This window comes from Pseudochaenichthys georgianus, chromosome 1, assembly GCF_902827115.2.
Source record: "Pseudochaenichthys georgianus chromosome 1, fPseGeo1.2, whole genome shotgun sequence".
Lineage (NCBI taxonomy): Eukaryota > Metazoa > Chordata > Actinopteri > Perciformes > Channichthyidae > Pseudochaenichthys > Pseudochaenichthys georgianus.
This window is the reverse complement of record NC_047503.1, coordinates 35,125,549-35,186,496: the sequence shown is the minus strand read 5'-3', so window position 1 is coordinate 35,186,496 and position 60,948 is coordinate 35,125,549. Positions and strand designations below refer to the sequence as shown.

The 60,948-nt window shown below is 41.0% G+C and overlaps 4 protein-coding genes across 4 annotated transcripts; 1 reads left to right on the top strand and 3 right to left on the bottom strand.

Annotated features, from left to right (window-relative positions):
• The first annotated feature begins 10,882 nt into the window (after positions 1–10,882).
• On the top strand, positions 10,883–22,791 carry pdlim3b (PDZ and LIM domain 3b). The gene is made up of 7 exons (XM_034085357.2): positions 10,883–11,045; positions 15,610–15,761; positions 16,652–16,736; positions 16,849–17,036; positions 20,551–20,678; positions 21,449–21,560; positions 22,338–22,791. The coding sequence occupies exons 1-7, from the start codon at positions 10,953–10,955 to the stop codon at positions 22,525–22,527; spliced, it is 948 nt and encodes a 315-aa protein (XP_033941248.1). The 5' UTR covers positions 10,883–10,952; the 3' UTR covers positions 22,528–22,791.
• A 9,300-nt stretch (positions 22,792–32,091) lies between these two features.
• npy2r (neuropeptide Y receptor Y2) lies at positions 32,092–35,021 on the bottom strand. Its single transcript, XM_034094124.2, has 2 exons — positions 34,733–35,021; positions 32,092–33,424 (listed from the first exon to the last, which is right to left on the bottom strand). Exon 2 carries the CDS (start codon positions 33,398–33,400, stop codon positions 32,306–32,308), a length of 1,095 nt encoding a protein of 364 aa, XP_033950015.1. The 5' UTR covers positions 33,401–33,424; positions 34,733–35,021; the 3' UTR covers positions 32,092–32,305.
• Positions 35,022–44,293: 9,272 nt separating this feature from the next.
• Positions 44,294–46,534, bottom strand: LOC117454967 (lecithin retinol acyltransferase-like). The gene is made up of 2 exons (XM_034094281.2): positions 46,049–46,534; positions 44,294–45,176 (listed from the first exon to the last, which is right to left on the bottom strand). The coding sequence occupies exons 1-2, from the start codon at positions 46,532–46,534 to the stop codon at positions 45,021–45,023; spliced, it is 642 nt and encodes a 213-aa protein (XP_033950172.1). The 3' UTR covers positions 44,294–45,020.
• Positions 46,535–47,893: 1,359 nt separating this feature from the next.
• On the bottom strand, positions 47,894–53,503 carry lrata (lecithin retinol acyltransferase a). The gene is given in 5 exon segments (XM_034085267.1): positions 47,894–48,003; positions 48,006–48,045; positions 48,508–48,577; positions 48,579–48,669; positions 53,152–53,503. Coding segments are annotated over 5 exon segments (663 nt in total).
• Between the last annotated feature and the right edge of the window lie 7,445 nt (positions 53,504–60,948).

Here is a 60,948-nt window from a genome sequence, read left to right as displayed (position 1 = left end):
AGAGGCAGTGAATATTTCAGGAAGTTTGGTCAATGGACAACTGGGAAGAACATCGGTTATACGTCACCACTTTGGTCGCAAAGGTTGCCATGAAAGAGAGAAAGTTGGTGAGGGATCCAGGCGCAGTTCATCATTTTCCTACCAACTGAAACTTCAGGATGGAACGAATCTTAAAGTGTGCAAAGCTGTTTTTCTTCTACACTTGGTATCCCTGAAAGAACCATTACACTGGCAGTGTAATGCAAGTGGCAGACCCGCCAACTACATCTCCACCTAAGAGTGGCAACAATGCAAAGCTGTAGGATCTGCCCACTGTTGATTCACACTACTGCAGAAGCACAGCGACTTACAAAGACAAGAAGTTCCTTCACCCGGGCACAACCATCTCCCAAGTACATCAGGAATATCAACAAGCAGCTGCAATTGCTGAAGTTGACGCTCTGCCAATCAAGGAGAGGAAATGTCAGGACCTTCAGTCCATGAAACATGTCATGCCCTTCGAGTGTCATCAGCTTTTTGACAATTTGCCACATAATTAGACACACACACACACAGTAATCAAGACGACTGAGAAAGATTCAGGGGATAAACTGATTTCAAGGTCCCATGTCATGCTTCTCTGGTTATCACCCGTCCCCTTGTGTGTTGTGTAGTTTTTCTGCATGTGAACGCTCTGCAGAGTCACAAACCCTCAAAGTGCACACTGTAGCGAGTAAAACTCTAACACAGAGAAGACCTGTCTGTGCTGCCCCAGAACGCCTCGATGGACATTTCTCTTTTTCCATTGTTTCTTCCTGAGTATAGTGACGTAATCTTACCCAGGTCCAAATGGACCAATCCGTGGAGCTCCACACACACACACACACACACACACACACACACACACACACACACACACACACACACACACACACACACACACACACACACACACACACACACACACACACACACACACACACACACACACACACACACACACACACACACACACACACACACACACACACACACACACGCCGCAGCTGCGTGGATCTCCACTCACAGTTCGCCACACACTCACGTGTGTGTGCTCAGGCTGAGTTCCGTGGTATCTCACAGACCCCAAGCAGCAACCAGGAAACGACACCAGTAATACAGCTCACACTGTCCGCTCTTCGAGCCTCAAAGGGCGGAGCAGCGAGCCCCGTAACGTCCCGCCAACACGGCACCCAGACCGCATGCAGCATTCTCATCTGGTTGTCATTACTGGTGTCATTTTCTGGTTGCTAACTAACGCCATGGTAACACCTAATCACTGATGTTCAGCTGTAACGGTGGTGGACTAATCAGAGCACAGTGGGCTCATAGGGAGGGGGGGGGGCAGGAACTCCAACAAGCCGTGTAGGACAGAGGGTGAATACACAGACTATACAGAGATGCTGTATGAGAAACCAATGTGAGTTTGGAACATTGAACAATGTAAATATATTCTAGTAGACCTCAACAATGGAATTATGATCAGTGGAAATGGCCGTGACATGGGACCTTTAAATGGAAAAGGGTTAGCTGCAATTAAAAACACAGCAAAGAAGAGCTGGAGGGAGTAGTGAGGAGAGGCACATGCCTCCTCAGGGTTTGATTTACTTGCCTTTTGTTTTATTTAGCTAAGATTTAAGTTGTACCTTTTGAGTTTGCTATATTGAATTAAAAGGGCCAACAACGTCCAAACTGCCCTCTCTTTTCTGAGTCTCTGTATGCTCTTCTAGCATTTGAAACTGTTAGTTGCTGACCCAGCCATGGTCTGTCACAGCAATGCGGAAAAGAGAAGTGCACTGTTTTGCCTAAGTCACTTACTCCAGAAGTAATAAGGCCTAAGTCAGGTTTCAGATTGCCTAAGTCACAACAACATGTTCGTAAATTGGCCTAAATCATCTAATCCTCTTATTTTACACAATTGACAGACAGTGTTATTTGTACGTCAATAGTCATATATTGTCATAACCTTTTTGTGTGAAATAATTAATATATATTCTATATTTGGTTCAGTTTTTTCTGTTTTTTGAAAAACTTTCAAATATGACTTAGGCCATTAGTTTAAGAAGGTGACGATATGTAATGCAGCCGAACCGTGTATTACAATACCGTTATGTGATGACTTTCAAAGAGAAAAGCAAGCACACTCGGAATAAGGTATTATTATTATTTTGGTCTGTTTCCGGTATTTGTTAATGACGATGTGCTCTGAGATGTGAGCCTGGAATTGCACATGGGGGAAATAACGTATCTTTAGATGCGGATTTTGTTAAACTAATATGTTTAGGCTGTGGACCAACACTATACATTGACGGGGAAGGGGGTAGCAATAAAGATAACACCATTAAACAGTTACACAACATAACAGAAATAATATCGACAGCAGCGTCCCTAGCAACCACCTTGGTAACAATGAAAACGTCGCGATTTCCTGAAGTAATCTTCGTAATAACTAGCAAACTAAAGATCATGTACATCCACTGCACACATAATCTGAAATAACAACTCATATTTCTCGCATCAAATGACATCAAAACGCATTTTAATGGCCAAACTAACTTTAAAATAGGCATTTTACACCCAGAATAAAACGAAGTTCGGCCATGTTTTCTTTTTCTGCAGGGAGAAATTTGAAGATCACGTGACATAGACTCCAGCCATCGGAATGAATGGTGAAAAAAACGGGGTTTGTCAAACAGAGCACATGGTGTAGGCCAAATGATAGCTGGGGATTCTGGGTAGTGTAGTGTCTTCTGCCATCCTTTACTCAGAAAACATATTTGTTTCTCCGAATCGAAGGGGAAAACTACAAAAGCATTGCACACAATTTAAACCAATCAATGTTGTGTAATTAACAAGGATAATCTGGTGTTTTTTAGTCGATGAGTAGTGCAGATATCACTGTAAAATCAATCGACAGTAAGAGGAGTACTTACTTCCGGGTGTAAAATTCTCCGTTAACCAATGGGAATGGATGCTCACATTGCCTTTAAGGGCAGCCGGCATAAACGAATGCCGTGCTTCCATGAGCGTCAAATCCCGACGCAGATGGGAATACATTGCAATCAGTTGAAAGCTATTTGCGTCCCTTTATGACGCTGAAGGAGCCTAGGAGCGTCACAATTGGACGCCACGGACACTGACCAACCGTCGCTATTGGACGCTTAGGGAGTGAGAGTGTGTTGTTGTGCTTGTGTGATATGCCAACTCCATTTGGCAAAGACTGCAAATGACAATATCTTTGCGTTTTGGACTAACTTTAAAATATTCCCATGCTTTTGAAGACCTAGGGCGAGATGTTTTCGTTTGAGGGCTTCGTGCGCAATCCTGTGAGGAGGAGGTGGTAGCCGTTTCAGTCTCCATTGTGTTTGAAGTGCGATTGCGACCTGCTTGTTGCTTTGTTTACACACCCACGTGTGTGTAGCGACGCGTCGACGCGGAAATATGTCGTCGACGATATTTTGACGTCGTTGACGCGTCGCTACAGCACTAATGTTAACGGTGTGCAGAGTCAAAACCCTCAAAGTGCACCCTGTAGCGAGTAAACTCTAACACAGAAAATACCTCCCCCAAAAGCCTCGTTGGAGATTTCTCAGTTTCCATTGTTTACTTCCTGCCCCGTGTGACGTGGCTGCACCGTGCAATGTCACTTCTTCTGCTGATTGGTCCAAATTGACCAATCCACGGACTTCCTCACACACTCAGTGCTGCAGGCAGCTCAGCTGATTTCTCCTCCTTGCTGCAGGCTGATGTGTGTGTGAGGAAGTCCGTGTGGATTGGTCAATCGGAGCACACTGGGCTCACAGGGAGGGGGGGGCAAGAGCTGCAACAAGCCGTTTAGTGGAGAGAGTGAATACACGTAGTTTACAGAGATGCTGTATGCCAAACAATGTGAGTTTGGAAAATTGCACAGTATAAATCTATTCTAGTAGACCTCAACAATGGAATTATGATCAGTGGAAATGGCCATGACATGTGACCTTTAAGATTCGCATCGGTGCACCGGCATAAATGATCCGAGTGCACCTGTTGAAAGTGCACATCGGCTACAGTTTGGGTTGAACTCGCGATGCATCGATTGTGGCGTCATTTGCATCGGTAAAAACTGATTAATTGATATCATATTATTCACTCATCCACTTGTCAGCACTCTGCAGAGACGATCTTTGATCTTTGCTTCGCACTACGGAGCCCGCGAGACGCGTCACAGTTATCAACAAACATGGAAGTCGAGGAGAAAGAAATACACAGTGCTCACGGCCGGCACCGCCCTGAATGTGTTGTTAAAACGGCATCATTGAAGTTGCGCTGACAGGCAACAGAGGTCCACCTTGTCCCCGCAGCGAGGCTACCCCCCCTCCCCGTTGACAATTCACCGCACCCCCTAATTCCAATGACTTCCCGCGGCTATGTAGTGACAGCTAAGCGCAGGTTGCTTCATCCTGATCATGTTGATCAACTAATATTCCTGAAGAAAAACCTGCAAGCTAGACATATGAGTTAAATCACTCAGTGACGGCCCGTCTACACTACAGCGTCGACAGCGTCGAAAGCTCCAATCTGCCCATTCACTTTCAATGGGGTGACGTCACGTAGCCGCGCTTTTTCGCCGAACTGAATTGTGGGTAGCAGAGCGGTCCGTCTCAGGCGACAGAAGTTGAACAATGTTCAACTTCTGTCGCCTGAGACGCCGGAGTAGCCAGCGCCAGCCAATCAAATCCCGTTTCCCAAAATCTGACAGCTGAAGCCGTAGCCAATCAAACCGCATCTAAGCTGGGAGAGATATCCCGCCGTTCATTTCTATATTTCAAAAAAAGTCGGAGGAGAAACTAACTATCGCCGTAGCAAATCACCCGGTTTTGTATGACCAGACCCTCTTCACCTACCGGGATACAAACCGGAGGAACCAGGCATGGAGGGAGGTGGCAGAGACAGTGGGGGAAACTGGTAGGTTTTCGCCTGTTTGGGGAGTTTATATATATATATTGCTCGCATAAAATCCCCGGGGGTTTTTGCTTTGTATGTCGGGGGCGGGAGATTCATGTGATTGGTTGTTGGCCGTGTTGCTTGAATAAAATCCCCAAGCTCCAGACACGCCCAGCTCCAAGCTATTTTTGAAGCTGTAGTGTGGACGCTCCGTGAGGTGTTATGTTAGTGAGAGTGGTTTTTATTTTACAGCAGCCTGTGACTGCCAATAATAGTTTAATTGTCTTGCTTACAATTGTAAGCAGTTATTAAGACGTATTTGTGAAAGGTTATTTGTATTATTTACAATATGTTCATAATCGAAACCGCTGCTTTCTGCTTACTGGTGAGTTAGCCTACTGACTGAGTGTTATGTACGTCAGTCTGGCAGTTGTATGGTCATTGCTATATGGTAATTGTTTTTGCACATTGTTAATGCTGGTCAATAAGGAATAAAACAAAATCCTCTGTTGTACCATATTGAATTATATCATTATTTTGCATCGTGTTGAATCGCATCGTATCGCCACGAATCGCATATTATTGAATCAAATCGTATCGAACTGTATGGCAATAGGGTGAATCGTATTGCATCACCCGGTGCTTCAAATGTATCGTATCGCTGGGCAACTTATCGAGATGCGCATCGCATCGGCCTCAGTGATGGAGATGCACATCCCTATCCCACACAGTTTATTGACCCACCTGCAATAATTTGAATGATGTTGTGAAGTAAAATTCATGAATTCCCACATTTATTTTGAGACCCGACCCGACTTCCCACATGTTACAAATTTGAAAATAAACTATCTATTGCATTTATACAACAGTAAACAAATGCAAAAGAAAGAGCGTAATTTCAGAAAATCAGGACTGTTGGAATGCACCATGGTCAATCATAGTATTTAGTATTTTGCGGTTGACACTATTTTATGTCTGAATTTGTTATTTACACCTGGATACTTTTTTTATACCCACTTTTTAGAGATGCCAAGATTGGTGGCTACCATGAAGACAGCACTGGACAACATTTCAGGGTCGTCCTCTTGTTCCAGTAGTGGCCACGGTGACTCCCAGCAAACTGGCCGCAATACTGGCAGTAATGACTTGGTATGACCTACATAGTAATGATACTCTATTGCTATTGTTCTATACAAAATTAATCACTGCGGATCAATGGAATTGTATTTTCACACCCTTGAAGCCAAGACGAGAGCTGCCCCACATAATATACAGAAGTGTACTCGAGTACTGTTTGAGTACACCTTGACTTGATTACGGGGGAAGGCTGTGGTAGAGCAGGTCAGCTACCAATCGGAAGGTCGGTGGTTCGATCCCCACCCCACCACCAGCAGCCATGCGCTGTTGTGTCCCTGAGCAAGACACCTAACCCCAAATTGCTCAGAATGCTGTGCATTGGTGTGTGGATGTGAGTGAATGTGTTACCTCTGATGGTTAGCTTCCGCCATCAGTGTATGAATGTAATATGTGGTGTAAAAGCGCTTTGAGTAGTCTGCTGAGCAGATAAAGCGCTCCACAAGTACAGTCAATTTACCATTACAAATATGTTTTGTTGCCATTAGAAATACACTTGCATGACTATTATATTATATCTCTAGTGTGTTTAAAATATTGCAAAGCATTCAAGTTCATTTGATGGTACAGGTACAATATTTGTAATTTAACTTGTTTTAATCCGCCTCTTTGTTTTTACAGATGTTCCTAGGCAACTCCTCCGTCCACGTCTCCACACGCCTCTTCCACAGATTAGGCAACAGAAGGATGTCTCTCTTTGCCCAGGAACTAGCAACGCTAATCTTTGGGAAAGAGACCCTGGCGAAGTCTACCCTTACTGGGAAGGGGAAAACCGCAAAGACCCTTGACCCGGAGAAAGTCAATGCCATTATAGGTACAGATATTCTGTATTAATGTTATCATTATGAATGGATTTCAATCTAATATATTGTCTATATTATCAAGTATTAAATCCCATGCTTCCTTCCTGTTTTGTAAGACACCGTGAGAGAAAAATGTCCGGGCACCGAGGTAAGTGCGATCCGGGCCCTGCTGCGGAAGAAATGAAACAACGAGAGATATACAAGCAACGTTACTCCTCACTGATGGTCACCATTTAGTTTATATAGACTTTGCAAGTTAGTAAGTCAGTTTAGCCATCATGTTTTGTTAATTGTTACATTTAGTATAAACACGTTTTTTGGTTTGTTGTTGTTTTTATGTCATTAAAATTGTGTTTCTCATAATTGAAGTGCAATTTGTCATGAAACAGAATAGCACACTTGGTGTGTACTTAAGTGGTATCCGGAAGTAGCTTAAAGTGTATGAAGTATTAGTGATGTATTGTAAGTATGCTTCTGTAACACATAACCCAGTACTTGCAGTGGTAACATTATTGTAAAATACACTTCTACTCTACATTATAGTATAATAACATTATACTTAAAATACATGGATTTATGGTGCTTAAATTGTGATGGAACCTTACTATAAATACATTTTTATTAACATAATAGCACAATTTAAAAGTATTAAATAGTCAGAAAGTGCATTTGAAGTTAATTGGAAATATAACAGGTGTGCTTGAATAAGTATGATAATAGTATGTTGAAAACACACTTATGAATTACTATGAATTGAGCTGAATGCCCTTTTAAGTATATTTCCAACACACTGGTGATATAATACAATTGTGCTTAAAGTGTGTTTCAAATGCACATAAATCATGATTTTAACTGGTGTACTTTAGTACACTTAAAGTTTACAAAAAGTTGTGCCAATTTAGCACACTATTTACACTTCAAGTATACTCAACTAATGATTAAGTAGTACTCCAGTACACTTTAGTATACTTGAATGTGACCAAAATAGCACATTTATCTAAAAGTATACTTGGTATATTCTTCTAAAAGTATAATTTATCATACTATTTTAAATACACAGCCTTCCTCAGGCACTGCACTGCCTGAGGAAGGCTGTATATTTGTTTGTCATTAACCTTTTTCGGACCACTTATTTGTTTATTTTGGTGACGATCCGACCTCCATGCTGCTCCTCTGGTTCAAACTGCATCCACCAAACAATATGATTTATCTCTACCTCCCCAAAATAACCAAAATCTGACACGGTATGAGATGTCTTTTTTAGCTGTTCTGTCGTCATTTCCTGCCATCTTCTTCATAAAGTCAGTCAAAATGAATGGGCGTTTCTTTGACTATGTATAGGCAAATATGGGCGTTAGGTGTAGCCCGCAAAAGCTGCACCGCATTTCGAGTCGATTGTGATTTATAAAGGGAAACCGGCGTAGGAAGTGCTGTACGCACTTTCCTCGCCGGTACGCAATAGCCGCGTTCACACTGCGGTACTTTTCCCACAAAGGTTCATGCGAACTTAGTTCATGCGAACTCTTTAGTTCGCATGAACTAAGTACAGATCGCGTTCACACCAGAAAAAGTCCCTGGGGGTGGATTAGGCAAATGAAGCCGCTGACGTCACTTCTTCTTCTTCTGCTTTGGGTTTACTGGCAGGCCGCAACCCACTTCACGGCGTATACTGCCGCCCAAAGTCCCCGGAGTTGGGGACTGGCTTCAGTAGAAGCTGCTGGGAGTCCCAGCAGCTTCTACTGAAGCCTTCCGAGTAAATCGCCAGAACGCCGACACCTCCTCATCTCCACCACTCCCATGTTTTATTTTGTGTTGCCATAAGTTAGTCTCTCTGCGTTTCTGCGCTGGGCTAATGCTAATAATGCTAATGCGAGGATAATAAAATGGCGGCTTCACAAAACTTTTTGGGAGTTTTACGGGGCGTGGTTTGCAATTCGCCCAGCCAATCAGGAATATAGCTCTTTTCTCAAAAAAGAGCCGCTCGAAAGTCCCTGCTTTCTAGCAGGGACTTTCGAGGGGGTAAAAAGGTTTGCATGAACTACTTTTAGTACCGGCTCTTTTTGGTGTGAACGCGATCATGAACTAAGTTCGCATGAACCTTTGTGGGAAAAGTACCGCAGTGTGAACGCGGCTATTGTTTGGTGAATCGAACATTTCTGTACCTATTTTTTGGATTTCTACTATGTAAGCAACCTTCCCACGTGAATCCTACGCACAGCGTTATAAATGAGGCCCCTGAACAGTGAAAACCGGGATTCATCCGTGAAGAGAACACCTCTCCAACGTGCCAGATGCCATCGAATGTGAGCATTTGCCCACTCAAGTCGGTTACGACGACGACGAACCGGAGTCAGGTCGAGACCCCGGTGAGGACGACGAGCATGCAGATGAGCTTCCCTGAGACGGTTTCTGACAGTTTGTGCAGAAATTCTTTGGTTATGCAAACCGATTGTTGCAGCAGCTGTCCGAGTGGCTGGTCTCAGACGATCTTGGAGGTGAACATGCTGGATGTGGAGGTCCTGGGCTGGTGTGGTTACACGTGGTCTGCGGTTGTGAGTCCGGTTAGATGTACTGCCAAATTCTCTGAAACGCCTTTGGAGACGGTTTATGGTAGAGAAATGAACATTCAATTCACGGGCAACAGCTCTGGTGGACATTCCTGCTGTCAGCATGCCAATTGCACGCTCCCTCAAAACTTGCGACATCTGTGGCATTGTGCTGTGTGATAAAACTGAACATTTTTAGAGTGGCCTTTTATTGTGGCCAGCCTAAGGCACACCTGTGCAATAATCATGCTGTCTAATCAGCATCTTGATATGCCACACCTGTGAGGTGGGATGGATTATCTCGGTAAAGGAGAAGTGCTCACTATCACAGATTTTTTCAGATTTGTGAACAATATTTCAGAGAAATGGTTATTTTGTGTATAGAAAATGTTTTAGATCTTTGAGTTCATCTCATGAAAAATGGGAGCAAAAACAAAAGTGTTGCATTTATATTTTTGTTCAGTGTATGCTTACATGTGTTTGCTGCAGTCATGAATTACAGTACTGGAAGAGAGATTATATGAACAATCTACTACACCAAGATTAATGTTGTGCTGTGAATCTTCATCTGCCAAACTGTTACTGGCAAACATTTCCATGATGGAAAAAAATCTGAGCAAACGTATATCAGTGCTGACGGTTTAATAAGTTTCACTCAATTTGTTCTCTCTTAGCCAAAAACAGTCTTGGGTGTTTTTATAATTTTGAAAGTAATGCAGATATTACAGGCATGCGGAGGAAAATGAAAAAATATCCTCAACTTGCTGGAATAAAACACTGTGATAATAAACAAAGAGCACAGTTAATAAAGAGTTTGAAGGCTAGAGGAAAGCTTTTGAGAGATGAAAAATAATTAACCGACAAAACAGACTCAGTTTCTGGTAAAAACACAGAAAAGTAGAGACGATGTGTTGAAACTGGATTGTTGACAAGCTCAGGGGTGAGAGTCCTGGGTCTCATCCAGATCAATAGTGGCTGGAATGTGCCTGCGGGACCTCCATGGCCTCAGAGAGGAGCTGCGCCTCCAGACCAAATAAGGACAGGAGCAGAAAGACCCATCAACCAGAGCGAGAGGAGGCAAGCCAGGCTGAAAGCTGCCCAGGGATGAGAAGCCATGAGGGGGGGGGGGGGCTGGTTAACATCCTCGCTCTGATTACAAGTGTCCATGTAGGTACTTGCACACTGTCAGACAAAACTGGATTTGTTCAGGACAATTGAAGCTTTGGTAATAAAAAGTCAAAAGATTGTTTTCTGTTTTTAAGAAAGAGAAGTAGTCTGAGAGAAACTAAGAAAAAGTGCTTAACAGATATTGGAAAACTGGCGAGCAAGTGCTGCTAGAACAGTCTGGGAGCCAGTTTCCAAAATCCGACCAATGACTTCACTCCTGGGGTGGGGTCTGTCCATTCTCCTCCCCTTGCACCCACCCACATGGGTCAAAATCTCCATCACTTTGATATTCCTTCCCTCTTTAACTTTGTATCCTGCAGTGTGCTGTTGTTATCTAACAGCAGGGAGACATTAAAGGGTCATGCCACTCAATGTCGTGCTGGACGGTCCAGCCCCCTGGGGGTTTCGCCTGTCCGGAGGAAAGGACTTCAACCAGCCCCTGACCATCTCCAGGGTGAGTGACGCATAGGATGTCTTTATTATAACAACAGAAGAAGAAAAAATAAGGTTTTAAAAAGTTTGGTTGATCATTTCAAAAGTCTACTGTTAGGTTTTTAATGTAGTCAACTAAATGCATAAATTATCATATCATTCAATGTGCTTTAATCCATTGGTCCAGTCTAGAGGGGTCAGTGTTGTGTTTGATTCAATGTTTTCAGGAGGGTTTGTTCGACAAAGTGTCTGGAATAGTTTGGGGCTTGCACCTGTGCCACAGTAAATGCAACAGGCTTAGATTCAAATAGCAGCTTACATTATACTCTGACATATGCACACGCACACACACACGCACACTTTCAAGCTGGAGAATTTGGGAGAGTGTGTGCTAATACATTCTGACCAAACAAATATAACATAAATGAATAATCCTCCAGATATAGAATCCACTTCATATGTTTTTGAAAGAAAACTTGATTTCCTCCGCAGGAAGGAAATCAAGTTTTCACAGAATAACGCACTTATCAGTGTTTGAAAAAGGAGAGCTCAGTCTCACTGTAAAGGCATCAATACTATATGTCTAGTATAACACTGCAGCTGTTCAAATGCTAGTAAACAACGTCACCACGCAGCATCACACAGCTTGTCATTATTGTAGACTGACAGCGCAGGCAGGGTTTGGAGATGACGTGTTAAACTAAACATAACCATTATTCACTGGAACCAAAAATGACAAACCCAATGATTTATGAGACATAATGCTTGAATGAACACAAACTGTTTTGCCGTTCTTGGCTGCTATTTCAGAATGGGGAATTATAGAATTCATCTTCATCTTTTAATGAAAATGATGATTTCCTGAAGCTAGTATGGTATTTCCTGTTTATAAAAAGTTCTAACAAACAACTGAATCACATGAACAAATGGACGTCTACTGAGTTAACGACATTAATTCTCCATTTGTTTGCGTGAGTTGGATGACAAGATCATTATCACTCTCATGTACGTACTGTGAACACGTAGCTGGGGCTAGCAGATGGTTAGCCTAGCTTAGCAAACAGACTGAAAGCAAGACGAGAAGACTAGCCTGGTTGTGCTAATGTAACAAAATCCCTTCTCTAGCACCTCTAGAGCTCACTTAATTACACTAACTAACTAAAGTGAAGACGATAGAGGGAGTTAATAAAGAATAAGGAAAAAGAGTCAGCACAAAGATATAACATACTGAGTATAACAGTGTTGTCTTAATCAGTGGATTGTGTGCTTTATGTCCCACAGGATCAGATGTGAGGAGACCCTGTAATCCCCTCTCTCCGGGTTATGTGCGTCTATATTTAGGGGAAGACCTCAGAACCACTGACTATAAGCAAAGTTAGGTCACTCAACCACTGGCTCTGTCCAATAACCCCACACACCTGTTGTGTTAGCGGACATTGTGGTGAGAGAAGGGATGGATGGGAAACGAGAGAGGGAGGATTCTGGGAAGTTTAACACAAAGGTCAATGTGTTAAGATGTACTCGTTAGGGGGAAGTTTAGAAAAGAAAGTGAATATATACCCCTTGAAAACATCTTACTATGTATGTTTACCATCTATAAGAACATTTTGTCAATTGTGTTTTTTTTAATTGTGCTACAGTAAACTCTCAGCCTTTATTTAACACAAGCGTCTCACTTCACTGCCATTTTTGGTCAGGAACAGCTTCCTCTTTATGACCCGTCTGTGTTCCCAGCTGGTCAGGGAAAGTAAACACGAGTGATGATAATCATGTTTTTTCTTCAGCAGACAGCAGCCTTAAAGGGGCATGATGCCAAATGTATACATCAAGATCAGTTTACTTGATCTTAATGTCCTGGGAAGTACTTCTGAGCCTGTGGAAACTTGTCTTCTGTGGCTCTTGAGGAACATTTTCATGTCGTCAGGGTTTTTAGCTTGAGCTTAGAAACAGTAATACTGCTTTAAAAACATTTCCCAGTTAGGTAAACAGTATTTTCAAATTGAGTTGCGTTATGGGAGCCACGATGAACATTGTTGGAGCTTGACATGGACTCAGTGTTATCAGTCTGTTGCAAGTTTCCTAACTTTAATCTCTTTACTAACTATTTTAGTTTGCCACTTAGGAGGAGCGCAACAAGCTGTTCTTAGCAAATTGTTGTCTATCAACACACCCATTAAATATGGAGAACCATTAGCATTCATTGATGTCCCTCGTGGCAGTCAACAAATGTGAGTCCAATCTTCTTTTAGCTGTTTGAGTTTCCAGCAACTCCTGAGGGAAATATTTGTCTCTGGCAGCTGAATGCTAAAAAATATTCACCAGCTAGTTGCTAAACTTGTCTGGCTGAGAGTCGGGTGACAATTCTTTGTTGGTTTGTCACTAAGAGGGTCCTCTTTAAAATGTACACTTAGTCATTTGATCTGTTGTTGGTAAGTGTAGCTTCAGGTATAATAGGATTAACTAACATTGGATTCAGCCGGATTGGATTCCCCAGTGCTGTACTTGTTGGAAAGCTTTATCTTTCCTTTTGATTCCTTGCTTACATATATTTTTTTACATTGTGTATAGTATGTACATAAATATATTACACAAAACTATTAATAAGATTAAGTATTCAACGAATGAAGTTCCAGGGAGAAACATAGCAATTGAGTGTTTGGCTTTATCTTGTTCCCTTGTTCAGTTTTGGGGATGTTCATACAAGAGGGAAGAATACACAGTAGATAAAAGGATGTCATGAAAAAAGAGCCAGAATGGAAAAAGAAAATGGTGGCTGTAACTTAGACAAAGACAAATGTTTGATATGAAAACTGAGCTGCACGGACATGAAAGAATCCAATAAAAAGCATAGTTGTGCACAGGTTCATGTATCAGACCTCAAAGCAGTAAAACATACAGTCGGACAGCAGCACTGCAACAAATGCTGCACTCTAAATTACGGCTCCCTCTTTGGCAGCATGAGACATCCCCTCAGCGCTTTCATCCACAGTTATTTATAGGCGGATGACCTAATTCAAGTTTCAATATAACGTCCCAGCGAGTTTCCTATGCCCAGTAATGCAATATGGATGAACATAGGTCATGGCCCGTGTAGTGTACAAGTGGGAATGCTCGGCTGGGTTTGAATATCCTTAGATATTTTTTCCGTGACCCTGATGCCTCTCCGGGAGATCTTATTCATCTTGATCACTTCCTGGCCAGCAGAATACATATTCCATCTGGGTGCTGTCACTTGTTGGGAAGCAGCGCAGCGTTTACTTTATCTCCTTGACAAGGGACGGGCAGTTTACATGCATGCATACCAACCAGGGCAATCTGCAGCTCAGAGATTAGTTAGTGCATGTGGTGAAGAATATAGAGATTTAGGTCATGGATGGTATGAATCGTCTCTGTTATGAGTTGAATAGTTTGGCTAGTATTTAGGATAGGTGAAACTCTGAAAGAAGGAAAATAAAATAATTTAAAGCTGTGATCCCAGCTGGGGAACAAGAAGAAGGGGCCTTGCAGTTGCGTTGTGTATTGAGAGATGAAGTGCTAGTGATGGAGAACAGACCTACACTTTTCACCAGGCTGCCTCACCTGGACTGCTGGAATAGGATTTAGAGTGAAATACCTTTTGGTTTTCTGGCTGACCGAGTAAAAACACATTGCTGTGGGATTTATTATCATTTTGACAAGTTATAAGAACTCTTTATTTTATTCATTTGTATACCTGCAGTACAGAACCATTTATACATTGACAAAGAAAAAACGGAAAGGGAGAGTAATTACATTTGTTTAAACCACTCTGTCATGCAATTTAAGTGCATAGTCTACATTGTTCTATGTCAAATTAAATAGTGACCAAAGGACAGCTAAACACATGTTCAGGTATGTTCTGGTAACTAACAGAAGTTTCACAAAACCTGAATATATGCTGCAAAGTTACAGCAATGTTTGTGTTTGGAGTAACCCAGCAACATCTCAGCCTCAATGGGAATACCAAGACACCTTATTGCTATTTGTAATTATTAAAATCGTAAGATATAAACCTTATGAGATTTTTTGTTAATTAAAAAAATGCATGCCAGTTTCAAACAAACAGGCAATCACTTATAATGTCTTTCGATAAGGTGGAGGCATGGGTCGTACATATAGCCTAAACAAAGATGAATTAAAACATATATATATATATATACACAAATATATAGTATAAAGCATACAGTTTGAAAAACTAAACTATTTATTTATTTTCCTTTACTAATATAATTAATCAGGGTTTTGCTCTATTTCTGACCCTTTATTTCTCACAACCCCATCAATTACAGATGTCAGGTGTATTTTAGCAAGGCTTTTATGTTTGTGGTTGAAACTCTAATTTCACTATTTCTAAAATGTTTGTGCATTAATGTTTGGGTTTAAGAGTGGATTTACTTTTGAAGTTATTACACTGATCAAGAGAACGGGATCCTCTGTTCTCTTCATTCTTCTTTAATTGAAATCATCGGTTCCCCTGCTTTCTCAATGTCCAACTTATTTAGTTAGCAAAAGAATCAAAACAAAGTGTCTTTATTCCTGTTTTTATTCCTTCTTCTCCACACTTCCAGATCACTCCCGGCAGTAAGGCGGCCATAGCCAACTTGTGCGCCGGTGATGTCATCTCGGCCATCGAGGGAGTCCCGGCCGCAGACATGCTGCACTGTGAGGCGCAGAACAAGATCAAAGAGTCCTCCCATCAGCTCAGTCTCACTGTTGAAAGGTTATACGCAGAGACGAAATGCATGCTCATAAACAGATGGCGGACACATTACAGGCAACACCTGCCCTGTATAATGAAATGTAATACATTAGCCGTGCCATAATTTCTGCATTTGTGAAGCTGATATTATTACATTTAGCATCAGACAGCTGTTGATTGAACCCTAAATTAAGTTTTAAGGCTGCTGTGGTAGTTTTGTATTGGATTACATATAATACTGCTGTCGTTTTTACTGTGGCCAGTTTGTACATATTCATAATATACCACTGATACTGGATAGCACTGGTTCCCAACCCTTTTGACATGTATCCCGTTAAAACGAAGTAGTTTCTATTTGCACTAGTCTACGGTTCATTTTTTTACCATGTTTTACCTATTTTGATGTATATACGTAGTTTTCTGTTTTGATCGTGCGTGTGCGTGCCTGATATTCATATTACGGTGTACAGTTAGTGAAGAAATGTGCATTCTCCACTGATGAACAGGAAATGAACAAGATGTGTGCCGATGTCGGTCATACTGCTGTTATAGAAAACTTGTGTTTTGGTTTCTTGAGCTTTTCCTACACCATCTGAATTTAGTCTCCAGGTGTGATCGCATTACTTTTATTTTATAGGTAACTTTATAGGGGCTATAGTTGCCAACAGAACATTTTAAAAAACAGGTGAATTTGGTATGGCACTCAAACACCACTTCAAAATGTAAAAATAAGTCCACCTGTCTGACACGAGAAGGCCGACCTGTAAGCAGATGTTTAAACCACAGTTCTGATGTTTTATTATTGGTAGGGATTATAGACGACTCACACACTCAAAAAAGACTCTTTCAACAGTCAGTTCATCGATCATGTTAGGGTCACTTTCTGACCAGGGTTTGTTTTAAACTTCCAGGAATGAATCAAGACTGTGGTCACCACGTGTTGTGGAGGACGGTCAAGCTCATCCATATAAAATGAACTTGGAAGCGGAGAAACAGGTTTGAAAGATAGTTTAAAAAGGATTTAACAAGATGATATTGGCCATTTCACTTCACATCATTACCTCCTTATTGACTTGATTGTAACCTTGCACTTTATTCCTCCATACAGGAATTTAAACCTATTGGCGTGGCTCACAACCGGAAAGCTCAGCCGTTTGTGGCGGCAGCGAACATCGATGACACGCATCAGGTGGTCAGCTCAGCCTACAACACCCCCATCGGCCTCTACTCCTCAGGCAACATCGCGGATGCCATGGAGGGTCAGATCCGTGGCCTGGCTATACCAAAGCCTACAAGGTGATCATTTTAGACTTGCCCTAACTCTAAGACTTACTAACAAACCATCATTTGTCATCATCCTAGCTTCTTGCATTGCTCACATGTAAAATATTTGTAGTTTAGCATGATACAGTAGTTGACATTTGGGCTTCAAGCAAATATTAATTTGTTATAATTGATTTGTTCCCATTCATCGATTTGGCATTTTTTATTAATAAAGGAATAACTAATAACTTCACCTTATTAAAAATAATTTGGGACAAAATGGTGCTCCTCCTCCTTCTGCACCTAATGGCATAGGCCTATGCAAGATTCAATTGCGCTCCAATCAATATGTCAAAGTAGACGGCAATGATCAAATATTAATTAAGATCACTGTAACAACAGCATTAACTAAAGGTTAGCTTTGATGACAAAATGTGAGCCAAGTTAAAAATATTTTATCAACTAACTGATTGTTTTTCTAATCGTCAACAAAAAGGACTCGTTGGAATTTGAGATCTTGTATTTTGATTGGACCTTCGTAAAAAAGGATAACAGTAATAAACAAATAACTTATACTCTGGCACATTTTTTTATCCCAACCAACGTTGATGATCTAAACACAGCAGGGTCAATTTCCATCCATCTTGTTGTCTGGTATGTAATGATCATTACAGCCTCCCGGGGATACTGATACTTTTCGGACTATAAAGCGCACCTGCATATAAGCCGCAGCAGCTAAATTGTCCGTCTGTCTTGCTCTCGTTCTGTCTCGGTTCCACTTTTACTTTGGCGCACTACCTTGCGGCTTTCACACCAGCGCTTTTCAGTTTCTAGCTCCGAGCGGGAGCTTTTCTGCTTCAGCTCCGGTTTCCCTTTTCAGCTCCCGCTCTGTGCACACCGCCCACTGGCGCCCCAGAGCTGCCCTTGCTGCGTCATGACGTCACCGTTTACATCGCTGATTTGCCATCCAACGGCAGCTCACAACAACAACAACAACTGCGTCGGGTCGATGATCGTGTTGCTTTTAATCACACGAAGCCAGAATAAATTGAATAACGACTTCTCCAACCTTATACTTTTCTCCAGAGTGCCGTGGTTCATTGTTTATTAATGTGTTTCTGCAGCATTTACCGACCGCTGCAGTGCTGCTCTTCCACATGAGTTTATTCTCCCGTTAGCTCCCGGTTAGCTCACACTGCAGCGGCCGCTCTAAAGTATTCACTGTCCGACTCACACAAGCAGCTGATGCATATCCCCAGTTCCCCTTAGCCTAAGTGAATGTGTGTCAGTCTGAATTGACGCTGTTTGGTATCACAACGCTGTTATGAAAGTTTCTCTGGTATAAAACGGGTGATGTTAGCATAGCAACCGAAGCTAAACTGACTACTTGCATCCGATAGCTACAATAATACAAAACAACACGTCTGCCTCTCTCCACAATGATCGATAACAGCGAACGGATGGTCAAAGTAAGGCACAAATAAACAGAATCACACGAAGCCTGGTTTGTGTTGCCTGACTTTATAAAGTGTGTTTATAGGCACTACTGCTTGTAGTCAGGCATAACAGTCGACCCATGGGAGGTGGGTTTAGTTTCCTGCACGCCTCGACGTAAGAGAGACGTAAGCGACGTCACCTCTTAGCTCCAAAGCTCTTGCCTCTGGACCGACAATTTTTTGGAGCTGGAAATGAAGCGGATTCCGGAGCTAAGAGCCGGCGCAGCTCCAGTGTGAACTGGAAAACCCGGCGCTTTTCAGGCTCTAGCTCCGAGCCGGAGCTGAAAAGGCGCTGGTGTGAAAGGGGCACCAGTCTCACTCTTTTCCGGCCTCCAGCTTTTTCTGCTGGAGCTTAAGGTGGCGGGCGCGGACTGGCCATAGAGCCCATAGCGTTAAAGGTGGTTAATTTTACCTGTAAAATCCATAGATTTAGGAGGTTCCCTAGTGGCCGTTCGCTGTACAAAAAAAATGGGGGGAAAAGTCGCGGTTTATAGTCCGAAAAGTACGGTGTTTTGCTGTTGTAACATTTACTAAAGTCTGCTTTCCCTTTACAATACTCTCCTGAATCACCCAGTCACTCCGTTTGTTTGACGATATCAGTGGAGAGGTTTAATTCAGCCACAGATGTGCTACAGTAGCCTACGTTAGCCTTCCCCTCATGTGGATTTCATTAGGCTACCTGATGTATGGTGTGTCACACTGAGGATAAATGACTGCAGCCTACAGGAATGAATCCGTCCATGGAGTAACCACAAACTCTGAATAAGTCATTAATCACATCAAACCTAAGTCATGTCAGCGTATGGAACATAGACCGGCCCTTCATCACTTCTGGGCTACTTTACATGGAAAAGTAGAGATGTATTTCCTTGTAATGTATCTTAACAACTACTATCAGCCGACTAGAGAGAATGATTATGGAGAGATTATATAACAGTATGAAAAAGAGCATGTTGTCCATTCAGCATGCTGAAGCTAAAATCTTCATTTTTACTCAATGTGTTCCAGATCATGAGTTCTCTTTCTCGTCTCACATTTAGCACCTTACTCATTGTTCTCCTTTTAAGGTTGACTCATGTTGCAGCTCTGTAATCAACAGCTGGTTCCTCTCACCAGGTCTCCCTCTACACAAGTGTATAAAACCTCAGAGCAATGCGTTATTTCTACCATGTATAAATCACATCAGCTTAGGGTGGTCCGGAGAAATAAATGTTGTACTTTACAAAAGTAATTTGGCCTCCTAGAGTCCTATAGAAAAAAGCAGCGCTGTGTAATACAGTATCAGTGTTGGCATGGAATTAAATACATTTACTAAAGTACATGAGTATTTCAAATGTGTGCAACGTAATACTACTCTCAGAGGAGTAAAGCTTTCTGAGTAGAGTAAAAAGTTGTACATTTACTCTAATTACTAGTTATTTTATTATATTTAAGGTCAGTTTTTTTCAGGAATAATTACATTTATAGAGACAGTTCTTATAAGACAGCGATGCAAACATATGATTATCTTATACAAGAGGATGCATTGCTGTAACTTAAATTAACCTACAGTATATACAAGATTTAGATACACATCAATGCTGCACTATTATTGAGCCGGAAACAATACTTGGAAAGAAATACTTACTTTTACTCAACCAAGGTTTTAAGTGCAGGGCTTTTATGCATTGTGGAGTATTTAGTGTGATATTAGTATATTTTCTTAATTAAAGGATCTGAATAGTTTTTCCTGTGCATTGGTGTCAATATCCTGGTGTGTGTGTGTGTGTGTGTGTGTGTGTGTGTGTGTGTGTGTGTGTGTGTGTGTGTGTGTGTGTGTGTGTGTGTGTGTGTGTGTGTGTGTGTGTGTGTGTGTGTGTGTGTGTGTGTGTGTGTGTGTGTGTGTGTGTGTGTGTGTGGTGTGTGTGTGTGTGTGTGTGTGTGTGTGTGTGTGTGTGTGTGTGTGTGTGTGTGTGTGTGTGTGTGTGTGTGTGTGTGTGTGTGTGTGTGTGTGTGTGTGTGTGTGTGTGTGTGTGTGTGTGTGTGTGTGTGTGTGTGTGTGTGTTGCTCAGCCCCAGGACTTTAACCAGTATCGAGGATTCTGATGTGTACCAGATGTTGCAGAAAGACCAGGAGGAGCCCCAGGAGCCTCGGCAGTCCGGCTCCTTCAAAGCCCTGCAGGACTTTGTAGACAGTGATGGTGAGCTCTGCTTCTCTACAACACGATTACCTCCATAACACACAGGAATTAAAAGATTACTGGTACAGAGACATATTTCTTTGTTCAATAAATGCCGAACAGATGCAATGCCAAACTGTAAAACACATATGTATTACATTATTATTTTAAAATCAGCTTTGAAATATGAGTAATGGTGTTTTTTTTTCTGTGATCTTCTCTAACTGATTTTAAGTTAGTAATGTTTGATTAATTTATTTGTTGTTATTGTAATACTAACTTTGGTCACAAGAGGCTGAAGTGCTCCACTACCTTGGGTTCTGAATAGGACTAAGAGCATTCAAGTTATGTAACGTTACTTTCATCTAACACGACACATCTCTACACACACCAGATTTTTCAAATGTACCTTTCAGGGCTTACGTACTGTTGAATAATTGGTACTAATGCAATCATGTATTCATTTGATATTTTTTGTTTGTTTTAGAAATACAATTGTTTCCATATTGAACAAACAACCCTTCAACCAACTCCTACGTTAAAGCTGAACAATTACTCCAGTCAATTCTAATCATTGGTCTACAATAAACACATGTAGATACATTAGTTTATTTTCTAACATATAGCCCCTTTATGAATCACTGGTCTCATAACATACACAACATGTATAATGCCACCTATGTGTTCCCCTTACATCATTAACCCTCTCTCTAGTGTTTTGTTTGTATTATGTGCTACGGTATTGTATGTAAGTGTAGGGTTGTTTCTCTCTCTCTCTCTCTTGTGGACAGGCACTCGTCCCATTGTGACCAGGACAGTGAAAGCCCCCTCAACCAAACCCACTACACCCACAGGAAACCTGCAGAAACTGCCCGTCTGCGACAAGTGTGGGAATGGGATTGTGTGAGTAAAAATAGAAAAAACTCATCTGTGATTCACATTCAGACGCTCCATGAATCATTACAAAGGGTGGAGAAAAGTACAGAAAACAATGCAGTCCGCAACAACAACACCATTAACTGTAGCTTCTATAGAAAAGTATTTCGCATTTGTCTGAACATAATAAGATAAGCATTACTGTGTGAGCACTATGAATGCACAGAAAACAAACCTGTATATCTGAGACAGAAAAACCTACATCACATGTCATTATACAATATACTGTATTTATGTTTTACTGTGTTATTAAGTTTGTATTTAAACAGTTTGAAGGGGTTAGTATGTTTGACTAATACATGGTCAGTTACCCTATGTTTATTTTCTTGAGACTATTAGGGTGTTTTACATCAGTTTATTTTAATGCTAAATAAAACGGTTGAAATTAAGAGCTTCAGAAAACTGTATTTTAATAGACGGTTTAGTCTCTCTTCATCGGTGTGTTCTTCTTTACCCCTTTAACACCACTATGTGTTGAATTGAAGGCATTGTTTAAATTGTTGTGTTATTTAGGTTTATTATTAGATTTAGGTTTATTTCAGTTAAAAAACAATGAGACTATTGCTTTTTAAATTGGTTTATTTGTTGCTTTCATGTCACTCATGTCATTGACCCCCAGTTGGGATCCATTAGGGAGGGTTTCTTTTTATAGCATGCAATATATTTACTTCACGTTTACTACTACAGAGAACACAAACACTATTCCTTGCTTTTGACATATCCATTTCTGTCTTTTATGCGAAGCGGGACAGTGGTGAAGGCACGGGACAAATATCGTCACCCTTGCTGCTTTGTGTGCTCCGACTGTGACGTCAACCTCAAACAGAAGGGCTATTTCTTCGTGGAGGGGGAGCTGTACTGTGAGACTCACGCTCGCTCCAGGATGAGACCACCAGAGGGACACGACCTCATCACAACCTTCCCCTCTGCATAGAAGAAACCCCTGTAAAGACAGGCACTCCTGTGTCCTGCATCTGTCCTTTGTGTTTATCTGCACTTGCTATCTGATTTTGTCTGTGTGCAATAATATTTCATACAGTATACATTACGTTCACTTTACTTTCTGACGTAATAGTATTATGTTTTTTTCTGTGTCGGAATGTTTCACTGGTGATGGTTGAACAGCCTGGTTGTTTAATGCTCAGTAGCAGTGACTACAGACACACGTTGATTTCTTTCTAATAAAGATTTCCACTCATACTGACTCAGATCTGTAGTCTTTGGATGAAAAGCACCACCTGTAGGAACTATAGCATTTCTGAAAAGTTAAGCCAAAGCCATTGTTTCTAATGGCCAACAGGGGTGCAAAAAGAAGTCAGATCCATTAGATCATATTGAAGTCTATGAATAAAATGCAACAACTAATCTTAACAATATAAAGCATAGTTACTGTTAGTTTAGCTTGTTAACATGCTTGCTTATTAGCACTAAAATCAATCTAAAGGTCATGGGATGACTATGAGTACACTGTGTCCTCTCACAGTGTAGACTTTACACTGAATAAGAAGTGGATGTAGTCCCGGTGACGTCACCAATTGGTTTGTAGACTATGGGTCTGAAGGTTATCGGTTTTCGAGTGTTGCAATGTTGTTGTTTTAAAGAGAACAGAAAACAAACTGTGTTAGAGTTACAGGGACACTTGAGTAGGCTACACGGAGCCAATGTTGATGTCAGCTGTTAACATTTTTCTTTTAGAATCACTTGAAATTAAAAATTAACTTAAGGCGAACACAGCTGCTGTCTATGTAACTATTGATGTTTTTTAAAACATTTGAGGTCTGCGGGGGAAGAGTTGAATCATATTTTGGATAAAAGATTATGTTTTTGATAGTGCTTTCAAACACAAAAGACACAGTCTAATCAACACAAAAAGCTAAGTCAGTTACCTTCAGCAGATATGATTTAAAACCACACATGGGGAATGCCTTTATGTGGTTGGTTTAGAGTTGAACTGTTTTTGAGGACGCTGAGGGAGTGTACCATTTTTGATTGACATCCCTGACCCTAAATATGTTTAGGTGGTGACCTCATGTTTATTCAAGCAGAGCTGTGTGCATTCTCAGGTATAATTTGCCATAACAACTGAAAACACCTTTGTGGGTGTGCAGTACTTTAATGCCTCAACTCCAACCGGTTAGTGCTAGATCGTATACCTCCTGGGTTTTAGGCGGCGGAAGTGACGTAATCGTGGATGAGAAGCGAAAAGTCAGAAACTTTTGCAGCAACTGACAGCACATCTGATAGTAAAAGTAGACACATTTAATTTAATTTTGTATGGGCTTTTCGTGCAGGAATCCGGAGGACAGTGAACCGGAGTGAGAGGGAGCACACTCATAAAAAATCTCCACCCTTTTTTTAAATAAACCTCCGTGTGTGTGTCACTGTAATCCGAAATCACACGTGTTAAATCCCATCTGTGCTTTTCTTCTTGTGAGATGTCATTTTTTTTTGTATTATTAACCCTTGTGTTATGTTCACATTTTGCACCCTTTGGTAATGTTCGGGTCAAATTGACCCGGGACATATTTCAGGGTTTAAAAAAAATACAGAACTAAATTCAACATGCACAATTCCTTATATATATTGTCTTTAACTCATTCCCCAACAATATAAATGAAATATGATTAGTTTTTGAAAGTACTCTTTGCTAGATCAAATTTAACTATGGAAGTGTCCATCGTTTTTTGTGATAAAAATGTAATTTATGTTAAAAAAAAAATACACTAATAAAAACTAGGTTTACATTTTGCTCATGCTTTTCTAGGACACATGTAAATGAAACATGTTTTCATTAATGTTTATTATTTTTAATCTATCATATAACAATCAAAGCCCTGAAGGAAATAAAGCAATTTAGCAGCAATTGGAACACAATAACCACACATCCAAAAGTATTTGGCTGTGAAATATAGAGAGAATGAAACATCCATATAAATTACATAGAACAGATATAAACACAAAGCAAATAAAAACAATTAACAGTCACTATTCATAAAATACAGTATATCCGAAAAATATATTGATGAAGTGACGCTGCAGAACATCATGTGAGTCAATGGGCAAGTCCGTTTAGGAAACACATGTACAGAACTTCTTCGTGTGTATAGCACAGATGTACTTGTTGCAGTTGCTGCATGTAGTCTGTGTCTTGGAGTCCTTTGAGGGTCCACAGACCTCACAGCTGGCTGTGGGGGTCTTCCAGAAGCTGACTGTGGGGGTCTTCTTGCGGCTGGCTGTGGGGGTCTTCCAGAAGCTGACTGTGAGGGTCTTCCAGCAGCTGGCTATGAGTCAAGTTCATCTTCCAATTTGCTGTCAAATTCTGAGTTTACCTCCACATTATCCTCATCTTCAGAAATGTCTTCCTGTTCCACTTCACCGTGTTCTTCTAATGCATTCCACTCACTCTCATCCATTATTAGCTCCAAGGCTCTGAGCAGAATATCTTTTGGCCATTTTGCTGGTATAATTGTAGTTCTGCACTATACTGTTACTACACTGAGGTTATGTCTCTGTTTAGTCCCTCCTCCGGCATGCAGGTGCGAGGGGGGACAGTGCGAGAAAATGTAAAATGTTTATACATTTCTGGAAGATCTAAAATGTTTATAATGTTCTAGGATAGTTTTGTGTACACACTACAAAGGGTAAAGATCAAGGGAAAACAGGATCAAACAGCTTCTCTATGCATACATGTGTGTGTGTGTGTGTGTGTGTGTGTGTGTGTGTGTGTGTGTGTGTGTGTGTGTGTGTGTGTGTGTGTGTGGTGTGTGTGTGTGTGTGTGTGTGTGTGTGTGTGTGTGTGTGTGTGTGTGTGTGTGTGTGTGTGTGTTGAGTTTGTGTGTTTCTGTGTGTTTTTCTCTGTCTGTCTGTCCTGGTATTGTATCCGGGTCAGATTGACCCGAACCTCTGATGAAGGACATAAATGCGGGTGGGCATTTTTTCATAAGTGGAAAAAAATAAAAACAATTCCACATGTCCTTCACAATAAATAAGCCCCGGCCATTGAGTTTCAGGTTGAACGAAAATATCCTTATATTTTTTTTTATTCATTGGAAATGGAAATCGGGTCAATTTGACCCGAACACCACACAAGGGTTAAATATTAGTAATAGCCTGCTGTCCTCCAAAGTTATGAATTCTCAAAATATTATATTTATGATATTTTTGTGGAAAAATTATGTATTCATGTTTTTTAACGATAAAATTGTTACTCTTAGAAACACAATTAATGACCTCTTGCCTTTGACCAGTATAGTGTTATCAACAGCTCCCGGAAACGTAAGTTCTAATATTACACTAGATAGTAAACTAGAATGCTTTTCAGCCATAAACCTTGAACAATTACATTCAATGATTCTCTCTTCTAAACCATCAACGTGCATGTTAGACCCAATTCCAACTAAGCTGTTGAAGGACGTTTTTCCATTAATTAGCACTTCTTTATTAAATATTATGAATATGTCTTTATTATCAGGCTATGTTCCACAATCATTCAAAGTAGCAGTGATAAAACCGCTTCTTAAAAAGCACAACCTCGATCCAGAGATTTTAGCCAACTATAGACCTATTTCTAATCTTCCGTTCCTCTCAAAGATTCTTGAGAAAGCGGTCGCAAAACAGTTGTGTGATTACTTAAAAAACAATGATTTATTTGAAGATTTTCAGTCTGGCTTTAGAACACATCATAGCACAGAGACAGCTCTGGTTAAAGTCACAAATGACATTCTAATAGCCTCAGACAAGGTACTTGTCTCTATTCTTGTTTTGCTCGATCTCAGTGCTGCATTTGATACTATCGACCATGACATCTTATTGCAAAGACTAGAGCACTTAGTTGGCATACAGGGAACTGCTTTAGGCTGGTTTAGGTCCTATCTATCTGAACGCTCTCAGTTTGTACGTGTCAACGATGAATCTTCCACGCAAACCAAAGTTAGCCATGGAGTGCCACAGGGCTCAGTGCTCGGACCTATTTTGTTCACATTATATATGCTTCCATTAGGCAATATTATAAGGAATCATTCTGTAAACTTTCATTGTTATGCGGATGATACTCAACTATATTTATCAATCAAGCCTGATGAAATTAATCATCTAAATAAAATTCAAGACTGCCTTAAGGACTTAAAAACGTGGATGACCTTAAACTTTTTGATGTTAAACACGACCAAAACTGAAGTTATTGTACTTGGCCCGAAGAATCTACGAAACAAATTATCTAAAGATATACTAACTATGGATGGCATTAATTTGGCCTCCAGTGAGACTGTAAGGAATCTTGGTGTTATATTTGATCAGGATTTATCCTTTAACGCCCACATAAAATCAATTTTAAGGACCGCCTACTTCCATCTACGTAACATTGCAAAAATCAGGCATATCTTGCCTCAAAACGATGCAGAGAAACTAGTCCATGCATTTGTTACTTCTAGACTGGATTATTGTAACTCTTTATTATCAGGGAGTACCAAGAAGTCAGTCAAGTCGCTTCAGCTGATTCAAAATGCTGCAGCTCGTGTACTAACCAGAGTTAGGAAAAGGGACCACATTACTCCTGTTCTGGCTGCCTTACACTGGCTCCCTATAGAACACAGGATAGAATTTAAAATGATTCTTCTCGCCTACAAAGCCCTTAATGGGAAGGCGCCATCTTACCTTAAAGAACTCATTATACCCTACTGTCCTACTAGGGCATTGCGTTCCAAGAATGCAGGGTTGTTGGTTGTTCCTAGAATCTCTAAAAGTACAATGGGAGCCAGAGCCTTTTCTTATCAAGCTCCACATTTGTGGAATCAGCTTCCAGTTTGTGTTCGGGCGGCAGACACCCTATCCGTTTTTAAGAGTGCGCTTAAGACCTTCCTTTTTGATAAAGCTTATAGTTAGGGCTGATTAGATTCAGCCCCTAGTTTTGCTGATATAGGCTTAGTTTGTCGGGGGACATCTTACTTCTTCCTTCTCTCTGTCTGTACCTGTGTACTCTCATGTTCCGATTAACCCAGCTTCCCCACATTTCTTTCTTTTTGGTATCTATATACGCCGGGATCCGGAGTCATGGATGATCCTGCGGTCCTGTGTCCTGGATCGCGAGCGCTGGATCTTGAGTCGTGGCTGTGGTCCTGGATCATCGGTCCTGGATGGATATCCTCATGGATTCATCTTCCTATTATACACACATGCATTTCCAAACATTTGGACTACCTATGTTGCAAATGTATTATCTTTTCAATTTACACACGGCATCTATTGCACGTCTGTCCGTCCTGGGAGAGGGATCCCTCCTCTGTTGCTCTCCCTGAGGTTTCTCCCATTTTTCCCTTTAAACTGGGTTTTCTTCGGAAGTTTTTCCTTTTACGATGTGAGGGTCTAAGGACAGAGGGTGTCGTATTGTCATACTGATATTCTGTACACACTGTGAAGACCACTGAGACAAATGTAACATTTGTGATATTGGGTTATATAAATAAACATTGATTGATTGATTCATGCTCGTCTCTTGTCCTGGGTGGCAGGTTACGTCACTTCCGCCTAAAACCCAGGAGGTATACGATCTAGCACTAACCAACTCCAACCTGGCATGTCAACGTATTATTGAGTTGATCTCCACCAGGTGTGTCTTTCTTGCTCCCAGACTCCCCTACAGTCAAAATGGAGGTGAAGATAATGAAAACTGGGATTTATTGTGCGAAACTAAAGTAGATCATGACATTTCTGGAATGGAATTGTTTTGCAGATGCTCCATTTCAAAATGAGACCAACGTTTTTACGCCACGACAAAGACAGAAGGTGGCCTTCAACAGACTACAAAACGTAAGGCTTGCTTCTACTCGGGTCGATTGAATGGAAATGTCCACTGAAGCAGTTGTTGATACATTTTGGCCCCTATCAATGATGGTATAAAATAGTCACGGAAATGTTCCTTAATTGTGAATCATTACAAAATAGTGTATGCTAGAGTATGCAAGACACACACACACAGGAATCATTCCCTGTGACAGGCTTTCTCCAGGATGTCTTTCAGGATGGGAACTGCTGCATTTGTTACTGTACAGTTTGTAAAAAAAAAATTGCATTCAGTGGCACAACAAATCAGACATAGAGTAATTTAACCTGGCTTATTGGTATCAGTCCAGAAGAAAACCTATTCAAAATACATTTGTAGTTTCCTTTAACAAAATCCAGCCCTTTATTACTACTACTACTTCGGAAATGCAACGATATAAACAGAGAGGAAGCACATCTGGAAACATCTGGTGTTTGTAATTAATCTGTGAACCCTGTTCTTCATCATCATAATCTTTTCCGGTTTTTTTTATAAGGAAATATTAGTTCCGGCCAGCAGCCACCCTGGCCAGCAGCCATCCTGATAGATTTGAGCATTGCTGTGAGGCAAAATGGCAGATGATGATGTCCCAAAGGTCCTTAAGAAATGTCAGGGAACTTTTTAGAAACAAGAAACAGACAAAAAAGGAATATAAGGTGATGTTATACAGCTCCACATTAGCAACAACAGTGGAGATATAGATTCCTACATTCCTTCTATGTTTGCCTTGCTTCAACAGCGTAAACTCAAACGTGAATTTCGCAGTGAAATGTTTTGTTCATTCTTGAATTACATTTTGGCTTGATTACCTTTTAAGAGAAGATATTTCATTGAAGTGAGGAAGGAAGTTGAGATTCATTTGTCATTTGTGAGAATATTGCTGCATCTGCTACAGACAGTTACACTAGGTAGTGTTTATGCTGAAGCACACCAAGCCGATGATTTCTCCAATTACAGTGCTGGACTGTAGGATATACAAATACAAGTTTATTGTTTAATAATATTGTTAAGGCTAAACAGCATATTCATTTGGCTTATTCAGTTTCCTGCTCATACTGTGTGTTGAGAGATGTGGCTCCTGCTGGGGTAAGACCATGTTGAGACAGCGGGGGGAGCTCAAGTATCATTATTATTTAGCTCTTAACGCAGTCAACAAGTACCAAGGATATAGTATGTCTAACTGTTTCTGCTCCTGAGCACACTATAGGGCTGCACATAATGATTGTTTTAGTTATAGATTAAGTCATTTCAGTGAGTTTTATTTTATAAAATATATCACAAATTACCTTTGAAATAGTATTTTTTGAAAGGTCTCTCTTGTGCGCCTAACACAAAGAGGATTATCCTCTTTTCTTTTTCTCTATCTTTGGTTTCCTGGTTCATGCAATGTATCTTTGATTCTCAACAGCTAAATGATATAACACAGATGGCTTTTTCCATTAAGTAAGTGGTGACAAACCCACTGCTGTGTACTACCTGCTTCACCAGTCTGATGTAGTGGTAAAGAGTTTAAGTTAAAGATACTGTAGAGGTATTTGGTTTGTTGCTGGAGCCAAACCACAGCTGCAACACAACCAAAAAATTGTCCTAACATTATTCAGGTTTTAAAAAATCTACTTGAAATGAATTGTAATGTGTAGATAGGTAACTGTTGCTACATGTTATCTTTTATCATTCTTATTTTCAAAAATACATCTTTATAGTGACTTATTTGATCTGTCCATCAATCCAAAAACATACATGTTACACAGTCACACAGTTACAATGATTTAATACATAAACTGTAAACATGTGCATCTTCTAACTACCTACATTTTCCAGATGTATGTACCCTTATAGATATTATGCATTACCAACAGTCCTAACAATAACAGTAGCAACCATTAACCAATGTGCTTTAAGTGAGCCTTCTCTGATGAATATGCTGTCTCACTAGCTCTCTTCTTCACCAGCTCCACTTCATTATTTAACAATAGAAATCCACTTCATGTACAACATCAATACTCTGGCCACTGACCGAAGGCCATTAATCAAATAAAAATACATATGGATGGGAGCCAAGGCATGACAGACATGAATAGTGGCTTAAGTGCTTTCTCTTTTGAAAGCCACAAGACAAGATCATCAGCTAACGAGGATGAATTGAATTTGTTTTAAAGCTATTGTTCATTTAACTTGATTAATTGTCTTCCTCCTGAGCGTCCATGTTGTGACGGCAGCAGCTGCTCAATAACAGCAGATGGTCAAATAAACAATTATTGATTACGTGCTGAATACACCATGAACAGCTGACTAAAAATGGACATGCAGAGCTAATACCTCGGTCCCTGGGCTCCTCACGTACGCACAAAGTAAATCAGTAAAGACCTGGTCAACAGGAAGGGCTCTTCAAAAGCTGAGCACCGGTGTAATTACTACCTAAGCAAATAGTGGTAATTACGATGCTTGCTGCAAACAATGACAAGTTGGGGATGGAGAAGGAACTCCCCTCTTCTCTCTAATGAGAACACCTATTTCAGTTTCCTGCACAACCCATAATGCAAACCTCTGGATTCCTTTGCGACTGTAGCTCAGACCCCATAACAAAGACCCCGATAAACAGCGAGGCTGAAACAAAGTCAAACGTAGATTATTAGCGAAACAAAATGAGCTTCACATGATCCTTTCTCCATTTCACATGTGCCCACAAATTCACATGTATTAGATATGTATTTGTCCATTTATTTGTCAGTAAATCAATTGCAGTATACTGTAATTTATCACCAAACACTTCTGAACATTGCTTGACTGCTTACAATATATTATCATAATTCTGTCAAACTAGGCTGACACAATGGGACATAATGGCATTTCCATATAGCTCTATGTATGACTGAATACAATATGTTGATCTTCTTACTCCTGGGCTTAATCATTGAAATTAGGGATTTGATGTATCTTTTTTAGATAAATGCAGTTTTTTCAGATTGTGAACAGTTGAACATTTTACTTACATGGCATCCCATTAGGCAATCAGGTTTATTCAGCATTGTATACAAGTAAATATTTCAATGTATCTACAAAAGCTCCATTCATACTCAGTTTTCCAGCAAGTTGTTTTTTAAAGCAGCAACAAAGTGAGTATGAAAACATAGAACTGCATTCTTGTTGTTATGTATACATCCCAAAAACTAAAATCTAGATATGTTTTCTAATAAAATGTATACTACCTGTTGTCAGTAAGTTAAATGATACCACTGGTGGCAACAATATCATGATGACATATTCAAGTACTTTAGGGCAGCTGAACTACTTATCACATTTTCTACTGAGCATGACCTTATGTAGAGATGTACGCTGATGACGACACACGAAGGAAATATACTGAGGTTTTATAATTTTTGTGAAAGTTAATATTGTAGGTTGCAGTTGATAGGTCCTGGTTCAAGCTTCAAGGGTCCCAATATAAATGGACTCTCTTAATCATTTAACAAAACTGGATATATTTTTTATAATTAAACCTATATTCTTAAGTTTCATTTAATATATTTAACCTTTCAATACAAATTCTCAAGCTTCATTCAAAATTCTCAAGTTTTATTTTCACATTTCCAGCAATGATTGTCAATGAAATAATAATAATATAATAATAATAATCCTTATATTTATTATAGCACTTTATCAAAGACTCTCAAAGCGCTTTACAAATACAGATAATGGTCATCTACTGTGGACAATTCCCACAGGAGCAAATTCGGGTATAGTGTCTTGCCCAAGGACACAAACGCCTGACGCAGTGGGGCGGGAGCTGGTTTCGATCTGGAGTTCCCCAACACCCCCTTGATCTGATGATCAAACGCACAGACCACTGCGCCACCCGTCCCAGAAGATCCTTAGGCGGTTTATACTGTGTTACTTAGAGATTTGTGGATTTGTAATCTGTATAGACCCTGTCTTCATTTTTGTTTGTCTCTTTGACTTTTGAGCGTCTCGACCTTGAATTGAAGGGATGGAAACACTTGCACACCGAGAAAAAGGCCGCCCTGTAGTTGTTGTTCATCCAACCGTACAGGATAGGATTGACACACGTTGAGCACATTGCCATGATATGGAAAACAGTGAAAAGCAGCTTAAAGTCCTTCATATACAACACAGTGCTGTCGATGTCGACCGCCAACTGGAAGGCATGGAAAGGCAACCAGCTGACGGCGAAGACCACCACCATGGTCAGCAGCATCTTCGTGGTCTTCTTCGTGCGCTGATGACGAATATTTCTACCAACATAAGTCAGCTTATTCCAGATGCGGATGTAGGCAACACAGTTGATGGCCAGAGGTAAACCGTATTGAATCAGAAGTTCTGCTATGGTGTAGATGCTCCCGTTCATGCTGCTTCCTGGCCACTTCTCTGTGCACACCTGAATAGACTCGTCCGGCGAAAGGTCGAACGTCCCGTACTCCCTGAAGATGGCGAGCGGGCTGGCCAACAGGGCGCTGATGGCCCACGAGATGGCAATGACCAGAGCGCACATGTCTTTGGACATCTTGGTCTCCGTGTGGTGGACGATGCTCCTGTGGCGGTCCAGGGCAATGACGTTCATAGTGATGGTGGACACGTGCACGGCCAGGCCTTGAGCGCACGGCAGCATGAAGCACAACACCTGACCAAACTTCCACTCGCCATACAGAGTATTGATGAGGGTGAAGGGCAAACACAGCGTGTTCACCAGCAAGTCTGCCACAGCTAAGTTCACAATAAAGAAATTGGTAACAGTCTGTAGATTTTTAAACATATAGACAACAAATATCACTAAAGAGTTTCCAATGACTCCAAACACTATGATTATGCTGTAAGCCAGGATGAGAACAACTTGAACCCCAACCAGCTGTGTGCTGTCGTCCAGCTGCAAAATGTTCTCATCATTTATTGCGCTGGTATTTGAGCAGCAGTTGTAATATGTAAGTTGTGATTCTTCCACTTGAGTTGTGTTGAACTGATCCGCTGTATCCATGGCAACCAGTCCCCATAAGTCACTCTGTGAAAATAGAGATCACTTTAAGCGATGGGCGTACATGTTGTGACAAAGAAAATGTGTTTACAGGCAACAATCTCGCAAAATATCTTCAAGATTTCTTCAAAAACAATAAGAACATGAAGAAAAAAAGAGATGGTTATTTTCTTTTGGCATACATTTATAAATAATAAATGCAATAATTATGTAAATAATTATGTATTCTGCCAACAAACCACAACGGCACTGTGACTGTATTATTTGCATTCTTTCTAGATTTTAAAATGTGTTCTAATTAAGAGGGCACAGATGCCTAGTAAATATCCAACCTGCATTACAGAGGAAGATCAACTATGATTTATGATGGTAAAATCCCATGTGAATGCATCTTGTAAGACGAACAGAAGAACAGATTAATAGGAACGAATAAATGAAAATAAAGTGTTATTGTCGTTGTACAGCTAAAACTAGGAGGTCTACTCCTGAGCAGTGCAAAAGAAAATAGAAACAATTCAAGGAAATCTTGATGACTGTAAATGTAATTTGCTTGATAAGTCTTGATGAACAAAAATACAAAAAGCCCCAAATTGGAAACCACAAGCCACTGTGCATTCCACCATGCTATCAGAGATGAGATGACATGGGTGTAATAAAATATTATTTATGTTTTTAGCACTATATTTAACACATTCCACATCCCTAATGCAGGACAGCACATTTTGTATTTGTTAATTTAGCAAGTCTCATTAAGTGCATACTGATCCTGGAGCTGTTTTACAGACATGAATTGCTGTAATAAGGGCACATTGATCCATATACAAATAACAATTTAACATTCATGAGCTTATTCTGTCAGTCACTCCAAACACTGTGATATCTGATGATTTCATATATGTGTGTTCGCAGGCTTTGCATGTATTGACTTCTAATATCATAGGGCTGACCCATTGTTGTAATAAGAGATTTCCAATAAAAAGATGAACCATATATAGTATACATACATTATTCTCCTTGAATAAAAAATTATGCTGTGAATATTTTTTAAATATATCTATTTTATGTATCGTATACAAGTGAAGATAGGTGAAAACCTGCTACTGGACTGGAAATCTAAAATGAGTATCTATTAACCAAATTAACCTACTCGAGCTATGGACTGTAGCCTTGTTATTCCACTGGTGTGTTATGTATCCATTATGCAAATAAAGTTGCTTGTTAGGTCAAAATTCCCTTGGCACTGAGTTTCGTGACAGTTTGTGATTATTTATAAAGAAATTACAAAATTGTCCAGATCGAAAGATCAAATGCAATATCATCAAGAGTTTAACTCACCTTTATGATTAAGATCTTCAGATTACTCTAATTGTTTCTGCATCCAGTTAAATTGAGTGAAAGCTTTTGGCAAGCTTCTTCTCGGTCTTGTGGAATCCGGAAAAAAAAAATACAAAATGAAGCACTCAAACAACGAAGGATTGTTATTCTTCTTCAAGGAGGAACAACGCGCTGAACAGCAAAGTGCGCAAAATGTGCCAGTGCACGCTGCAGCCCTCGGGCATTGTGTGCGCATTACATGCAATGCAAGTCTGAGAGACAGACAGATGAGGCGGGTCAAGTCACAGAGAGGAAACTCGTCCTGCCCTGACCAACATCCTCAACCCGAGAGATGATATCTCTTTGCCGCACAACATGTCGTTTAATAGCGTGTTTCCGCCTGTCAGTGCCAAATGAAGACGGATAAAGCTATTTTACATATTTCATCTGTGTTCATCTCTCAGTTATTAACCTGGGTGTGCCTCTAGAGAGCAATTCTTCACGCAAAAGTAACAATACTTTTACCATCATTTCCATTAAGAAAAATCACACGATGAAAACTGTTGAAAATATATCTTAGCTTGGCAGCAACCAATGGAAACGAAAAGTCTGGCCTGACTTAATATGACTGCAGACCAAGGTCATACCAAGTGACCAATAACAAGTCAAAAGATCAAAAGATGACACAACAGAACTTCAGAAGTAAAATCCTCTATATTAGTAAATTGAGACTGGAAGCAGCACACTAAAGAATCCACTTGTAGCAGCAACGAGCTAATCGATGCAACATCAGGATCAGTAAATCAAGATTATTCTCAGTCAAAGGATACAATGCTGTACTTTTGCTTTTAGAAACAAATTGCTCATTATCTACGACCTGGGGCCTCATGTATAACGCCGTGCGTAGGATTCACGTGGGAAGGTTGTAGTAGAAATCCGAAAAATAGGTCCATACATTCTCCGACATTTTCCGATTCACCGAACATTTATTGATATCAGACAATGATACTACAGATTATTCAATTATTAATTAAATATTTCGTTTTTTATTGCATTCATTTGTATAGTACTGTATCATGTCTGTATCACCTTTTGTTTCATTTGTATTTTCGTTGGTTTTACACGCTCGAAAAAAATAAATAAAATAAACCAAACTAATTAATTAATGTGTATAATATAATAATATAATATCATTACCAAATTGGTATCAAATAAACAGTACACATTGGTAACACAACTTCCAAAGTTACAGTAAAATAAAAAGGACCCTGACTCGGACAATACACAATCCATGTTCAACAGAAGAGAATAAGTTATATTGTTTGTACACATGGTACTTTACATATCTGTTTGTTTAAGGTGTCCAGGTGATGCAGACAGGCTGGACCAGAGTGAGAGACAGAACTGGACTCCTCACAGCAGTGAACTTCAGCACAGGTACAAAGACTATTTTGTTCATACTGTACAAAGAAGCAAGAAAGATATTGGTTTAAATGAATGAAGTATTGACTTTAATACACTGATCTACATTCCATTCAACAATACTAAATACTAGATCACCTACACATCAGTGAAGTTGAGGGTTTTTTCCATGCAAAAAGTTACATTTAGATGTTAACAAGCACTATGATTTTGTCAGCTTTCTAATTTAATGTATTGAAGGCAAATATATTTAACACATAGTGAGAACTGCTACTATTTATCTCTCAATATTGTCTTTTATATTCTTTCAGTGAGACAACAGAGCAAGCTTCTACAGTTGCACTACGTCTTGTAACAGTTCAATATTATTTTGATAATAACATATATTTCAATGTTGATGAACTTCATAGTGTTCATTCATAATCTGATTGTCTTTGTAGCTCTGTTGAAAAAAAACAAAAAACATTACAATTACAAAATAATTATATCTACGCCCCTAAACACACAAACACACCGCTTTCATAAATAACACACTTGTTCTGCAATAATATGATTTATGTTTCCTGTAATTTTTGTTAGGAAAGGACATGCCTGAAAGACACAACATTTTCTCCTTCTCTGAGGGTCAAGAAGAACATCCAAGAGGAACATTAAAAGCTGATGTTATGAGATTGTAAGACCAGTACAGGACATTCACTAAGAAACTACTTTTATTGTGAAAACACTGTCAGCTGATCGAATGCAGCTATTTCCACATCTACACTCCATCAGCTGATTATTTCTATTTGCCTCACTTTACGAGCTTCACATCAGTTGTGCCTTGTACCGCAGAGTTTGCAACGTCACAAATAAATGGGGCAGATGTTCAATCTTCAGTCAGATGTGAATTATGTAATCTAACATTTTCAGTAAGAATAATGGACGAAAGGAATGCAAATACAAATACAATTTATTGAAATGTGAACCAAAACTTAATCAAATGTTTTAAATAAAAAGCACATATGGACAGAAGGTGTAAACCTATTAAATGTATAAGTAAACACATTTAGTCAAATAAAGTGACAGACTAGGCCTGTGCAGTTGGTATCAGCTCCTCCATCAGGCCTGGTCCTCCTCGCTGAGGAAAGACCCTCAGTCCTCTCCAAACCAACAGACGGGACGTCCATCATACGGAGGTTTCTCGCTGAAGTCTCTGCAGCTCTCTGGACACCATGCTGTCTCAATCCGTCCACACTGAATATGAGAGGGGAAATGAAAATAATAAATGCTTTAGACAATAAGAAATATAAAGTTGACTGTTGAGTTGCTCAGTTTTTTTAGATTGTCAATACTATTACTGTATAACTAATATATCAGGTTAAGAGGCACCTTCAAATAAAGATTGGTCTTTAAATACATGTTGTCTTTTGAATTGTTTGTCTAAAGTCAAGGATCTAGAACTGGTACTTAGTTTTAATGATACAGTCTGGTTATTATGCTGTTTGGAGGAGGCCTCACAGGTAAGAGCACTAACTAGCTACCATCACATGTACCTTAGCTTGACTTAAATGTATTAAACGTATAGTTAAGTTATATCAAAATATAAATAACTAATGTCATGCAAACATATTTGCTTGATTCCAGTGTTGAATTTAGCACAATTGCATACAAACATTAAGGGATTTTAAGATTCTGAAGTATTATGCTAAAAACTCAATAACTTAGATTATTATTTATAGTTTTGCTGAATAGTTTCATGTCCGCTTACCTTAGAAACGTAAAATGCCACGGCAGTGTGCAGATGGGGAGCATGTTAGCTTAGTTTGGTAGCTTCAGCTAGCTCTGGAACGTTCAGCTAGGTGGTAGGATGTCCCGCCTCTTTGCCCTTATTTGGAGCAGGCGGGAGTTGAACTCTGACGTCACAGTCGAGCCGTTAGTGGCCGACTCCGCCTACTAAGGGCTTCTCGGCAACTCTGCAGAATCCTATGGGTGACGTCACGGACCCTACGTCCATTTATACAGTCTATAGCCGCGTTCACGCCGCAGGACTTTCCCTGGTACTTTAGTTCTTTAGTTCCGTTAGTACCAATAATGTCGCGTTCACACCGCCGGGACTACTCAGTGCCGGGAACTCTTTTGGAACTCTTTTGGTACTTTTTAGTCCCTGCTAGAGAGGTGGTACGAACCTGGTGACAAAAGAGTGCCAATTTCTATTCTATTTCTATTGGCTGGGCGAATTGCAAACCACGCCCCGTTAGACTCTGAATTTGTTTTGTTAGGCAGCCATTTTTTTCCTCGCTACAAAACCACATCCACACCTGAGCGAGTAGTTTTTTTGTACTTTAAAGCAGTTATGACCACACGTACTACAACACCGGAGCGGTGGAATGATGAGGAAGTGTCGGCGCTTCTGGCAATTTACTCCAAGGACGGGATGCAGCAGCTTCTACAGAAAGCAGTTCCCAACTCCAAATGTTTTGAGCGATGTTCGCTACTTGAGCTGAGAATCGTGCACAGTGCACACGGATGCCGGGTAAAAATAAAGAAACTCAGGCAGGACTATAAAAAAATTAAAGACCACAATAATAAGAGTGGTAACGATTTTCTATTGTTATTATATATATATATATATTGCCACTGTTTTTTAATACTGACACCTAACTTGCACTAAGGCGTGTCTGCTGCTATATATATTGCCACTGTTACATTGTTTTGAAACTACTTACACTTTATTTTACATTGCACACTGTTATTTAACTTCAATTTACATGCATACGACACACCTGGAACAGCATGATGCCGTTATTGTTATGTCTTGACTGTGCAATAAAACAAACAAACTGGCGAAGCTTTATTTATTGTGTCCCACCCCAAATGTGCAGAATAGAAGAATGTGAGAGCAGACAGGTGTCGGTGGTTGAATTTATCAGAAACACAAGTCTTACACAGATAAACACAAGTAATTGATCATGTCATTTGTTTTAGATAAATAAGGGAAAAACACCAAACAAGGGTTGATGTCCTTTTCCAAAATCAGCCTGAGGGGGCAATATATAATAAATACATAAAGATAAAGTCCATTGTTATAATGGGGTATTTTATTTGTAAATTACCCTTATGAACTCCATCATGTCTGAGGTCGGAAAGTAAACAAACGCCTCATACAGCGGATGGGCTTTATACCCCCTCCCCCGTGTAGTTCTTCTTCTCTCGTTTTTTTGTTGTACTCGCCGTGAAGTGGTTTTGCGGCCTGCCAGTAAACCCAGAGAAGAAGAAGACGAAGTGACGTCAGCGTAATCACCTGAACTTGCTCCTGTGGGTATTGTCCACAGTATCTGACCATTGCATGTATGATATATGTGTAATGTGTGTATATGTAAAAAGCGCTTTGAGTCATTGAAAAAGCGCTATAATGAATGTAAGGAATTATTATTACATCTGTTTCCGGTATTGTTCCTGTAATGAGATTTCACATTTATGCTACATTGAAGGGTGGAATTGACTACACATCTTCAGAAACATAATATGCTTCAGATATAACTCATAGCAAATAAAGTATACAAATATAAGTAATAAAAAGATAAAACACTGGCATGTAATTTACGTTAGAATAAATAGAATGGTTTCGAATAATAGATGAGAGTAAAATCGACGTCACTTTTTTTGTATGAATTTATGTTTCATCCAATCACAGAGCTTGTTGACTTATCACGAGGTTTGTCAAAGCGGACAGGTCAGAGCCCTAGAGAGATAGCCTCTGGGACAGGCGTCTTCACAACAATAGCTGGACTGTGGGTAGTGTAGTATCTTTGGCGCTCCACATTTCAGAGAAAACAAGTTGTTTCTCAGAATTGAAGGGGAAAAATATAAAAGCATTGTAAATGAATGAATGATAAATGAACTGTACTTATATAGCGCTTTATCCAGTCTTTACACCCCCTCAAAGCGCTTTACATACTACATGTCATTCACCCATTCACACCCATTCATACAGAGCAGTACCACTTGCTCTAGGACCTAACATTGACTCACATTCACACACCATTGGCCATGCCATCGGGAGCAACTCAGGGTTAAGTATCTTGCCCAAGGATACATCGACATGTTGACTGCATGGGCTGGGATCGAACCCACAACCTTCTGGTTGAAAGACGACCGCACTCCCTCGCAGCCACAGTCGCCCTCAATTTAAACCTATCAATGTTGTGTAATTAACAAAGGTAATCTGATGTTTTTGAGTTGATGAGTAGTGGAGATATCATTTTCAAATCAATCGACAGTAAGGAGAATACTTACATCCGGGTGTACAATTCTCCGATATCCAATGGGAATGGACGCTCACATTGCCTTTAAGCCAACATAAATGCCGACATAAATGGATGCGCTTCCCTAAGCGTCAAATACCGCCGCCGATGGGAATACATTGCAATCAGTTGAAAGCTCTTTGCGTCCGTTTATGAAGCTGAAAGAGCCTCGGCGCGTCCCAACTGGACGCCATGGGACCCTGCCCAAGCGTCGCTCCTGGACGCTTAGGGAGTGAGAGTGTGTTGCGATATTACGTAATTTCGGATGGTGGACCCACAGAGTTGCTATCAGAAACAATGCCTGACGTGTTTTGGACGTAATATGGTATTTTTTTCCATTAGCAAGCATCGCTAACACTCAGAGCTAACCTGTAGGCCTACTGGGGAGCACATGTTTTTAAAAAGCAGGAAATAAAAAAGGAACTCACCTTGAGATAAACCCGCAAGAGAAAAAGCATTTGAGCTCCATACATGTTTCAGAAATAATCCTTGATGTGGTTTAGAACATGATGGCGTTTTATCACAGCAGAATGTAACTTTATCTCCGGTAGAATTCTGATCAGGCATTAGCTCATTCTCCTCTTTTTTTTCTTTTTCAAGCTAAGAACCCAAAATCCGCATTTCTCTAACAGGGCTGGAAGAGGGATATAATATAAGGGATGTCTAAAATGCATGATCTGTTTGTATTTTGAGAAAAACACATCATAGACATGTTTTTTTGTATATCTGAGACCTATAATATATGCCTAAAAATAGCATGATAGGTGCACTTTAATAGTATTGTATACACTGAACAAACAGAAACGTTGGCTTTAATTAAATGTATTATGTCAACAAATTTCACGTAACTGTATTAGGTTAGTTGAAAGCAATAATGTTAAGTTGAACCTAATATTTTGTATTTAAACTTAATATTATTGCTTTTAACTAACCTAATACAGTTATGTGAAATCCATCCATCTTCTCCCGCTTATCCGTGGTCGGGTCGCGGAGGTAGCAGTTCCAGCAGAGAGCCCCAAACTTTCCTTTCCCTGGCGACATCAACCAGCTCTGACTGGGGGGTCCCAAGGCGCTCCCAGGCCAGCGAAGAGATATAATCGCTCCACCTGGTCCTAGGTCTACCCCTTGGTCTCTTCCCAGCTGGACGTGCCTGGAACACCTCCCTATGGGAGGCGCCCAGGTCGCATCCTAACTAGGTGCCCGAACCACCTCAACTGGCTCCTTTCGACGCGAAGGAGGAGCGGTTCAACTCTGAGTCCCTCCCGGATGACCGAACTTCTCACCTTATCCCTAAGGGAGACACCAGCCACCCTGCGGAGAAAACCCATCTCGACCGCTTGTATCCGCGTTATGTGAAATCTGTTGACATAATACATTTAATTAAAGTCAACGTTTGAGTTTTTTCAGTGTAGCTTTCAGTGGTGTGGAAACCATTTCACAGTTTAAATGTTTGGTCTGTAATATCCCGCAAGGCTGTGTCACGGGTGAAAAAACTGTTGAAAATAATGAATTTGAAATTTACTTCATCTTAACTAACAAACCCAAAGCAATATATTTTAATAACAACAATAATTATCAGCGTTAAGAGGCCATTACTGGCATCAGTGCCCTGTAATGGCCCCTTGCTGTATGAATGGATGGACTGTAACCAGCATGTTTATGCTTCGAGCAAGTCTTACTTCCTAGACAGACTGTGTATGTGTGCTCTTGCTATAGATGCATCATACTCTATTTTTACAGAAACTTGATTTCTAAAGCAGTCATGTGATCCATGTTTGATGTATTGGAAGCTAAATTAAGGAGGCCCTTGACATCATGTGGGAATAAAGATATGAAAATCAGATTTCCCTCAGTGAATCCAGGCTAAAAGCTAAAAGACGTCATTGTTATAGGAGACAAAACTCGGTTACTCTTCAATCTCAGCAGGGACTCTGCACCTGCACACCGCTTAATAGAACTCGGGGGCTTGCGCCCATTACATCGGCCTCTCTTGAATCAATGCATAGTGCTTCTCAGCAGGATCTGTGCCTAAGTGTAATGGAAAATCAATTATCCATCATTGGCACTGGTCTTTACCTGTGCTGTTTGACCTCAGTGACTTTATACAACTTACTATCCTGATGGTCAAGCAGGTGTGTGTGTATATACAAAGTTTGACAGAAAAAGTGCTGGTGTTCATTTGATTCATCTGAGCTTAGGTTGAGAACTTGTTAAAAACCAAATGCATGTGAATAGGTAATAATAGGAGCACACAATAATAATCTCACATGCATTTTAGGTTGACATGGATACGGCTTAGTTACTGAAGTAATTACAGGTGAACGTGTATGGGGGGAAATGATGTACTTCCTGTGATCAAGGATGATTTTTGCCGTTGGGTGCATTTCCTTTATCTTGAAACATTAGCAAAGTATCGCACTATCTATCGCAGCTAGGATGATATAAAAATAGTCTACAGTTTACACCCTACTGTGCCTTTAGAGATGCATCTGGTCGATCAGCATGACTTCCCGCAGAGCCCCGTTAGTCAGCAGAGAGACGAGTGATTTTTAAATCCTTAATTACAAACCAGTTTGCAGTCTCTCCTCCATGGATCTGACACCCCACATCTCTGTTCTCCATATGCCTGCTCACAAAACGTTGGTGTGCGTTCTCTCAGAGTTGTTAAAGTTTTGCCTTGTGATCTTGGAGACTGGGCTGTATCGTATGCCGTCTAGATGCCTTCATAGCTTTTATTTAGGTTTTCAAATTAAGCTCTGAATTTCTGTCATTATATTCCTATGGTTCATGGACTGTTCTTATATAGCGCTTTATCCAGTCTTTACTGTCGTTATTTTTTATTATTTCATAGTGTTGTTAAATTGCTGATTGACCAGCCAATTAGTTTTTGTTTTGTTTGTGCGGCAAGCTAGAGAACAAAATGTTTTTTGACCTCACTTTCGAATGTTGTTTTGTAAGTGTAAACACCAACAAATATGCATGAGTATTGAGTATAAATCTGAGTATCTTGTTGGATTACAACATGTTGTAACTTTGGGAAACAATCATATCAATCTTTTTCCATTAAGTTCATTTGGAGATAATTGCATAGATGTTTGTATATTGAGCAAGATAAAAAGGTGTAAGGTGGACTGTTGCACCAAGTGTTTCTGTACGTTTTAAATATTTGATCACCCAAATGTGAAATATATAAATAAAGCTTTTATATAAATGACATTGGACTTGGTTTCACATACCAATTTCTGTTTTTTTAAATAATTAAACTATCATAAAGGATCTCCCCAAACGTACATTTTTGAACCATTCAGTTTGATGTCTGTTTTATCGACGTACATTAACTTAATAGCTTTGAAGGCACACACCCCAAACCGTTAAACTCTCATAAAGATTCATTTATTTTTTATAAATATAAACTCCTTGATTGTCACTTAGTGTGTCCTGTTGGCAGTCATTTGAAATGTAATCCCTTTTAACAGCAGCAAGATTATTGATTTACAACACTAATCCTCTTATTCTTGAAATAATTTATCTTCTAGAAATTATAAAACATTTGTGCTGACCGTTAAGTATCTCCTGTCATCTGTAAACATGGCTATTTGGCTTGCTGGCTTTGAAATCTCAGTGGAAATACTAAAAGAATGTTGCCATGACGAAATAAAGTTATTCTCCGCAGTAATGAACTAAATATGTATGTCTAATTTAACTGTTTATGGCATTTTTTTTCCCAGCCCTGTATTAATTTGTATAGTCTGTTCTCTTGTGCTTTCCTTTTTTTTAAACTGCTGTGTGTAAATGGGCACAATCCAAGAACTTTAGTAGCAATAATAGTAAAGATAAACTTTATTTATCCAGTACTTCTTTTTAAAGCATGCGGTTACGAAGTGCTTAACATCTTAGAGCTGTGACTAATACATTTCAACACTGCAGTAAGACACATAAAACCAGAGAAATACAAAAATATAATGGAATAAAATGTACACTGATGGCAGCAGAGAAGATAATATAAAAACATTTGTAGTTTTTTACATTCATGAAAAGCAGATAAAGTAGAAATACATGCTGAATGACCAACAAATATGACATTAACCTTGCAATATATTGAAAATACATTACGAAGGAACCTTTTAGCAAGAGCATGAAATATGTTTAGTATCACAATTTAAAAACATTCATTACAGCATTCCTAGCAACTCTTCCATCTGCAGACACCATCATGTTCCCATAGGTCACTTTCTCCTTTCCAGATTACTGTTGATTTTTATCTCAGTCTTCCGGAGTTATGAGTCAACGTCAAACTATAATCTACGAGCTGCTACTGTTAATTAAGATAAATGCTGAACACCGGAGCCTGGTGAACATTAGTGATGAATAATGTACACATTTAGACATCTAACACAAAAGGTTCGGTCACGACAGCAAACTATCAAGGAAAAGACAAATACAACTTCAGTTAAAATAAGGTAAAAAGTAGAATTCTGACATTTCTATTACAGTTGACACTTCTTTTTCCCAATGTCTTTTCGGCTCAACAGCAGGACTTCATTTCAACTCCCACCAGTGCACTGCATTAGTCTTTCTCATGAGGGCCGTCTCACCAGATAACGTCAGGCTGCCATCCAGATGGTGAAGGAGACGAGCAGCGTGGGTAAAACCGTGAGCAGCGTCACACAGCCCAGATACAGCGGGACTGCTACACCACACAGTGCAGTCAGATAGGAGCTCTTCCTGCTGCAAACAATCTTCCGTACTGCTGTGCAGAACTACAACAAACAGTGTGAGAATTAGTGATCTGAAGCTAAGTAAATCTCAAATTAGCTTGGCAGTACATGTCATTTAGGCACAAAGTAACACTAGATGGAGCTACTCTCCTCGTGAATAAGTAAAGTATATTTTTACTTCAGTGGACAGAGGGAAACAACTCTGCTGTTGAAATATCCTCATGTTAGTAAGTGTGTTTCAGCTTACATTGTTTTTCACAGGAAAACAACTGACATGCACATGCAGTTGACTTTAAACCTTTAGCTTTTGCATGTGACCTTTCTCATACAACAATCTCAGGGTGCAAACACAGTAATACCTGTAAAGAAGTCAGATTACTGGATGGTAGGTTAAGAAGCTAAATCATTTCTCAAAAGAATAATGGACATAAGTTGTTCAACAATGTCAAATAGTCAGAATGTTTTCTCATCTATTTAGTAGAAGTCAGTTTGTAAACCATACTTCATAGAATATTCCAATAATATCAGATGGAAGGAGATTCCTCACTAATGCTGATCAAATTTAAATGAGGGGAAACACACTTTACAGTCCTGGTCCTATTCAAAAATCGATTTTGAATACAATACATTCAGCAGTCTGACTTTGGGGGAAAACAATGGCTGTCTTCCAAAGTTACTAACTATTAATGTCCTTCCACTGTAGCTCAGGGAAGAAGGTTTGTCAAAGGAAAACAACTGGAAAATACCTACTTATGAGAAACATTTTTCCTGTCAAAGCCTCTTATTGGCTTTGGTTCAAATCAAGCATTTTTCCTAGCCTGTGGAATGTGGGTTTCGTTAGAAAGGCATATCGTTTTTACAGCTAATATGGAAATATTACTTTCTACTGACAGGTGCTCAGAGTCAGACTGTACCTGGTATGTCTGGTAGCTGATGGACATGCCGTATCTGCAGTACATGACGTAGTGTTCACAGTTGTACCACAGTAGGCTGTAGTTGACCTTGCCCAGGAGTTTCTCTGCCCTTCTCACTACCTCGTCCCTGTCCAAAGGAGGCTGACTGCACACCTTGTCCATGTGGTTGACCAAGATCTCCGAACCGTACGCAAAATCAGCCAAGGAGTCCACTCTGACGCTGGCAACCTTAGCGATGACTCCCAACACCAAGCGGTTATTTGATACCATCGTTGAAATTGCAGATGTATTCTTGGTAAACACAGGAAGGATGTCCGGGATGAGATGAGCCACACGATTGTCACCCAAGTAGATACCAAAATGTGTAAATAATGTCCTGGGGACTTCCAGTAAATCACCACGCTTGTAACGGGACGAATCATTTTTAGATTCCTCCTCCTTTTGGGAAGCTACGTAGAAAATGTTTAGTAGTTGGTAAAGAAACATGATTGCAGTGTGTGGTAAAGAGCTCGAAACCTGTTTTTATTTGAGAGGGAATTGGGAGGGGCTAGAGCGGTTAATAGGATTTAGATATTGGTCAATGGCTCAGTAAGATTTTGACAGAAATAAAGGAGCTTTCTCTAATCACTTTGCTGTGTGGTTGGATTTTGAAACTCAGGCTTTGTTGTATTAAGGTCAGGGGTCCTCATTAAGGAGGCTGAATTGGCAACAAGTTAAATCTTTAATTTGAAGGTTACTGAGATTGAGAAACCCAACCAAAAAATAACAACCATTGTTTCGTTGACTAGACATCCCTTATTTGTTTCATCGTTATTCAGCACTTTTTAGACATTTAGAAAACATATATAATCACATAGTTATAGAAATAGTAGTGATGTGTAGGATTTAAATAAAAAAAGAAACTTAATATAAAATAAAATATATAGTAAAATACAAAGTATAGGTGCTGTATATAGCATTAGGTGCATTACTTTTGATGTGTTTATTGTAACTTTTTGCAGCACATCTACACTATACATTTACACATAAACTGTGTTATTGTTTCAGCAATCTTTGAACCCATTGACTATAATTGCAACTTGAGGTGTGAGACTGGAGATGGAGTTAAAGATGACTAGTACGACTGGATTGTTTTCCAAACAGAATTGTTAGCAATATTTAACCAAAGACTTCTCAACTGTGATTGATCAATACTATTGTTACGTCAGACATTCAGCAAATAAATGCAGAATCTATGTATATGGACTTCCCTTTTTAACTTTTACAGTATATGATTGAATATCACAAACACTATATCATATGATGGCTTTGCTCTCACCGGCATGTGTTCTGAGGTGTAGGCTGCGTCCACTCACTCAAGTAGAACAAATAAATAGTTTATTAAACATTTTTCATATTTACAACATTTAATTATATTACGTTCATTGCAAGAGAATTCCAACCACATACAATACATTTAGATATTGTTGTAGTCAATGTACCACTGTATATTCTTTGTGTGCACTCTAATACAGTTATGTGTAAGCTGTTGACAAAATACACTTAATTAAAGTCAATGTGTGTGTTGACTGTAATGTTAGCAAAAGTGAATCTGTATTCTTTTATAAGTATATTTTTCCCAACACTTTCATGAGAGGACCAATGTAAGTCACATAGGAGACTATTATTTGCATGTAGGTACAAAAACAAAACATTAAACATTGTCTACTCAAAGGTCATGACATGTATAGTTTTAACTCCATAAGACAGAAGGGCACGGTCCTGAGGAGGTTTCAGGTCACTCCTTGCCAAGTAGAAGCTCAGTTTGTGTGTTTGATTGTTTGTAGGTTCCTTCTATGCACTTCTTCAACCAGCCATCCACAGAGTTAAGGGAATGAGGATTGTGGGTAATGTTGTTGATGGTGCCATGCCGTAGCAGATAATGGACACAATTCCCAGGAGGCCTGTGACAGCACGCTGCGCTGGTCTCTGATGATTGATTTCAAGCATTCGCAGAACTATAAAAAAAGAAATATAGTTAATTATTTAATGTTGTTTATACACTATTTTGAATTGCATTGTATGCCCTACAGAACCTTTCTGATTGCCTGATACCTGGAAAAAAAAACATAGTTACTGTGAACAGATGTGAAGGTTAATTCAGAAGGATGCCAACTTCTCAAATCTGGGCAGCCACGTGGCATTGAAGTGCAAGAGGCTCTATCATGCCAAGTATACTCAGTGTTGGTTGGTTTGAATAATCTGATTTGGCTATTTGGGAATGTAAGTAGTAGTAGTACTGTAAGTAGCCTACAAGATGAACTGCGAATGGAGACAGCTTCTCCTAACACCAGAAAAAAATACGTTTTTAAAGTATAATATACATGGCATAATTTGAATGACCAATAACCAAAACAACAATTAACATAGACATTTAATTCTGCACCCATTGTCAGAAAAGCGTTTAGGACTATACCAACCTTATCTGTTTGCAGGCTGGCTGCACATTATCTGCAATCGGTCACAAAGTGTTCACAGTTATAGTGAGGCTCCGATGTGTTTTTCAGCTCTCTTAGCAACATCTTCATTGGCCAATGCTTGTTCCTTCGTGAATTTATCCATTGGGCCGTATTCATTGGGGGGGGGGACATCCCCCCCAATATTCAGATACACTCAAAATGTCCCCCCCAATAAATATCAATATCATATTTTTTATTTTTTAATTAAAATAAAATTGCTATTTTATGACTTCTTTATTTTGGTTATTTGTATACTTGAAAATCTATATTTTCTGTTATTGTGAACTTCACCAAAATGATATTTCTTTTCATATGTAAATTGGTTCCTTATTTTGTACCCGGGGGTGTTCGCTGTTGTACGTCTGAGTACACCTTCAGTTAGCTTGATGCTCCAAGCAGGTCAGTCATGTTTTAATTTGCCCTCCATCAGTTCTGGTATCTTTTCTAGTTAGCCCTAAAGTAATCTATATTATTTTATTTCGTAATGGTAATGTTAATGAACCCTCCGGTTTAGCTTCTTTGTGTAAGTAACTTGTAGTTCTGATGTTAAAAAACCGAACTTTTCAGGAATAGTAGCTAACTAGCTGTGGGCTAGCTGGTTTCAGTTGTTAGCCAGGGTTTGGCGGGCTAGTGTCAGCTATGTGGAAAATGACGGTGTCGTTTTGGATGTAATCCAATAGATATTTATTCATGTGGATTATTTCTATTTTATTTTGTAATTTGTAGGGTGTGGAAAGCTTTAAAACTGTGATGTGTGACAACTATGGAATACCAAAGGTGCCAGAATTAATTAAATAATAAATACTCTACAATTATTATTAAATAGTATTTCATAATCGTCAAAAGCATTTAAAAGATACTCACACGCAGGAGGTTTGCAGTGTGCATCATAGCTTGTGCTGAGTTTAGAACGCTCAGAATTGCTAATAAACATGTTAAATTATCTTATATCCAGCGCTGCTGACCCGTATTCATCACATCAGCAACTGCAGATCGCCGAGGTCAAGCTGTAAGCATGAGCAAGAGGAAGGGTGACATTAGACAGTTTTTTGGGCAGGCTCAGAAAAGAAAAAAAGTAAGTTAAGAGCAGTGAGAAAGTGAGTATTGTTACCAGTCAGATAGCTTGTTTACTGATAATATTTCTTCCATGTTCACTCTGGTGTGTTCAGAGTAAAGAGAGAGAGGGAGAGAGAGAATGTGAGCATGGCGACCAGACAGGGAGAGTGTGCGCTGGTGACATGGAGGTAAGTCAGAAAGGAGCTATATTGATGGTTAAGACAGAATAATGACAACATAGCAGTCTAATGTTAATGTTAATTTAAGATGAGATCATCCTCATATGTATTTCAGATAATACCATCAAGCAGGGAGAGTGAGTTTGACAATGATAGAGAGAGCAGCCAGGCAGGCGAAAATGAAGGTACTGGAAAGGAAGGGGAGGAGCTTGGACTTTGCCCAAATCATCCAAACGTGAAAGTCATACCCAGTCAAACCCTATCAAATAGAATACTCTACTTTCAGGAGAAGTGGTTTGAAGATCATCCATGGCTCCATTACAGCCCCTCTGTAAAAGGGGTCCTCTGTTTCTATTGTGCTAAATACTTTGCAGCACAAAAGTCTAAGCTTGCGTCAAAAGCAGATTTAGCGTTTGTCAAGACTGGTTATAACCATTGGAAGAAGGCACTGGAGAAATGTAGTGTGCATAAACACAACCAGTGTCACAAATTAGCTGTGATGACTAGGATTCAGGAGCCAGAGCCTGTTAATGTGCAACTTTCACGTGAGCTTGAAAGACGGCAGCAACAAGCAAGAAGAAATCTGATGAAGATTATTGAGGGTGTGAGGTACTTGGCGCGGCAAGGTCTGGCTTTTCGAGGCTATCAGAAGGAGAGTGGGAATTTAAGCCAGCTTCTAAAGTACAAGGCAACGGGCGATGCAGAGCTGACCTCCTGGCTAAAAGGTCCCCTCGATTTCACCAGTCCGGAATTGCAGAACGAACTGTTGAAGGTGATGGCCAATACAATCGTCAAAGAAATTGTGTCGGAAATAACATCAATGCCAGTGGTCCAGTTCGCAATTAGCATTGATGGCACCCAAGATATATCAGGAGTTGAGCAGGAGTCAATATGTGTGCGCTCTGTAGATGCAGATCTACAACCAAAAGGAAGAATTCCTGGGAATCTACCAAGTGTCATCAACAACAGGGCAAAATATAGCCAAGATGGCATGTGATGTGATGACGCGCCTACAGCTTCCTCTGTCTCAACTCCGAGGACAAACTTATGATGGTGCCGCAAACATGGCTGGACGATTGCAGGGAGTACAAGCCATTTTAAGGAAAGAACAACCGCTGGCTGTGTATTGTCACCCTGGTCCCCACTGCGTGAACTTAATTACGCAGGCTGCCTGTGGAGCCTCTCCACTAGTAAGAGATGCAATGGGTCTGGTCCATGAATTGGGGGGCTTCTTTAATCAATCTGGCAAGTTCAAGTTGATTTTCCAGAATATCGCAAAATCAGAGCATGGTTCAACTTTCACCTCACTGAAGCCTCTCTGTCCCACCAGGTGGACTGTACGTACCCCTGCCATCCGCTCAGTTCTCAAGCAGTATGAGTCAGTGCTGATGGCCCTTGAAGAAATGGCATCATGCAGCTCACCTGAAACTTCAGCCAAGGCCAATGGTCTTCATGGAACATTTCTTAAAGGGAACACTGCGCTCGGCCTTTTAATGGCTGAAGACCTGATGGGGGATTTGGAGTGCCTGAACACCTCCCTGCAGCTTAGGAAACAGACCGTTTCAGGCATGTTGGAGGCTGTAGACCATGTCAAAACAAGCATGCAGGTCAAACGAATGGAGGAGCATTTTGATGTATTGTTCTGTGGCAACAAAGTTGGACCTACAACCAATTTAGATCCCTCATCTCCACAAACCTACAAAGCGTTACACCGGTCAGGCTTCAGCCCATATCCATCCCGATGCCCAGTCCTTGTACAGAGTCCAATTCTACAATGCCTTGGACACAGTGAATACTCAATTCATAGAGAGGTTTGAACAAGCTGGATTCCACAAGCTGCAGCAGCTTGAAAATGTGCTGCTACACGGAGACAAGGTGGTAGAAGAGTATCCTGAATTGAATTCAAGACTACTGCAGGTGCAGCTGGCCATGTTTGGGGCTAATTACACCTATGAAACAAGCTCAGATGTTGCTAGCATTATTCGGGAAATGGTGCCAGAGGTGAGAGGTCTCTTCGGTCAGGTGGAAGCTTTAGTAAGGCTTCTGTTGGTCGTCCCTGCCTCTTCTGCAGAGGCTGAGAGGAGTTTTAGTGTCCTGAGGAGGCTTAAGACATGGCTTAGATCATCGATGAGTCAAACGAGGCTGAATAATGTGGCCATATGTCATGTGCACAAGAAGAAACTGGACAGACTGGACCTTGAAGGAATATGCCAGTCTTTTATCAGTGCCAACGATAAGCGCAAAAAGGCTTTTGGGTCCTTTACTTGAGGGTTGGGCTTTTTGGGCGGATGTCTGGGAGGAAGTTGGGGGTCTTTTTGATTTTGAATGAGCGGCAAGCAGCTAGTGCGAGTCATGGCTGTAAAACAAAAGGGCAATAAAGTGTTCCTGTTTCTACTGAAATTGCGTGGCACAGACCTTTCTATGGATTGAAATGCTTTAATGTGATTATGGTTATAGTTGTACTTTATTCATCCCTAATCTCTGCCATTACAAACAACAAAACAAGAAAAGCTAAACTAGATAAAATAGGGCGATGTAATACAATGCACAATTAGACATTATGGTAAAACATTTTAACCAGTTAAGCCCCAAGCCTGTTTTTCAGGTCTCAGGTTTGAAAATGACATTCCCAGAACAAATTACTATATCTTCACTTCTAAAAATGGTTAAATGAATAATCTTTTTTCTCAAAGCAATGATAAACCTGTGAGTTGGATGTAGAAAAAGTCAGAATCAATATAGATGTTTTAAAGTAAATTCAGATTGAACATAGTAAAAATATGTAAATGATAGTGTCCGTGCAATAATAAACCATTACTTATTGTGAAAACCACCCTTGAATGATGGGATAGTAGACTAAAAGCTTTAGGAATCCAAACTATAATAATAAGTACCCTGTATCAAGATCGATGCAAAACAAGTATTTCCAAGGCACACCTTTATATGATCATTATAGTTATACAAAATAAGAGAATAACAGAATAACAGGTATGAAATTATTCCAACTCATACTACAGTTTAAAAAGGGAGTGATTTGTAAAATATGCATAAAGAAAAAGTAAATCTGTTCAGTTCTGTTTCACATGGGTGTTGATGAGATGTATCCATAGATTTAGTCCCTAATGTTGCTCTCAAAGTGCACCAGATTGATGCTTTTAACTTCAACATTTAAAAAAAAAAAAAAATCATGACTATTGTTGTGTTTTGCCCCCACGGGCAGGGGCATGGGGTTTAACAGGTTTTAAAGTATCCCATGTGTTAGTGATTTTTTATGTATTTTCCTTTAGAATGGCAGGAAATTAGTATTCAAATTTTTATTGAATTTTTGGTCCCCCCCAATGTTGACTCCATGAATACGGCCGTATGTTGAAGCCATATGCAAAGTCCTCTAAAGTGTCAACGCGCACCGTGGCGCATCTGCAGATGACGCTGAAGATCAGTCCCGTGTTTGTAATGACAGAACCAATGAGCTTCCGGTCGAGTGTGAGCACAGGTAGGATGTCGGGGATCAGGTGAGCCACTTTATTGTCGCCTAGATAAATGCCGAAGTGGGTGAAAAGGGTTCTGGGGACTTCCAGCAGGGCTCTCCTCCGGAGGGGCTGCGGGAGAGCGCGCTGCGCGTGATCTTTCCGGTCCTAACCGTCCGACCAGTTGGACCCAAACAGTTCGAAGTTAAAGAGAAGAGAGAACTTCTCCAACAGAAAGGTAAACAGCTGCAGCATCGTGACGGTTTTGGGGGAAACTACCCTCAAGTGCTTTAGGGAAACAAGCTTTTTATCCTTTCTGTCGAGAGGAGGAGAGAAAGTTCAGAGGATATCCCGAGGACACGATTGGTCCTTCTGCACGTGCAACCAAAGGGAAAATAATAATAATATCGTGTGAAAATAACATTTATTAGGCATTCAAATGGACAATTGCATCAATAAGATTCATTGATAAATGTAATTTAGTAAAACTGAAATCACCTGTGTTCTAATACTCTATTACAATTAAAAGTCAATAACTCATGTATAGTGTATCTATTATGCATAATGTTCCCCTAGCAGTACATTATATCCCTCTGAAATTTAGTGCAAACACTAAAGTGCAAATACCTCATAAGTATAAGTACAGTGAGCATTCATGGTTGTCAATTTAATAACTGCCTTCTTTTGAATTGTGCACCTTCTTAGTTCATTTTGGTGATTAAACCACTGCTATGAGAAACTAATTGGGCTATAAAGCTGATTGCCCTCCAGACAATGAAGCGCGGAGGACTTAGTTGACTCACAGTGGCGAGTTTGTTCTGTCCCATCCATAATCGGGATCAGTGTTGGAAAAAATCAGGCTGTTCTGGATGTTCTGAATCTTCTCAAAGGAACGGTACGACAAGATAAAACATTCTTTGACCAGATAACCTTAATCCTGTAGGCTTCAGTTACACATCCATCAGAAAATAGAACTCAAAGACCTAATGAACCCACTCCAAACTAGCTAGAAATTAAACATGGAATGCAAAGCAGAGAAAAATAAATCTTAGCTTACATTAAGAGTAACATCAGTTTCTTCATTTGAAAACTTGAGAAATACATTAGGTGTGTGGAAAACAAAGTGTCAAACTGGCTGCATGTTTTTCCTGCTGATCTACGTTCAGCTCAGTCGACTTACCGCCTCTGACCACAGGTTGAACCCTGGTGGCATTACAACAAACCTTTGCCCTCTGAGGGAGATTTACACCATGGTCAAATTATTCCAGACTCTTGACACATGGGGGACCCTAACAAGGCTCTTTAAGCTTAATTCCTCGTCAGACCTCTTGTGAAATACGCTAACATTGTTTTTCAGTATTTCCTCCGGTTTCTTCAAAAACAATGATTCAGCAATAAACGAATAACTCTGAATTGCATCTCTGTTGCTTTGCATTCTGATTCAGTTCGCCCAAAGTGACAATGTGACCTGGCATCATTGTCTGATTGCATCGATATAAAACAGCTGAAGCCACGTCTCAACATCCTGGACACGATGTTTGGAGAGAGTGTCCATGTCTTCATGGCACTTTAAAAAGAAATAAACTCTTTCCATCTGTTTTTTTTCTTCACAAAGAGTCCAGTTCAGGAACAGTTCAGCACTGTTTGGGTTCAAGGGCCTGCCAGTTCATTCTCAGGTCAGCAACGCTTTATATCCATCCTGGGACTGTGTTTTTTAAAACGAGTCATTTTCAAGATTGAGTTACAATGATAAACTGGAGTGGCAAAGGATCAGCTGAAGGACCCGCAAGTGCTTCACCCAAAAGGACAGGAGGATGGACTTTGTGTTTCAGTGATTTGATCATCAAAGGTAGGCGTAATTTTCAATGTGGGCCGCTGTGCTGACTTAATTCATTGGCTGTGGATGCCCTGTCATGATAGGTGTTTATATACTGTAAATGGTGTTGTTCTGTGTGGTAGAGGGTCGGTGTCATTGATGCGTTAAGCCCCCCTGTCCGCTGTTTTGATATTCCGCTGAAGTATACGCTGTGAAGTAATATCTATAATATAGAGGGAAGGGGGGTCAGAGGGCCTAGGTATAAAAGCATAGACTGTATATGTATAAAAGTCACGGCTCGCCACTGGAATACACATACTACACAGGGGTGCTGTATGAGAAACAATGTGAGTTTGGAAAATTGCACAATATAAATCTATTCTAGTAGACCTCAACAATGGAATTATGATCAGTAGAAATGGCCATGACATGGGACCTTTAATATGACTCCAAATATTCATCATTCTTTCTTTTGTGACACAAATCAACAAACATCTCCATGCAGCATTTCAAGGGCGATACATTTATTTTATCATGAAAAAAGTGTACCAATTATGTTTAAGTTATAACTAAGATGTTTCTATTCAGGGACAAAAGAGTTCTCATTCATAACACTCCGTTTGATGTCTCACTATGGGATGCGCCTCATCGCGGAGCAAACAGAAGCATCAATCTCATTACGCTAATCCTGATTGGCTGGTGATCTTGACGTCAGCGTCAGGGGAAATCACCCCCTATAAGTAGCTTGCGCCACAACGCATGCGTCATTCAAACACCTCTTCTCGCTTCAGAGCACATCTCTACAGTAGCCGGACAAGCTTCACTGTCCACAGACTGAACCCAAATACCCATTTCGGTCGACGGGCGCTCGCCGGCTACTCCTTCTGCTTCGCAGGAAGACGGTAGTACTAACGCCAGTTAGTATTAAAATCGACCTCGCCCTTCTCTTCCCCGGAAAGTAAGGTAGGTCCGATTTTTTTAAGCTAGCAGCACACCTGTTGCTAGCTCGCTCCCTCTCTACCGACACCACGGTAGCGAGGAAGTTTTTTATTTTCTCTCCTCCACGGAGGGGAAAAGGATTAAAAAGGAGCATACTGCCACACCAGTCAGTATTCTCCGGGAATAAAAGACCCACACTGTCCTTTTCTCCGGATTAAGGACAAGGTGGTTTTATCTTTTCTCCCGTCCCACCTGTCGAGAGCGGGCCCTCTCCACGCCACGAGGCGGCCAAGATGGACGCCCCTCTCCCTCACACCAGAGGAGTCAGGGACTCGATGGCTCGACTCGATGGCTCGACTCTTCGGCTGCGGGTTGAAGATATCGGGCACAGACACACACCAGATCTGTTCGTCCTTCCATCGGGCTGGAACACGCCCGAGGCGCTATCGACAACCCCGGCTCATGCGGACATTGCGTCCGCTTCACTGTTAAGAGCCTCCGCCGACGGTTAGCTCGACAAGCTAGCCTGTCGGAACAGGACCCCCCCATGTCCACGGACCCGCCGACCGGCAGTCAGGACACGGGGGCGTCCGCCACAGAGAGTGAGCCCCTCTCTGTGTCGGTCTGGGGCTCACTATCTGCTATGGCTATAGAACCAGAATCCCGCGCCCTGGCAGGCCGGGACCCGGTGACGGAAAGACACACGGAAACGGTTTCCCGCGCTCCACCAAGCTGGGGCTCCCGGTTAGACCTCACCATGGTCTCACCCGCGGAGGATGTCCTCGGGCCTGACTACGAAGAGGACGAAGAGGAGGACGCCCTGGCGTTCCTCCTGTCCGAATCGGATGAACAGGAAGAGGACACCTTCATGTCACCGGCTCAGGCTGCAAAGTCTGAGGCAAGTGCTGTTCTCCCGGGCGATAGCACACCAGCTTCGCCCGGTCTGAGCATGGACCTGCAGGCCGTGTGTAAACGCGATGCGGCCAGACTCAACGTCCCGTGGCCCGAAATGGCCAAGGAGACCTCCAGGTCCCGCTACGAGGGAAAACATCTTCCCCAAGCAGCGGGGAAAAAGAGACAATTCCTTCCAGTCTTCCCGGAGATGTTGGATGAGGTGTCGGTCTCGTGGAGAGACAGCAACAAGGTCCCAATCCAGGGTGCCTCCTCCCTAGACTGTGATGGAATGGAGAAGCTCGGCCTGCTCTGCATGCCGCCCATGGAACCGCTGGTTGCGGCTCACCTTCTACCAAGCTGCCTCGAACTCTGCTCGGTTTAAAACACCGAAGACGCAGAGGTTGCAGCCCACCCCGAGTCCCCAGCCCAGGCTGGAGACAAGGGCAAGTTGGCCGAGAAAATCTCCGGTTCCGGCTGCAGCTCAGGCTCAGCCAACCCAGAATTTCGGCCAGCAGTCGAGGAAGAAAAAGCGAGCGGTGTGACAGCCCCTCCTTCTCCCCTCCGTGAATGTGTTTCCGCCGCCTCGAGAGATGCCGAAACACCATCCTCAAGTCCGCACAAACACATGTCACATGCTGATTGATTCCTCTGTCATAAAACATTTGCCGCTGACGCATCCAGGCTTCAGGCCGAGGGCGCAGCTCAAAAAAATGAAAAGAAAATCAATAAAACCAATAAACAGCCCGCCAATTCTTCCCCTTTTGAGAGCAGCTACGGCATCTCTCAAAAGACGGATTATTGACGGGTCTGTGAAGGCACCACCGCCATGCGCACGCGCAGTGCCGGCTGGGGCTTTAAGGACACCACCGTCACGCGCATGCGCAGTGCCGGCTGGGGTCGTAAGTGCTCCACCGTCACACGCATGCGCTGTGCCGGCTGGAGCTGTGAAGGCACCACCGTCACACGCATGCGCAGTGCCGGCTGGAGCTGTAAGGGCACCACCGTCACGCGCATGCGCAGTGCCGGCTGGAGCCGTAAGCGTGACATCTCAGCTGGCTCTAAGGAGCATCCAGCAGGAGATACTCACGACCAGTGGCGGCCGGCCCATAGGGGCGCTAGGGGCGCCGCCCCACCTCTTGCCAGATACAAAATAAAAATAAATATTAAATAAAAATGAATATATTTTAAAAAAAAATATTTAAAAATTATATATATTTTATATTTTCATTTTTAATGAACAAGGTAAATATCATACAATTGGTATCACAAAAAATTATAATCTACAATACAATCTCGTTTAAAATTGTGTTACGATGTCTAAAGTTACTGATAAGTCACCTTATCACCTTGCCCATGGCATTAGTTTATCATTACCGGGCAGAGCCCCCGAGCCAAACAGCAGCAACAAGCACGTTGCAAAAGTCTCAATAGTAAACTGTGCCGCCGAAACATAATTTCAGCCAATCAGCGGCGTCAAATATTTTGGTCACGTGGGCGCTCACGTTGGCGCCCATGTTGCTCGAGTTTCACCGCAGCTGCCGTGTTTACTCGCATCATTCAAACAAGACGCGCTGGCTCGGGGGCTACGACTACAACAACATGAACATATTTTACCGTGATTAAATTGTAATACACGTTTATAAATGATGCCGACGTAACAACATACTGATACCGGTTAGTAAAAACCATGAATTAATGCTTTGACAAGTCTGAAGACAGACGGCAGGCGAAAAACCTTTTAGAATGCTTGTTTCCTGAATGGAGCTTGGCTAGGCTAACGCTATATATGCTCCGACCGTCCACACTCACAACAACGGCCTATAGACATAAATAAACCAGCGAGTGTATTCTCCATGACACAGACAGTCTGTGGTTTGTACTTGTTTAACTTTTGTCTAGTTTCTGAACAGATTGTATCTGTCCCCGGCTGTTTGAAGAGCAAGCATGTGAAACAAAAGATAGCATTTACCTGTTTGCATCCAGCTAGCCATGTGAGAAGCCTTGTTGATACGTTTTGTCTTTTTCACGACCTTGCTGTGATATATATACAAATCGGGTTGGTCCGGTCCAAGGTCTTTAAGTATCAATTTATCTCCCAAACTTCTCCTTTCAAAAGGATTGGAGAATAGCTCTTGGGCGGACCGAGGTTCCGGCGACTCCATCTGCACACCATTCTCATCCAAATACTGCGTCACCTTGGTCACTCACGAGTCTAAAAAACAACTCACGTCAACGCACGTAAGCAACATGGGCACCAACGTGAGCGCCCACGTGACCAAAATATTTGACGCCGCTGATTGGCTGAAATTATGTTTCGGCGGCACAGTTTACTATTGAGACTTTTGCAACGTGCTGGTTGCTGCTGTTTGGCTCGGGGGCTCCGCCCGGTAATGATAAACTAATGCCATGGGCAAGGCCAGGCAGGAAACAGGTGACTTATCAGTAACTTTAGACATCGTAACACAATTTTAAACGAGATTGTATTGTAGATTATACATTTTTGTGATACCAATTGTATGATATTTACCTTGTTCATTAAAAATTAAAATATAAAATATATATATTTTTTAAATATATTTTTTTTAAATATTTTTTTTTTTATTTAATTTTAATTTTAATTTTGTATCTGGCAAGAGGTGGGGCGGCGCCCTAGCGCCCCTATGGGCCGGCCACAACTGGTTATGATGTAATGCGTAGTGGCACTACACTCGACTTTTCTAGTGCGGGACGCGCCTACGGGTGCTCTCCTTTCACGGAAGGTGGTCACCACGGACGCATGTCAGACAGGCTGATAGGGTATTTAAGAAGGTCGCCCGGTGAGAGGTCTCTAGAGCAGAGACCTCCAGCGGGCGCACGTAAATTACCCGGAGCTTTTAGCGGTGTTCCCCACCCTAAAACGCTTCCTGCCGTCTCTCAGAGGACACCATGTCCTCGTGAGGACAGACAACACAATATCGTGTATGAACCGCCAAGGGAGGTTGCGTGGTCCCCAGTCACATACACTGGCGATACAGGTACCGGGAGTGATGCACCTCGGGACAGAACTACTGTCCAGAGGTGCACCACTCTATACAGACTGGACTCCACATCCAAGGATCGTGAGTCCGCTGTGGGTGCGTTACGGCGGAGCTGCGTTAAATCTGTTCGCATAAAGAAAAAATGCTCAATGACAGCTGTTCTCTTTAATGCACGATTTAAACGCACTGTTAGGCGGGGACGCACTCGTACACGATTGACCTCCGGTTCCTCTGTACGCGTTCCCCCCCCCTGGCTCTGTTACCCCCAACTCTGGCCAGAGTGAAGGAGCAACGCCACACACTTACTCTGATGTTTCCGCAATGTACGGGCTGGCGGAGATATATCAGCTGTTGTGCGGAAAGCCATGGCAGCCCCCACCACGCAGGGACAGATTGTCTCAGGCGGGGGGGGGGGGGGGGCGATCCTTCACCCACGCCCGGAGCGCGGGGCACTATGGGCCTGACCCGTGAGTGGTATAATCTGAATACAGTGGGACTCCCTCAGAAGGTGATAAACACTATTCAGAGTGCGAGAGCTTCCTCCACCAGGTCTCGTTACGACTGTAAGTGGAGGGTGTTTGAGGAGTGGTGCCTTCAAGAAGGACACATCTCTTTTCAATGTCCTGTCGGGGTGATTTTATCATTTCTACAGGACTTGATCGAAAAACAGAGCTTTCTCCACGATCAAGGTGTACCTGGCTGCTATTGCTGCATGCCATGTGGGCTTTGAGGGTAAGACGGCTAGCCAACATCCTTTGGTTTGCCGTTTTATGAAGGGAGCTCGCAGGCTCCTCCCTGTCTCCAGGTCGCTGGTGCCCTTATGGGACCTGGCAGTGGTTTTAAATGGGCTCAAAATGACCCCATTTGAACCCCTGGAAGGAGCTGACATGGAACATCTGTCACTCAAGACAGTGCTGTTACTGGCCCTGGCATCCGCCAAGCGGGTCAGCGATATTCATGCACTGTCTGTACTTCCCTCATGCACTCAGTTCGCCCCAGGGCAAACGAGAGTGTTGTTGAAACCCAACCCTGCC

Coding starts and splice junctions, on each gene's coding strand:
- pdlim3b (XM_034085357.2), top strand. CDS start 10,953: ATGCCACTCAATGTCGTGCTGGACGGTCCAGCCCCCTGGGGGTTTCGC. Junction 16,737..16,848: donor ACTTGGAAGCGGAGAAACAG/GTTTGAAAGATA, acceptor TCCTCCATACAG/GAATTTAAACCTATTGGCGT. Junction 20,679..21,448: donor GGACTTTGTAGACAGTGATG/GTGAGCTCTGCT, acceptor TCTTGTGGACAG/GCACTCGTCCCATTGTGACC.
- LOC117454967 (XM_034094281.2), bottom strand. CDS start 46,534: ATGTTTCTTTACCAACTACTAAACATTTTCTACGTAGCTTCCCAAAAG. Junction 45,177..46,048: donor TCAGCTACCAGACATACCAG/GTACAGTCTGAC, acceptor TGTTTGTTGTAG/TTCTGCACAGCAGTACGGAA.
- npy2r (XM_034094124.2), bottom strand. CDS start 33,400: ATGGATACAGCGGATCAGTTCAACACAACTCAAGTGGAAGAATCACAA.